A 60,948-nucleotide genomic window follows, 5' to 3' on the forward strand; every position below is an offset into this window, starting at 1 on the left:
ACGTGATCACTAGCTACACAGCTATGTTAGCATAACATACACAGTGAAGCTGGAGGATGAACGCTAACACTTTCCCACTCTATAAAAGTTAACGTGAAGGTTCCTGATGGTTAGAGACAAATGCAATCGCATGGCAGGATGCTGTAAACGGACCAAACTTCAGTCAGGAGAACAACTGAGAAAATCCATCCACAACACGAGGTTAGTCATTAATGTACTGCAACAACATGGGAATAGAGCAGCTGTGATAGAATAATAATAATGGATTGGATTTATATAGCGCTTTTCAAGGAACCCAAAGCGCTTTACAATACCACTATTCATTCACTCTCACATTCATACACTGGTGGAGGCAGCTACAGTTGTAGCCACAGCTGCCCTGGGGCAGACTGACAGAAGCGAGGCTGCCATATCGCGCCATCGGCCCCTCTGGCCAACACCAGTAGGCAAGTAGGGTAAAGTGTCTTGCCCAAGGACACAACGACCAGGACAGAGGGCCCAGGGATCGAACCGGCGACCTTCCGGTTACAGATGCGATTCCCAACCCCCTGAGCCACGGTTGCCCAACAGAATACAGCAAGAATAATGAGTTGAATAAAGTTTGATTTATCTGACTGCTTTGTTTCGCTTAATGTGCCTTATAATCCCGTGCACCTTATGGTACGAAAAATACGTATTTGACTTTTTTATTTGGCACACTGCAGTTTAATGTTGCAAAGCACCTCTTTTTAACTTCAGTGGATATCATACATGGTTATGCTCAGGATATGTCAGCCCATTTCTGCTGGAAATGCCCTTTGGTTAAACTCTCAGCAAGGAATTTGCATTTGCACTGTTATATTTTTATATCTTTAATGCACATAAAAAAACAGCTGCTTGTTTAAGTGAAAATAAATGGATGGGGTTTTTTGCGCTAGTAAAGTTGTGGAGTTGTATTTTGTAATTATATTGTCAGTTATATCGTTATTGCAAATTTTCAAATATATATTGTGATAAATATATTTGGCCATATTGCCCTGCACTAAACGTATCTGTTGTGATATAAATCATAGAGGCTTGTCTGTTTGCTAATCTTAGTGTGTTTGTGCATCTTCCAACTGTGGCAGCTTGTCCAGCACACTAATCTCCCATCAGTCTCTTGTCAAAGACTTTGTGGATAACCTGTGTAAACAATGTGCTTGTGCAAACCAGAAAAAGCTGCTGGGCTCTTAGCTTGATGAGATTAAGTCAATGATAAGTGGGAGTAGATACACCCATGAAACAGACACACACAATTACGGATGGGTATTGATAAGATTTTCACGATTCCGATTCCATTTTCGATTCTGTTTAACGATTCGATTCTCTTATCGATTCTTTTTAAAAAGGGAGAACACTAAGGTCGATTAGCTTAGAACTTTGTTTTATATCTTTTCTTTGAACAAGATAGAAATTTAGGAGTAACATGGCCTTACAAACCCAACAGTGAGATCTTAAGAGATCCACAGCCTACGGCTCTTCAATGGGTGTCACAGGGTCCCCAGGAAAAAAAATTGTAAATGTAAAATAATAAAATAAATATTCTTCTGTAGCAATAACAAAGTATAACATAAATTATTCTGTAGCAATTACACAAGAATATCCAGTAATGTCCCTGCCTACAATTAAACACATTCACTTACTGAAAATCATCTGCTGTGGCAAATGGGTGCAAGCCTTTGACCACAAACTGAGTCACTGCTCGGTGACATTTGTCTATCCTGGCCTGAAAGGAGACGCTACCGGTAGACTGCAGCGAGAACTGCCAGCATCTGAGCCAGACTCTGTCTCTCTCATCATGATCACCTAAATGCACAGTAATGGCAGGTTTGTAATAAGGCAGATCGCGCTAACATAATATGCACTGTTAGTTGATTATTTACCTGCCGCGTTAGGACGTGGACGTGCAAACGTTACCGCAGCTGCTGGGCTGAGATTCACGAGTCCGGAGTGGAATTAAAAACACGACATTCATTTAAGGTCATCGCGTGTTTTGTGAGCAAATGCTTTTGCATATTCGTAGTGTTTCCTCCTGTTAAGGTTCAAAATTGAGGAAGGAGAGTACAAACCACCCATGGTCCAGAAGCTCTTGGTCAAACAATGATTTTAATGACTACACACGTGTGGGAAGAACACTCTGTACGCAGACAGCAAGTGATCTTCAACTTAATCAAAGCATAAACAGATTTTTATAGCATCAGGGTTTGATTTACTGATGCCCCTTCATACTGTCACAGTCTGGCGAGAGCAGACTGTATGTATTGTGAAGAGTGGACCCAAAATGCAGACACCAAGGAACTTGGATCAAAACTTGAGTAACAAAAAGCGAGCCGTTTAATGAGGCTGGCAGAAAAGGTACAAATAACGGGCAAGGCAAACAGAAATAAAACTAACATTAACCTAAACTGGGAGAACTAAACAAACAACATGGAAAAACCTGGACATGAAACCTAGAAACATGGCATGGAGAACATGGCGTGAACAACAGACGACCTGACAATCACACACTGAAAACAGAGGACTTAAATACACAGGAGGTGATTAGGGGAAGTGGAGACACATGAGGAAACAGCTGGCACACATGAACATAATGACGTCACAGTGGGAGAGTAAAACTGAACATGATGAACACAGAACACCAGACCTCTTCACAATAAAACAGGAAACATAATGAGACATAGACATGACAACCCGAACTTGACAACGTAAGACACAGACATGAAACGCATGAAGAGCAGGGGAGATTTAACATGGTTGGAAACACGAGGGGAAAATAATAACTAGAAACACTTAGGCATAATAATACAAACTTGATAACAAATGACACGCAGCATGAAACACGAAGGTTGAGGGGAAACTTAAATACAGGGGAAGAAAACACAAGGAGTCTAATAACCAAATGAACTTAGATAACCTAATGAACAAAATAAACTCAAACTTAAAACGCTGGGTCAAAAGACCCAGGATCATGACACATACGTCACAGACAGGATATATACATACGTCAAATCAACACCACAATGACTTTTAAGACAGAACATCATCTTCTATTTTCATGGCCGGCACTTCCTTTCTACCTTTCAGTTCCTCTTTCTTGCCGAGACGACAAGGACGGTTCCTCTTTTACCGAGACACTTTCGCAGTTCCACCCAGACATGACGAACCTCTTTCCTATAAATAATTCTAACTCATGTGTGTGTGTTGACCTCACTCAGCCTCTATGTCACCTCTTCACCTACTAACTGTCTGTGTCTCGTCCTCAAATGCTCTTTCTCAATTCACCTGTTGCACTTCTGACCTTTCACCAGGACCGAAGCTCACTGAGACTATGTGTATGTCATCTACTAAATAAATGTTCTAATCAAAAACCTCTAATGAAACCTTAATATAAAATAACCTGATATAAGTGTTTTGTAAGCATGTATTGCAATTATCCTTCTATGTTCTAGTTTTCCCTCAACATGGATCATCTGAACAGTCACGTCAGTGAAGCTTTAAACCTTTTAAAGAACCTGAACATCAACTCAAATAAGCACAGATATGCATTGTGTATAAAATAGTTATAACTGCATCTGGAATACAAGGTTAACATCATCATAAACATCTTAAGGCCTTCTTAAAGCTATCTGTTACATTGTTAAAGCAATGATCATACTGCAGATTATATTATTAATGCAATGGTACTGATGATAATTATTTAACAATAGCAGTAAAATAATTTCCCTGCTCCACACTCCCTTAAATGAAATATCTACTTTGCAAGTATTGCAAGTTGCCCTGTTGTCATCCGTTCTCGTAAAGTATGACTACACGTTTGAAGCGTTTGAGCCTAAGCGGCTCAAACGCTTCCTGCCAGGTCATTTACTGGCAGGAAACACGGGTTTCCTGCCAGTAAATGACGCTCTGCAATATGGTGACGTAATTCAGGGCGACTGGAATCGATAAGGGAATCGTTTGCAAAAATGGCAAACAATTCCAAGGATTTGAAACAGTGGGAACCGGTTCTCAACAAGAACCGGGTTTCGATACCCATCCCTACACACAATAGTTTCCAGTGGAATCCAAGGCAAGGGGAGCTTCCAGTGACGGAGGCCAACTGGGCACACAGAATGGGAATAATGTAAAGAATGCCTGCAAGCATGTGAGAGGCTTTATGACTCAACACTTTGCGATGAAAGAAGAGTGACGGCTTTCACTCTGGTGCGTTTTAACTGACGTTTAAATTTTAGATTTTACTGGGCAAGCACTGCTGTCCTTGCTTTCCTGACAGGATGTCACTGCTTTTAGGACATGGAGAGCTGCTGATTCAGAAATATGGAAAAAACAAAGTCTTAACACACAGAAACAAACCTATAATGTAACGTAAGTTACACAGTTGTGAACTTTTTTGCATATTCACATTTTGCTACGCAGCAATATTTGGCAAACACTGAAGCAAGATGTTCATTGCAGGCTATGGTTCATGTCATAACTGGGTTTAAACAGGGGTCAGTGTAAGCTGTGTATAGTACTGCTGTGAAAGGATTATGTGGCCACTGAGGACGGGAACACGAGTATGTCCTTCTTCCCCTCGCCATCAATCAAGACCTAGTGCTGTCAAAGTAACTGAACTTGGAGAAATGATGCAATTCATTTGTGGTCAGTTACTAGTTACTTCTTCAAAAAAGTAACTGAGTTAGTAACTGAGTTACAATATTCTAAAAGTAATTAATTACTAGTGATGCGCAAATCATGAACGAATCGTTCAATACTCGAGAATCACTTTACTGACTCATGAATCATGATTCACAAGCCCAACTGACTCACTGACTCATCCCAGTTGCTGTTAGCAGCAATGTATCTAGCTTATAATTAAAATGGTGGAGAAAAACACAACATCCAGTATCTTAACAAAAACATTTCTGCTCTGAACTGGAAGAAAAAACCCTGAGTAGAAGCTCACATCAAGACAATAGCTCCTCGGTTCACAGTAGCATCGCTCTGCTAACATGCTAACAACACATTTGAGCTACTCACCCCCTCCCTCCTGTGCTGAATCGTAGAGCGAACGAATCACTCACTCACCCCTTCCCTCCTGGCTAGTAATTAGTTAGATTACTCGTTACTGGAAAAAGTAACGCTGTTAGTAACGCCGTTACTTGTAACACCGTTATTCCCATCACTGCCAATGAGTTAGACAAAGAGTTTCCTAACCCAGTAAATGTTAATTTTCAAGCAGTCCACAGATCCTATACCTAAGATTTTGGTAAAATAATCTATGACTAATCTTATGAGAGGCAGAGCGCTACTATGGGCACAGGCCCAGTAACTCAAATGATGCATTGTCATATGTGTCAATAGTTCAAGTGTGTATTTGATGAAGGCACTATCTCTGATGCAGCTGCTGATTCCATGTATGCAGCAGGGAAAGCAGAGCAATGTATTTTAGGACAGTGAAAGGGGGGCTGGGACTTTCCTCCAGGGCCTAAACCACCCAAACAGCTTTGCAAACAGCTTGACATTCTTGTTGGTATTCTTGATATTCTTAGCTTGTTTCTATGTGTATTAGACTCAACAACCACCTCTGAGAACATCGGCACTTCCGAGCCAGTTAAGACCAACAGGCTTTGCCTCGAGCAGTTTTTCCTGGACTCCTGGTTAACACCAGAGGTGTGGAGCAGGAGAATAACAGCTGGTGAGAAACTGGAAATACATACAATATGAAGCGCCTTGAGGCAACTTTTGTTGTGATTTGGCGCTATATAAATAAAATTGAATTGAAATGTTCTTAACACCTGTCAGCGTGGCAGAGCCAATGATTTCTGTTCTGTTCTCATTAGTGGTCCCTGTGTACCAAACAGCCTGGCAACAGAGCATGCTCTTCACTGGGAAGCAGCAGAAGGTCCAGCAGCAAGATCTCCTCCGAGTTATTCCTCCCCGGGACATGTAGGACATGCAGCCGCTGCTGGGCCTTCTTTACCAGAGAAGTGGTGTAGTGAGTCTATTGACCGATTGAAGTTGAAATCTTTGATCCAGGAGCCGGTGGTAGGGAGAGTCCAGTTTGATGGTAGGGATGTCTGGGATAATGGTGTTGAACACTGAGCTCAGGTCCACCAAGAGCATCATACTCTGAGTTTGGCCTCACTGTCCTGATTATTTCTTCATTTTAGAAATTCAATAAGGTTTTCTTTTTTGTTTTGTAGTATTGCAGTTTTGTGTTCTGCATAAATTAGCTCCCAAGTACCCAGGCAATGGTCATCAGGTAGAGATATACATCTCAGGTATTTGACTGGCCCTTAAAAACTCTTTGTTGACTACATGTTGTGATTTCCTGCACACAACTAGAAACAAATCATTACACAGATAGTGAATATGCACTTCTCAGAAGCAACTCGGCTGCAAAAATATCCCACACATTTGGAAAACCATTTGTCTCATCAACTTGATAAAGATTAACAATGAATAGATTTCAATAAAATCAATAAAAGACAGCAAGACAGGAAGGAACTCACCGGAAACGAGTGAGACAGGTCACCCACAGACACGAATCTCACAGAAAAGTGGAATTCAGAACATGGTCTGTCAGTTCAATGCATGTTTTTCTGTGACACACTCACACACCCTTATTAAAATGCCATAGCCAGTCTGTGTAGCAGGAAGGGCAGTCTCAGTGCTTCATCTCTTAATCATGATTGCTGCGAACAGATCTCTATTTCTTGACTGTCAGCGAATCTCCAGATCCTTAGTGCTCAAAAAAATATTTTTTGGCCGCACGATGAGGAGGTGTATTCACTGTGAGAGGAGAACGTAGGACCCAAATCAAAGCTTTCATTTTATTTCTAATAAATACCAGTTAATGTTAGTGTTCTTACAGTTTAATTTCCAGACTTAGGAAAGAAATATTTTTCATGCCAGGCAAATGCTGCCTTACACAAAAAAAGATCGATTCTCAGTCACTCAGAGCAAAGAATACAGTTTATTAATTTTACACAGCAAATACCTAAAGACGAGACACCAGCAATGTATCGGAACTGGGAAGAAACGTGGAATGGTGCATTCCTATCTAGTGCATGAGTGCATGACTGCGTTCAAACACAAAGTGTACAAGAAGAACCTCAAAGATGTGCTCTAGCTGTTAATAGGTGTACATTTAGGAGTTGCCATCTAGCCCCCCTTTGTGGTAAAGGTGGAAGCAATGAATGCATCTTTTTTTCAGCCATTAGGGAGACATTTAGGCCATAGACAGTAAAAAAGATTAATTGGGTCTGAAAAATGAAATGTGATGCCTAAAAACCCAGATGTTGAGATGTTGATCGCTATTGCTGAAAAATAAAAATCTGATTCTACAAAAGTCTACGAGGAAACAGTTTCTGACCTGATATCTCTGAATGCTCTGCTGCTGAGTTCATGGGCTCAGTCATATATAACATCTGCTTTTTCATCCACAGTGATAGCTATCACCTGCTGTCACCTGCTGTCACCTGCTGTCACTGTAAAATGTGGAGCGCTGTCTGGACTACCAGCTTCAAAGGGGGACTGAAGAACATGGACGTCCTGTGACGCTGTAGCCCAGGACTTTTCATGAGGTAATTTTTTTTCCTGACACATTTTCTTGTTATAGAGACAATACTGACATCTATTGTGAAAACAGATACACTTTAAGATGTAAAATAATCATTAGAAATTTTGCCTGAAGTGAGCAGCAACATCTTGACAGTCGGCTAAAATCTTGTACTTGTGTTGTTGTTTTACACTCCTAATGTGTAGTTATCATTTGGAAATGAGCGCCATCAAAGGAATATAATGCTAAAACTGTGTCCTCTCTGAAGAAAAATACCTAAATGATCAAAGTTGCTTTGTTTCAATAAAGACGTATAATTAGATGTTTTATGAACATTAAACATCTGCTGTAGCTCCATGCTGCAGTTGCTGCTGACTTACAGACAATTAAAAGGGTGCTGAATGAATTTCCTTGACCGGAGAAAGACTCACTGTTCAGCATCCTCTATTAATCTAATATCACTTGTCACTGAAACACAAACAATGCATGTATAGAAGCGAACACAGTGATATACAAATATGGTCAAAACAGGTTAACAGGTTTGCTGACTTTACATGAGAATCCTCCTTATAGACTGAAAGCAAGAAGAAAAGTGCTGCAGAGGAATGAAGGAGACTAAGAGCGATCGATACACTAGCAGAAAGAAGTCCATGGCGAGTGGAAAATGCAAACAGAAGGCAAATGAGAATAAATAAAGGACAGACAAAAATAGAGAGGGATGATTGGATCTAAAACATTTAAGTGCCCAGGAGATACGGCGTACACACCGTCCCACACTCCAACAATGGCCAGAGCATCAGCTGGTCTCTGAGAGCGTCTGTCCTCTTGCTGAACTCACAAACACACACACGCATACAAACAAGCACACACACTGGTAACACAGAGTTCAGGACATCCCGTTGGGATGAGCTGTCATCTTCATGGTTACAGTCCAAGTTCAGAGCTAGGACATAGATGGCACACACACACAGCAGTGTCCACCATGTTCGTTGGTCAATGCACACACACTCACACACACACACACACAGCAACAAAATTGTAGTTTTGGATTGCAAACTTCTGTGTATGTGTGTGTCCATAATTCATCCTCTCTCAAAGTCTCCCAGTGCGTCTCCATGCTCTGCTTTTAGTTTGCCCTTCTGAGTTTCTGGTGCCAAAGTGCAGTCGGCAGATTCTGGCAGCCCTGGTACTCTCGCTGCATCTCGCTATCTGTTAGAGGTGGTGTGGCATTGCACGGGGCACCAGCCAAGGTCACGTTTAAAAGGCCCGCCCATGGCTCCAGAAGGCGAAACATCCCAGCATCCTGACACATCATGAGAGGAGATTAGAAAAGTATTCAGAGGAGTAAACACTGAAACAAAGATTCATCTAAAAGGTCACCTTTCCCAGGTGGTCCAGCAAGCAGGTGGCAGGACTGATTAAGGACCAGCTGCTGTCCTCCCAGCCTGGACTCAACTTGTGGTTCAGGTGGGCATAAGTCTGCCTGGCCGGGTTCTGGATTAGAACCACATTGAGGTGTTTCTGAGAGCCTTGCAGCCGCTTGGATAGGACACCGCTGTAGCTCTGATCCACAAACAGCAGGACACGAGTTGCCCTGCAGCCGGCCAGGTCGGCCAACAGCTCATTGACTGAGTAGCGCTCTTTTAGATCTGCCTGGAAAAAGAAAGGGAGGCAGAGAGAATCAGAAATGGAAGTGTGTGAAGGCACACAGGGACAGATGGATTACAAGGAAACAGATGTGAGACAATCAGGAAAGAAAAGCAGTCAAGTGCCAGCAGTAGGAAAGAAGAAAGGACCACATCAGGATCTACTGTTTACCATGTACCATGTTCACTTTTTGGCTGGCCTCTTGCACCATAGGTTTAACTTTCTCCAGTCCATCAATTCAATTCAATTCAATTCAATTTTATTTATATAGCGCCAAATCACAACAAAAGTCACCTCAAGGCGCTTCATAGATACAGAGAAAAACCCAACAATCATATGACCCCCTATGAGCACTTTGGCGACAGTGGGAAGGAAAAACTCCCTTTTAACAGGAAGAAACCTCCGGCAGAACCAGGTTCAGGGAGAGACGGGGCCATCTGCTGTGATTGGTTGGGGTGAGAGAAGGAAGACAGGATAAAGACATGCTGTGGAAGAGAGACAGAGGTTAATAACAGATATGATTCAATGCAGAGAGGCCTGTTAACACATAGTGAGTGAGAAAGGTGACTGGAAAGGGAAAACTCAATGCATCATGGGAATCCCCCGGCAGCCTACGTCTATTGCAGCATCACTAAGGGAGGATTCAGGGTCACCTGGTCCAGCCCTAACTATATGCTTTAGCAAAAAGGAAAGTTTGAAGCCTAATCTTGAAAGTAGAGATAGTGTCTGTCTCCTGAATCCAAACTGGAAGCTGGTTCCACAGAAGAGGGGCCTGAAAACTGAAGGCTCTGCCTCCCATTCTACTTTTAAATACTCTAGGAACAACAAGTAGGCCTGCAGAGCGAGAGCGAAGTGCTCTAATAGGGTGATATGGTACTACAAGGTCATTAAGATAAGATGATGAGATGAGATGAGATAGCGTTTATTTGTCAGTTGCAGGTCTTTTGTCCACAACCGAGATGACAGACCTTGCCGACCGTACATACAATACAAACATCACATTGGGGAGACAGGTCAGGCCAGGTAGCGAGGAAAAAAAAACATTGAAATGTGCAACACAAAAGGATAATACAGGAATGCACAGGTATCAACACACCATAACACAATAAACACAGACAGCAACATGGGAAAGAGTCCCAGTGTGTACATCTGATCTGGGACCGCTGCAATCTTTCGACTGCGCCTCCAGCTGACCCGATGTCCACATCAGAGGGGAGGTAAGCGTTGGAGGAGGCGTTGGATCCGGGGTAGGGAGGGTGATGCGTCAGTGAGTGCTTATCAGTATCAGTATATGTATGTGTGTGCGTGTCCATAGTTCAGCTGAGACAGTGTCCTTCACCCTGCCAGGCTAAGTAAACAGTCTTCCAGCCAACCCAGGTGGCCTTGCAGGGAATGGGAAGGAACAGACTCAACACAGTCGTTATGGGGCCTGATTATTTAAGACCTTGTATGTGAGGAGCAGGATTTTGAATTCTGGATTTAACAGGAAGCCAAAACAGGAGAAATCTGCTCTCTCTTTCTAGTCCCTGTCAGGACTCTTGCTGCAGCATTTTGGATCAGCTGAAGGCTTTTCAGTGAGTTTTTAGGACATCCTGATAATAATGAATTACAGTCGTCCAGCCTGGAAGTAATAAATGCATGAACTAGTTTTTCAGCGTCACTCTGAGACAGGATATTTCTAACTTTAGAGATGTTGCACAAATGGAAGAAAGCAGTCTTACATATTTGTTTAATATGTGCATTGAAGGACATATCCTGGTCAAAAATGACTCCAAGGTTCCTCACAGTGTTACTGGAGGCCAAGGTAATGCCATCCAGAGTAAGAATCTGCTTAGATACCATATTTCTAAGCCTCAGTTTTATCTGAATTAAGAAGCAGAAAGTTAGCGGCCATCCAGGTCTTTATGTCTTTAAGACGTTCCTGCAGTTTAACTCATTGGTGTGTGTTATCTGGCTTCATGGACAGATAGAGCTGGTTGTCATCGGCATAGCAGTGTAAATGTATGCTATGTCTTCTAATGATGCTGCCTAAGGGAAGCATGTATAATGTAAACAGAATTGGTCCTAGCACTGAACCCTGTGGAACTCCATAATTGACCTCAGTGTGTGAAAAGGACCATCCGGTGTAGTTTCTCTGTTGACACTTGAGTTTGGCTCTAAAAGTAAATCGCTACAAACTCCAATGTTGTCCAGCTTTACAGGATAAATAAACAGCGTGCTCGGGGCTTCCCATGATGCACCCAGTGTTCTCTCGTCCCCTTTTACTTTACAATATTAAGCACCTTGAGGTGGCTTGCTGTGCTTTGCTGCTATATAAATTACATTGAATTGATCCCTGGATTGTGCTGGTGCTGTTGTTGCCTTTTAAAACATTTTTAATATAGTCATTAAAATAGAAAATAGGCCAATTTATCCAGATTGTATTTGATGTCAGTGAGTGACACTTTGGTATTAGACAAGTCTTTTATGTAGCACTAATTAGCTGATTTGTGTGTTTGTACATTATACCCTTAAACTTGGATGTAGCGTACTACCCAAGCTAGCAGGTGTTACCTGATAACTGCCACTCTAGTGTGGTCATTGTAGACAGCAAAAGACTTCAAACCTGTGACGTCACAGTGAATTGTTATAATATATAATATAATCTGTGGCCATGCACATTTGTTTTGTTTTTTTCATGTTTGATTGAGTGCCACTACCAAGTTTTACCTTTATGTTTACTTAATTTATTCTAGTGTAGTTTTCTTTGTGTGTGTGTGTGTGTGTGTGTGTGTGCACGCGTGTGCGTGTGTGTGGTGGTGTAGCCTCTTACAATGCCATTAAGGTTGGCATCCCACAGTAGCATGGTGCCATCCTTGCACGTTGGTGAGTTCAGGTACAGAACCAACATGTCGGCACAGTGCTGCTTCCTGCAGACGTACGACACGTGGTTACGGATCACCGATTTCTCTGTTGCAGAGTATGCGCCCTCTACATCCTCTGCAAAGGGAGGAGACCGCAGAGAGGGGTCAGGTACAGACACACATTTTAACAAACAGTCGGTGCGTCAACGTCCTATAATATTCGGCTTTTATCATCAGCCTACGTTGCTGAATTTTAGAAAGATTGTTGTTAACAAAACTCAACAGACATGATGTTGAAAGAACAGAATAAACTACAGTGAAAGTATATATATAACTTTATAAAAATTTAAAGGAGGAAGTGTTTGTAATTAAATAATAAAAATTTGTGTGATTATTCAGAATTTATCAGAGCAACATATCAAAACAGTTCTGCAGCCAGTGAACAAGCACCGATTTTTAATTAGTTTCTATACTTGGCAAATAAAGATATCAAATAAATGTAGTGGACATTTTGAAAGTAAAGAGTAAAAACTCCACCAGTGTTCCTACCAGGAAGCTGTCCACTGCTGCCGAAGAAGGTCTTAATGTGATCCTTATGGAAGCCGTTGTTCTGCAGCATTTTGTAGAACCGCTGAAGATTCTGAACATGATGCTGGAACATTACTAGTTGCTGCCAGCCACCTACACACACACACACACACGTTTCCATCACTGTACTCTGACTTGCATTCAGTTCTTAAAGACTCGAACCGTAGACCAATCATTAATACTAAAACATTATGGGAGCTGCATTTTTGACCAAAAGCTAAATTATTCTCCATCACATAAGGAGGTGTACTAAACAACTATATGGCTATATAGAGCTGACATGTCACCATACTAACTTATTTATTTACTACTAAACTTTACTGACAGCTATGGTTAGCAATAGGGATGGGTACCGGTGTCCGGTGCCGGTTCTAACATAAACGGTAGTAACCAGACCGAAAAGCAGCGCACATTTCGGTGCTTTATTTCGGTGCTTTTTTTCTCTGAGCTATGATACACTTCTAGCCAATCATTTTACGTTTCCGAGGATAGTAGGCGGGCCCAGGTACGTACGTTCTTTTAGAGCAGAGCTACAGATTAAAAATGTCCAAGGCGAAGCGGTCAAAAGTCTGGCTGTACTTCACAGCAAAAGATGCAAACTCAGCAGCAACAAGTGCTTTAAGCTGATACTGTGATACTGTCAAAGGAGGTAACACCTCGAATCTGATGACACACCTGGCGACGCATAGCGTTTTTTTTAAAAGCCGAGAAATGCGCCGTATTTGATAGCTTGCTGCGAGACCTCACACCGAGCGCATCTACTGCGGGTGTGGTGCCTGTTATCGGACCCGGAGTTAGCAACATCCCCAAAAACACGAAGAGGAGAGTCCTGGCCCCTAGCCCTGCCAGTGTAGCAGAAATGATGAGGATGATGATGCAGCAGCAGCCGTTCTTCTCTGCGTGAGTAGCTTCATGTTGTTCTGTGTAATTTACGTTGAGTAGGCTAACCACGTTATTACATTAATGCATGTAAGGTGAACTAGCAAACACCGTCGTAGTTACATGCAGCTGTCTTCTTGTTTGATGGCAGATACTCCCTTCACCCTGGCCAAAAAGGCTAAAATGACCAAAGAAAAAGAGGGAAACGGCTAAACATGAGAGGTTTTTGGATAAAGTTTGTGTTTTTTCCATTGTTTAAGCACTGCTTCCAGCCAAGAGTGATACCATATATGCCCCATAGCTGCAGAAAAGGCTAACATTGCTATCTTTTTACAAAAAACCAGCTGAACTTGCTAAGTGGGAGAAGTGGACATTATATGGCACCAAGGAAAATTAATGAACGAACAAAACATTTAAGGTCTATAAAACTCTGTATATCTATTGATGCATGCCCGTATAAAAGTACGTATATAAGCTGGAGTATGTATGCTGCGGAGTAAAGGCAGGCATGCATACGGTAGTTGATTAGAATTGGCACCCACACCTTTTGTTCACTTTAGTTCTGTTTGTTTTGACTGTGTGCTTGCATGGTTATTTCTCCTGTAATGCAATACATGTCTATGTTTAAACTGTGACAAAACTATCAATAAAAATTACAGTGTCAAAAAAAACACAAAAACAAACAAACAGCTGAACATGAGAGGTTTTTGGACCAATTTTGTGTTCTCCATTCTTTAAGCACTGGTTTGAGCACCGTTTGAGCACCGGCACCATTTCAAAAGTACCGATTTGGCACCGGTATCGGATAAAACCTAAACGATACCCATCCCTAGTTAGCAATAAGGAACAGTTTGCATTTTACTGGAAAGAGTTTCATATTGTGAAGTAAAGAGCCTACAGCATTACAGAGAGAATCCCAGTGATCACAGTGTCATCTACGAACACTTGGCAGCAGTGAGAAGGAAGAACTCACGTTTACCAAGAAGAGACTCCTCCCACTAGGTGGGAATTACACCAGATGGGAGGAACTGAATGGGAATACCAAAGATGAATAACAAACTTATCATCAACTAAAACCAACATGGAACTTCAAGCACACATAAGAAACAGAAGGAAAGTAAAACTACCATCATAAGCAGAAGGAGCTTGAACATTAATCCCATTTCATAACCCAGGATGAACCTACACTCAAAAAAATCTGCTGTTGGATGAACACAATTTAATCTTGGCACCTTTTTCCACGTGATTTAACCAAGTACAATAACTCTTTTTGACCATGTCAAACCAACACATTTGGCATTTGGTGGTTTAATGCAATCAGATTATGTTGGATCAACGTAGTATACTTACATTGACTTGAAGTGAGTTATTGAAGTATGTAAAGTGAAATTTGTTTTAATTCATTCTACACAAGTTAAAAACTTCAGGAAAACACAATGAAATCTTGTTGTTTAAACAACTACTTTGTTAATCAAGGCAATATGGACTGAAAATGTGACATCATTCTGGGGTAAAACCACACAGGATTGTGGGTACGAGTGGCCAGTGGTACTAGTGCACGCAGGCTTTCACATGAAAACAGTCACACAGCGATAAAAAGAAACACAAAGAAAGGCAAGAAGCTGTTGTTGTCATGGTCCGCGGCCCGGCGTCCGAGGTGCTGATGGGATGCCCATGCCCACGGGCGTGGCTGCTAACTCCACACCTGCATCCCATCCCAGGCGATCACCAGGTGGACTATTTAATCCTGCCCAGCCTGCTGCTCCACGCCAGTCCGTAGTCGTCTCTCAGTGGTAACGTACACCTGCGGGAAAGCCCTTATGAAAACTTATTCGTCTGAACTAGCACTAACTCTGCCCTGTGTACTCAGATCACAACTCGGCGTGTTTTGAGCCACCTGCCTGTCCACCTGCCCGTCTGGAATTTGGATCACGATCAGCACTCGCCGCCTCGACTTTTCTGGAGCTCTCCCGCGGACCCTCACCCCTCCCTCCGGCTCCCTCGGCCCCGCTATCATCGTAAGACGCATACTCTACCTCCCCTCACATGCTGCCATTTCCCCGCACTCCAATAATCCTTTTCCTTTTTCTGTTGCAGCCTCCCACAGTCCCGCTCTCGGCGTTCCTGCGCGACTCACCTCCCGGTCCTTCGGTTTCTCTGGTTCCACGCGTTTTCCCCTTCTACCCTCCCGGGACACCTTCAGTTATAATAAAGTTTATTTTTTTTCTCATACGGTGTGTGTGTGCTCTGCTTCTGGGTCCAGCTTGTGCGCGGAACTTCGGTTCATGACAGTACGGACTGGCCAGTATGGACCCAGCAGATTCACTCCGCTCCACCATTAATAAACAGGGCGCTATTCTCGGTCGCCACGATCAGCAGCTCCAATCACTCCAAGACCGTTACCAAGAGCTCAGTGACACTCAGGATCAGCTGCGAACCAAGCCGCCCGACCCCGTGCACCGCAGCGTTTCACCTCCGCCGCTGGAGCCCTTCCACGGGGAGTTAGACCTGTGTGGGGGGTTCCTTTTCCAATGCTCCTTGTTCTTCAGCCGCACGCCGCACGCCTTCCCCACGGATGCTGCTAAGATCTCCTACTTTGTGAGGTTGTTACGGGGATGAGCTTTAGCATGGGCTGAGGCTTATTTAACCTCTCACCCCATTAGTGGTTGCGATTACGATGATTTCCTGGAGGAGTTCCAGGCTACGCTCTCCCCTCCAGTCTCGGAGGATGACGCCGCGCAGAAATTGCTGGGGCTCCGTCAGGGGCAGCGCAGTATTGCGGAGTACCTAGTCGAGTTTCGTACCAGAGCGGTCGCCGTGGGTTGGCCCAATTCGGCCCTCCGTGGGGTCTTTTTACGGTCGCTAACCGACCAGATGAAAGACCAACTAGCGTTTCACGAGGAAACTAAATCCTTCGAAGAATTGGCTTCCCTCGCCCGCAGGATCAATAGACGCCTGCGGGAGAGGGATGCCGAGCGGCGGCTTAAGCCTATGGGCTCTGTATTGCGCCCCGGGATCCGTGTTTCTTCGTCCCCACCCACGGCTGCGTGTACGCGTTCTCCATCGCCTCCTCCGCCCGAACCCATGCAAATCGGACGCTCTTGGCTTTCTCCGGAGGAGAGGGAACGCCGATTCCGGGCTGGGGATTGCCTGTACTGTGGGAGGCCCGGTCACCGCATCGCTGTTTGCCCGGTCCGCCCAAACGACCCGGCCCACCGATAAGTCCGGGAATACGGGTGGGCAGCACTTTAAGCACTACTAGACCCCAATTGTTACTGTCCGTTACCATCGTGACTAATAACCAGACTTTTACATGCCTCGCACTGGTGGACTCCGGGGCGGAACAGAACCTCATGGATGAGAAACTGGCTAAGAGGTTAGCAGTATCTCTTACTCCACTCGAACCGCCCATCCCTGCGTCCACATTGATGAAATCAGGTGTTTGCTTATATCACTCACCAAACCGCGCCAGGACAGTTAGTCGCATCAGGAAACCACCAGGAGCAGCTTTCCTTTTTCACTTTCCCCTCTCCTGACACCCCGCTTATCTTAGGTTACCCCTGGTTACAGAGGCATAATCCTCACATTGATTGGGCCGGAAAGAGAATCGCGAGCTGGAGTTTGTTTTGTCTGGCAAACTGCTTGGGGTCAGCCGTTCCCCCCGCCTCAACGGAACGGAGCCCAGTCCCGCCACCAGCACTAGACCTCTCTTCCGTTCCCCCTGAATATCACGATCTACGGCAGGTGTTCAGTAAAGACGAGGCACTCTCACTACCACCTCACCGACCATATGACTGCGCCATTGATCTACTCCCGGGAGCTTCGCTACCCTCTAGCAGACTGTACAACCTGTCTCGCCCCGAAAGAGAAACTATGGAGAATTACATCCAGGAGTCGCTAACAGCAGGAAGAATCAGGCCGTCATCCTCCCCTGTCGCTGCGGGTTTTTTCTTTGTGGGAAAGAAGGACGGGACGCTCCGACCGTGCATCGATTACCGGGGTCTAAACGACATCACCGTCAAGAATAAATATCCCCTCCTACTAATTAATTCTGTTTTTGACTCACTCCAGGAAGCCACAGTCTTCACCAAGCTGGACCTGCGGAACGCCTATCACCTGGTTCGGATACGTGAGGGTGACGAGTGGAAGACCACCTTCAATACCCCACTAGGGCACTTTGAATATCTGGTGATGCCGTTTGGGTTAACTAACGCCTCGGCAGTTTTTCAGGCCCTAGTCAACAACGTGTTACGGGATTTCCTGAACGTGTTTGTTTTTGTGTACCTGGATGATATTCTGTTTTTTTCCAGAACGCCCGAAGAACATCACATCCATGTGAGGAGTGTGCTACAACGGCTGCTCGAAAACAGGTTGTACGTCAAGGCAGAGAAATGTGAGTTCCACGTTTCATCTATTTCCTTCTTGGGCTACATCCTAGCAGGTGGGCAGGTGAAGACCGACCCGGTGAAGGTGAAGGCAGTGTTGGAATGGCTGGTCCCGGAGTCACAGAAGAAGCTCCAAAGCTTCCTGGGTTTTGCGAACTTTTATCGTCGCTTCATTCGGAACTACAGCCAAGTGGCCGCGCCTCTCACCCAGCTCACCTCATCTAAGGTGCCTTTCACCTGGTCCCCGGAGGCCCACGCAGCCTTCGCCAAGTTGAAGCGATTATTCACGTCCACACCCATTCTAACCCATCCAGACTCTTCTAAGCAGTTTATCGTTGAGGTTGACGCGTCTGATGCGGGAGTTGGAGCGGTTCTCTCCCAGCCGTCCGGGCCTCAAAATAAACTCCGGCCGTGCGCCTTCTTCTCGCGCCGACTCACCCCTGCGGAGAAGAATTACGACATCGGCGACAGGGAACTCCTAGCTGTTAAACTCGCCTTAGAGGAATGGCGCCACTGGCTGGAGGGGGCCGAACAGCCCTTCCTTATATGGACAGACCATAAGAATCTACTGTACCTTAGAACCGCCAAGAGGTTGAATCCACGCCAAGCCCGCTGGTCTCTGTTCTTCGCTCGCTTCAACTTCACTCTCTCCTATCGTCCAGGGTCGCGGAACATTAAGCCCGATGCGCTCTCCCGTCAATATTCCTCCGACAGTGAAACGCCCCCCCCCGCCACCATCCTACCCGCCGCCTGCGTGGTGGGTGCTCTCACCTGGGAAATTGAAGAGACCATTCACTGAGCTCTCCCGGGGGACCCTGATCCAGGGACCGGACAACCCGGACGGCGCTTCGTTCCCGCCGCCGCCCGTGGGGCTGTCATCCACTGGATCCACACTGCACGATTCACGTGCCACCGGGCGTGAGCAGAACGACGCACCTCCTCAGAAGACATTTCTGGTGGAAGTCGCTAATAAGGGACGTGAAGGACTATGTGTCTACCTGTGCCGTCTGCGCCCGTAATAAGTCATCCACCAAGCACCCCGTAGGTCAGCTCCACCCGCTCACTACACCCCACCGGCCGTGGTCTCACATCTCCCTTGACTTTGTTACCGGTCTCCCTACCTCTTCCGGAAAGTGTGTCGTCCTCACTGTTGTAGATAGGTTTTCTAAGGCCGCTCACTTCATCCCGCTAGCCAAGCTGCCTTCGGCCGCTGAGACAGCCCAAACGTTGATCACTAATGTTTTTAGGCTCCACGGAATCCCCCTGGAAATTGTCTCCGATCGAGGTCCCCAGTTCTCCTCACAAGTGTGGAAGACCTTCTGCTCCATTCTCGGCGCCAAGGTCAATCTGAGCTCCGCCTTCCACCCGCAATCCAACGGACAGACTGAACGTCTCAATCAGGAGCTGGAGACTATGCTGAGGTGCGTGGCTAGTCAAAACCCCTCCTCTTGGGTCACCTACCTGCCCTGGGTGGAGTACGCCCACAACACTCTAACCTCGTCCTCCACCGGTCTGTCTCTTTTCGAAGCGTCCCTCGGATATCAGCCTCCACTCTTCCCAGAAGAGGACTTGACTCTCTCCATCCCGTCGGCTCCACATCACCTCCGGCGCTGCCAACGTGTGTGGCGCAGCGTTCGCGCGAAGGAACGGCATGCGCACTACGCCGATCGCCGCCGCGCCCCAGCCCCTGACTACCAACCGGGACAGAAGGTTTGGTTGGCAGCTGGGAATATCCCACTTCGGGGCACGTCTCGCAAACTGGCTCCCCGCTTCATTGGGCCGTACGAGGTGGACCGAGTCATCAACCCGGTGGCAGTCAGGCTCCGGCTTCCGGCTTCCAGCCTCCCGGCGGGTGCACCCCACGTTCCATGTGTCTCAGCTTAAGCCGGTCCGCCTCAGCCCCCTGTGCCCTCCTTCCGAGCCCCCTCCTCCCGCCCGGCTCGTCGGCGGCCATCCGGCCTATGCGGTCCAGCGGATCCTGGATGCGTGCCGGCGCGGGAGCGGTTGGCGGTATCTCGTATGGCCCCTCGAGGGGTATGGCCCCGAGGACCGCCTCTGGGTCCCACGCTCCTTAATTCTGGACCCTCGTCTCATCTCATGCTTTCCATGCTTCTCTCCGCAGGGGGGGGCCCGGCCGGTCGCCTGGGGGCGACCCGTGAGGGGGGGGTACTGTCATGGTCCGCGGCCCGGTGTCCGAGGTGCTGATGGGATGCCCACGCCCACGGGCGTGGCTGCTAACTCCACACCTGCATCCCATCCCAGGCGATCACCAGGTGGACTATTTAATCCTGCCCAGCCTGCTGCTCCACGCCAGTCCGTAGTCGTCTCTCAGCGGTAACGTACACCTGCGGGAAAGCCCTTATGAAAACTAGCACTAACTCTGCCCTGTGTACTCAGATCACAACTCGGCGTGTTTTGAGCCACCTGCCTGTCCACCTACCCGTCTGGAATTTGGATCACGATCAGCACTCGCCGCCTCGACTTTTCTGGAGCTCCCCCGCGGACCCTCACCCCTCCCTCCGGCTCCCTCAGCCCCGCTATCATCGTAAGACGCATACTCTACCTCCCCTCGTATGCTGCCATTTCCCCGCACCCCAATAATCCTTTTCCTTTTTCTGTTGCAGCCTCCCACAGTCCCGCTCTCGGCGTTCCTGCGCGACTCACCTCCCGGTCCTTCGGTTTCTCTGGTTCCACGCGTTTTCCCCTTCTACCCTCCCGGGACACCTTCAGTTATGATAAAGTTTATTTTTTTTCTCATACCCCGGTGTGTGTGTGCTCTGCTTCTGGGTCCAGCTTGTGCGCGGAACTTCGGTTCATGACAGTTGTATTATTAACTGCAATAGCCGGTCGCATGACAGCCACGGGAAGCCGACGGGATTACGTTGTGGAAGAAAAATTGTTCAAGCCATGTTTCCGAATTAACAATGAGGCGACGGATGGCCTGGATTGCAGCCATTCAAAGACCAAATATAACATCCCAGAACACTCCAGGTTAGTCTGCTCCAAGCATTTCCACAAAGGTCAGTCTTCTGTTGTAGTTATTACGTAATTTATCATAACACAATTGTTGATGTAGGTTACAAGTAAGTCTTATATTGATTTGAATTGAATTCGTTGCTATGCTGCTTTGTTCACTGTGGCTTTGCGGGCTAATGTTTGTTGTGTTTTGTAGGAAAACCAGCCTACAAAATGTAGGAATGTGATCCAGACTGGGCCCCTCTATCAGCCTGGGTCACACCGAGTTTAAAGCTGCTACCAGATCTGATCAGTTAAGAGAGAGAGCGAGATCAAAACAGCCACGAAACGTCCGCATATATGTGCCCAAGTGTTGTATTGAAGCAATCAAGTGATGAATAACTGTTTCAGTATGTTGTTTTGCAATGGTTTTTGTTGTTGTTGTTGCATTGTTGATTTGTTTTTCACCGAAGCAGTGAATAAAGCACGATGGATTTTTACAATTTTGCCTCTTTCCTGTAAGATTCTATAATAGAATGAAACAATAATGCCAGTTATAAATAAAGACAATAATTGAATGAATTACGAAACACTCATTTTTTTCTGAGATCTGAAAATGTTGTGTAACACTACAACCTGAAACGACAAATAGATGCGTTGGCCTGTAACAACAGCTGTGAGATGGAATAGTCCAAATCACCAAAGTAAACTGGACCTGGGCTTGTTGCAGGGATCTGAAGTTACTAAACATGTTGTGAGTGTGTGCACTCACACTTAGGACCATATGATAATAAATATGTGCGTGATGAAAGTTGGGCAGCAGGCTGACGTCCTTACTCCACTCTATGCTCGTGTGGGTCTGACCCTTTCACTCCTTGATTTTTTCCTCATACTCTTTTCGTCACGTCTGTCCTCGTACGGAGCTGCCGTGTTCTCCGTCGTTTTGTACATCACTGTCTTTGGGGCAAATAAAATGCAAGTAGGGATTAAAACCGCAGAATTAATGAATGAAACAGCTTTTATTTGTCACTAGCAGGTTGCCCTGCAGCGAGATGGAAATGATTACCGATGCTGGAAATGCTTGATGCAGTGTTTTGATTTTGTTGCCACTTGTACCCACAATGCAATGCGTGAAAGTCAGGTGGTCTGTCGATCTCTATTACTGCTTCTCTTGCTTAATGAACCAATATGGGCGTTGATTATTTCATAGAGACAAGCAACCATTTGCACTTACATTCATGGGTAATTAAGAATCACCAATAACTCTAATTACACACTGCAAACCAGCCAGATTGTGGATTTGAACCCAGGCCCTTCTTGCTGTGAGGCAACAGCACTAACCATCACACCACCAAGCTGTCGCTCCAGGCCTAACAAAACTAGGAAAGCTATGATTACCAGGCTTGCTGCAGAATTTTCTGTACGTTTTTGTCCTTGACAGGTTAAACCACAATAAATAGCGAGAGCACACACGTGGTGTGTGTGTACTTGTCTGCCTCTTAAAACTCCAGTGGTTTTCCTGCAGTTTGACATCTCATGTGATCTTGTGAATTTCGTGAGTCCAGGCAACTAACCACTCTTACTAGACTGTATCACATCATCTCAACAAGAACGAATTACGTTGCCGAATTTCATGCAGATGCTACATGATGTAATTATGTTCACCATAGAAACATGAAATTATTTCGTTCAAGCTACAAGTTTGAATCTTGTACATGTAACAATCACCCAACTTCATTTTTTTGATTATACAGATTTTTGGAACAGGACTACAGAACTAACCACATGAAGTAAGACCAAGAGGAATTTGTATAAGGTAAGGAAATAAACAAGACCGGCAAACACTAAGCGATAACAGAGAGCTCCTCACGATGCTATTGTTGTCTGTAAATGTTAGGTAGAAACAAGTGCTTGTATGAATGTGTGTGAATGGGTGAATGTGACATGCTGTATAGGGCTGTATAACAAGCAGTCCATTTACTAACCATGTGTCCAAGGTCACAGGATAGGGGAAACCTATCCTACCTGTCAAACAGTTACACCCTGGACAGCTGGCCAATAAGCAGGGCTAACACAGAGACATAATTCACACCTGTGGTCAGTTTGGAAATGCCCATGCATGTCTTTGGAGTGTGGGAGGAACCTTAAGTACCCGGAGAGAATATGCAAACTCCTCATAGAAAGGCCATAGACGGGATTTGAACCCGGGACCTTGTCGATGTAATTGGCATGTAACTGTAGCAATATACTAATACTAATTTACTTGCATACTACTAAAATTTGCTGTCAAGGTTTATTTCATGAGACCGTTACATAGACATAAAAACAGCGTACCTGAAATGAGGACAGCATGGTCACAGGTCTGGTAGAGGCGACAGGAGAGGTGAGTGCCCAGAGGCTGCTGATGGCAGCGTCTCGTGTTTTTATTCAGCTCACAGCTTGAGACGGGCAAACTAGGCGAGTTCACGGGCAGCAGCAGAGGACATGCTGCAAAGTCTGTGTGATCTGTCCAGGGAAAAGGAAAGTATCACAGAAAAGACACAGAAAAGGTCCTTGTCCCAGAAGGACGTCGCGTTTTCAGTGGGAGAACCTCACTTGCACTGAAAACACTACGTTCAGGTGAACAGAATAAACCTTCTGGGATTTCCTTACCTGGATGACTGAGCAAGCATCAAACACAGATGTTTGTCTTAAAAGACTACTTTAATGAAAGACTTTGGACTGATATATCGCTAGACATGTCAAATTAGTGTTGGTATCCTTCTACACTCACCAACAATACAAAAATACTTAATTGCACATTTGGCATGTGAATGAAACTTTGCACAAACATCTTCAAAGATACAGTGATTATTAGCATATGTTTTTTTTTTAGATTTACTATAAATCCCAGTTATTTGGATTTTCATATAAACTTAGCACAAAATTGTTAATGATCTGGACAGGGCCCACACGATAGGGCAAATTCAAGCTGGTTTTTTGTAAAACCAAGCTGCACCATTATTTGGCGCGAGTCATAGTACCGTCTCCAAATTGGCCAGTTCTAAGTTAATAATTGGGGATGTCAAAGATGGGCCATGAAGAGGGTGTCCCAAAAAGAATACACCACAACAAGACCATTTCCTCACCCCACTAGCACAAAGGCCATAGGGATCCTTGTACAGATTTGCAGTCCAGGTTTTCAGGATGATATGGCAGACAGCTCTCTGGACCGTAAAGAACTCCACTCTCACAGGGCTGCCATGATTACAGTTTGACATCATGTGCAGTAGAACCAGAACATGTGGAGAAATGTTACGTTCAGCAACGAGTCAAGATTCTGCCGAAGACATCGCAGGGTCAAAGTGTGGAGAAGATGTGGAGAACATAATGCTGTTTGCTGAACTGATAGGGGAACAGTTTTTGGTAGAGCTTGTGTGATGTATTAGTATAAGGCAGCATCTCCCTCCATGGGAAAACAAGGCTTGTCATCACTGGAGGAAAGCTCGATGCTGAGAGACATTGAGATTCTGCAGCCAGTGGCAATCCTGTGTCTCCAGAGTCTGGGACCAAACTCTGCCCTCCAAGATGACAACGCACCCCCTCAGAGCGGGGTTTATCAGGCACTGCCTCCCGAACTTTGGAGAAAAGAGGATGGAATGCCTTAACTGCAGTGCCGACCTAAACCCCACTGAACACTTGTGGGATCAGCTTGGGTGTGGTGTTCGTGCCAGAGTGACCAACACAACCACAATGTCTGGCTTGCAATGTAAATTGTCATGTACAGTGGTGCCTTGGAGTCACACGTGGAACATCTGAATTTGGTCCTGGACCGCTTGCAGCTTGCTGTCCTCACAATCAATCCAGCAAAGTGTGTCCCGGCCAGAGCTAGAGCCGTACCTTCAGAAGAGCACTATGCCACTATCAAGTGTGGCACTAGACTCCTTAAAGTACTACTTGCTGGGGAGGGAGTTCATCTTGCAGACTGACCATAAAGCATTGCAGTGGCTGAACAGGCTGAAGAACTCAAATGGGGAAATTATTCACTGGTTCAAGCCATGCAGCCATTCCAGTTCAAAGATCAGCACATCCCTGGAAAACCCCGGCACAGCTTCCAACTATCTCTCTCGCTATCCTAGCATCCTTGAAGTGTGTGTCGAAGCCGCACCTGCAGCTGCACAACTCTGCAGACTTCCAGTGGAATAGAATGAGTCTACAGGCAAGCAATGCAGCAAATGCTATGGCATTTTCCTGAGATTTGCTAATTTCGTATTGAGGTGGCATAACTCCAAAAATGCCAATGTGGAAATCAAGCACTAAATTTTGCGCACTGATGTGAGATAATACTTTAAATATATTATCCATAATTATCCAGGTTAGGACAAGACCACATCATGTGACCCTCATTTGCTGGATTATGTCCACACCTGGGACAGGCAGGATCGGCTTCTGGGAAAACTTTGAAAGCCTCTCTCTTGTATAATGAAGACGATGAAGAATTTTAAACTGAATTAAACCACGGCGAATGCAAAGGGAGGAGGTATGTATACGATTTAAGCAAGATCTCCACTCATCATCAGATAAATCCACCCCAACGTCTTTTTCCCAATTATTTTTAGTTTTTTCCCAAGTAACAGGCCTTAAGCTCTGTATCAGTTTGTATATGACGGAGATTCACCTTTTGCCAAAAGGATCTATTTCCAAAATAGTATCCACTTGATTTTTAGGAGGTAAGTAGGAGAATGAAGGAAACAATGTTTTTGCAAAATTTCGTATTTGCAGATATCTAAACATATGTGAGGTTGGTATATTGTAATCTCTCATCAGAGCGTCAAAGGTGTTAAAAGTTTCTCCTGAAAATAAATTGTAAAAAAACTTCAAACCATTATTGTGCCAAATTTGGAATGCTTTATCTGAAATGGATGGCAATAAAAAGGTTAAAAGCAACAATGAAAAAATTACTAACCTGTTGCAAACAGAAGCGCCTTCTGAATTGAAGCCATAATCTAATAGATGTTCCTACAACTGGATTTGTTATTTTCTGTTTTTGATTTAGAGCTACGGATGAGGTTAGGAGGGGAAGTGGATTAGACATCAGTTCCATTTTTACCCAAGCCTCACCCTCGCTGTTCTCATAAACATATTTCCAGTGCAATAATTTGGTGATATTAGCCGCCCAGTAGTGGCAACCCTAGCCCACCAGGCTCTTTTGGTACTTCCAAATATGATTTTTCCATTCTGGGATTTGAATTTTTCCAAATAAATGTTGCTATTAATCTGTCTAAATCTTTGAAACTTGATTTGGTTATGAAAACAGGAATCATTTGGAAAACATAGAGACGTTTTGGTAAGACTGCCATTTTAACTAGATTTATTCTGCCTGCTAATGAGATTGGAAATGTTGCCCATTTTTTAAAAATCTTGTGATGTTTGTTCTAACAAAGTGTCAAAATTATGAATCCGCAACTCCATCATTGTGCGGGTTATATTTATTCCCAAATATTTAAACATTTCTTTTTCTAACTTAAAGGGGAAGGCAGAGAAATCTTGCTCTCTGTTATTAATAGGGAACAGTGGGCTGCAGCAAGGCTTCTGACGAAAACATCGAAATACTCACATATAACACCGCTGCTTATACAGTTACACTGGCTCCCTGTCGAATTCAGAGTCCACTTTAAGATTCTGGTTCTCACATTTAAGGCTCTTCAAGAACAAGCACCATCATACATCATTGAACTCTTACAGCCCTATGCCCCTAGTAGGTCTCTGAGGTCTTGTGGTCAGGGCCTACTTGTTATTAAGTATACGAGACTGAAAACTAGGGGTGATCGAGCTTTTGCTACTGTGGCCGCCAGACTGTGGAATTCTCTTCCTCAGAACTTAAGATCTGCTGATTCACTGATTACTTTTAAAAAACAGCTAAAAACACATCTTTTTAAAATTGCATTTTGTTAACTTTTGATTGTACTTCGTCTTTTTAATCTGTGTCTATACCTTGTAAAGCACTTTGTGATCCCTTATCTAGAAATGTGCTATATAAATAAAATTTTACTTACTTTACTTACTTACTTTTCCAATTCAATTTGCATCCAGATATGCGTCTGAAGTGATCTAATACCTTGAGCAGTTTTATATCTAATGCCGTTGGATTAGATATATACAGCGATAAGTCATCTGCACACAATGATACTTTGTGCATTGTCCCGCTCCTAGAGATTCCAGCAACCTGATTGTCCTCCCTAAGAGCGATAGCTAAAGGTTCGATTACTAAGTTGAAAAGATAGGGAGATAAACTACAGCCTTGCCAGCAGCCTCTACTAAGCTGAAAGAAGTCAGAAGTTACATTGTTTGTCCTCACTGCCGCAACCAGAGAGGAATACAGTATTTTAATCCATTTTTGAAACAATGGGCCAAATTCAAATTCATTTAGGACCGCATGTGTCATGATCCTGGGTCCTTTTGACCCAGCGTTTTGTGTTTTCTCTTCGCGATTTTGGTTCTGTTCTCTAATTGGTGTTTACCCTGTTCCCCCTGTGTGTTCCTGTTTTATTGTGAAGGTCTGTGTCTTATGTGAGTGTTTTCAGTTTGCCTCCCTGGTCTCGTCATGTTAATCACTCCCAGCTGTGTCTCCCACCTGTGTGTAATCTCCCTGTGTTCTGAGTGTATTTAAGTTGTATTTTCTGTCTTAGTAATCGCTGGTTCGTCTGTGTTGTTTCCCCTCGGTCTCCCCGTATGTATTTCTCCGGACCTCCCTGCATCCTCATTCTGGTTTGTCTTATTAGTTTACCCAGTTTAGGTTTCCGGTTTCATGTTTTGTCGCCACCGCTGTTTGTACTCACACCCCTGTAAATAAACACTCACCTGCACCAGAGCTGCCGCCTTTTGGGTCCTTACTACAAATCCACACGGCTTGCCCCGCAAACCGTGACAGAACGAACCAGCCACCATGGACCCAGCGGCAGTCAATCCGTCCGAGGAGCTCCAGGATGACATCGGCTACAATGTGGAGATCCTCCTCGGGCTGTGGCTGGAGAATCCTCCGTACGAGCTTCGCCGCGCCGTGGAAGGTCGGCTACAACGTCTCTTTTCCGGCCTGCCATGGCTACTGAATTCACTTCCTCCGACCATACAGGCTTTTCTCCGGCACACACCTCACCTTCTCTCAGCCACTCCTGCCTCGCTGCCCGGCCCGTCGGAGCCGTCTGCGGGGAGGAAACGCAGATCGCGCCGCAAGCGCGCCACCCCACAGCCGGACGTTCGGGCTTCTAAATCGCCGGCTGTGGTGAGTGAGGACTCTTTTTCATTTTCAGACTGCATGACTGTTCATTCAGGGGCTGCGTTTTGTGTGGCGGATGTCAACGCGAGCTGCTTATCGCCTGTGCAGCTACCGGCAGCTCAGTTAGCTCCCCCGCAGCCACTCTCAGCTCGGTTAGCTCCCCCGCAGCCACTCTCAGCTCGGTTAGCTCCCCCGCAGCCATTCTCAGCTCAGTTAGCTCCCCCGCAGCCAGTGCTCCTCTCAGCTCAGTCTCCTGTGCCTCCTTCAGCTCAGTCTCTTGTGCCTCCTTCAGTTCAGTCTCCAGTGTCCCCTTCAGTTCAGTCTCCAGTGTCCCCTTCAGTTCAGTCTCCAGTGTCCCCTTCAGTTCAGTCTCCAGTGTCCCCCTCTGCTCAGTCTCCAGTGTCCCCCTCTGCTCAGTCTCCAGTGTCCCCCTCTGCTCAGTCTCCAGTGCCACCCTCAGTTCAGTCTCCAGTGCCACCCTCAGTTCAGTCTCCAGTGCCGCCTGTAGCGCAGGCCCCAGTAGCTCCAGTGCCGCCTGTAGCGCAGGCCCCAGTAGCTCCAGTGCCCCCGCTACCCGTAGCTCTGGCTCCAGCAGTACCGGTTCCACTCATTCACTCCATGCAGGGAGAAAATTTAAGGTCCAGTCAGGGAGTTTCTCGCGCTTTAGCTGCTTCAGGCACCGTTCTGCACTCCAGGGCTTCCCCAGAGGCTAGGTCTCAGTCCCCAGCTGATTCTGGACCCCTGAAGATTAAGCAGCCCTCAGAGAACAACTCCGTGTCAGTGCTGTCTGAGCAGGGCCAGTGCTCAGCACAGCACCCATTGCCTTCATGTCTGCCAGAGGACTCCATGCCTGCTGGCTTTGCGATGGCTTCTGCTGGAGGGTCCAAGGGGCCCGTCCAGCCTTCGTTTCATGTCTCCGCTGGAGGGTCCGAGGGACCGCTCCGGCCTTCATCCCGTGTCTCTGCTGGAGGGTCCGAGGGACCGCTCCGGTCTTTGTTTCCTGTTTCCGCTGGAGGGTCCGAGGGACCGCTCCGGCCTTTGTTTCCTGTTTCCGCTGGAGGGTCCGAGGGACCGCTCCGGCCGTTGTCTCCAGTCTCCGCTGGGGGGCCCGAGGAGCCCGTTCAGCCACCTGTCTCAGCTGGAGGGCCCGAGGAGCCCGTCCAGCCACCTGCTGCAGTTTCATCATCATCCTCGCCGGCTGCAGCATCATCATCATCCTCGCCGGCTGCAGCATCATCATCATCCTCGCCGGCTGCAGCATCATCATCAGCCTCGTCTGGTCCAGCTTCATCCGAGCCTTCAGCCTCGTCTGGTCCAGCTTCATCCGAGCCTTCAGCCTCGTCTGGTCCAGCTTCATCCGAGCCTTCAGCCTCGTCTGGTCCAGCCTCATCCGAGTCTTCATCCTCGCCTGGTCCAGCCTCTGCAGCCTCGCCTGGTCCGGATCACCATCGCCTGAGTGGCCGCCGTTGCCTTCCGCACGGCCGGCCCCCGGACCGCCATCGCCTGAGTGGCCGCCGTTGCCTTCCGCACGGCCGGCCCCCCGAACTGTGTCCACGTCGCCGCCGTTGCCGTCCGCACGGTCGGCCCCCCGAACTGTGTCCACGTCGCCGCCGTTGCCGTCCGCACGGTCGGCCCCCTGAACTGTTTGGACTCCTGTGCTGTCGGCCCCCTGAACTCTTCTGTTTTGGGCTCTGTTTTTTCCTGTGTTCTGGTGTGCTTCCTTTCTTTTGGTTTTGGGCTCGTTTTTTGTTTTTGTCTTTTGGCCTTCTGGTGCTCCCGTTTTGTTTTGCTTCGAGGCTCACCGGTCTGTAGGAGCTGCATTGTGAGGGATCCTTACCCTTAGGAGTAAACTTAATTTCATATACACAAATATTGTGACACCGTTCTTTTTTCGACACTTTATTTATGTTTATTCGATTTTGTTGAAATAAATGAGTTCTATTTGTAGTGCACACATTTAGTTAGCTTTGATACAATCATCTTTATTAAATTCTTTTTCTCTGTTTTACCGGTGCTGGCAGGGGTTTATGTCGCTGCTCAGGGCTGCTGGCGTCATGAAGGGCAAAAGATATGCTCTGTTGAGCACTGTTATACACAGGAAGTGCTGACTGGGTGATAGTAAGTGTAGTTCTATCATGAGGAAGAACAATTATCTTAAATGTTGCATAATTGCTTTTACTTATAAGTTGCTTATTTGCTGAGTATCATTAATTTGAAGTAAGTATTAAACTAAATGCTGCTTTTGGGGGCTTTTGTTGATGTTAAATTTGTTGGTATTTGTGTTCCCCTTATGCATCAACCTGGTCTGATCAGCCAGTATTTAAGTCCTTTGTGTTTCTTGTGTGTTAGTTCAGTTTTATTTTGTTGAGCAATTAGTCTGGAGTTATGTTGAATTGTTATTTTGTCTTGAGTTTAGTTCTGTTCCTTTGGCCTTGTTTAGTATGTATATTGTTGATTCATTTTGTCTATTTTTCTGGGGTAAGTAAAAACCACCATTTTTTAGAATACCCACTTTGTGCTCCTGCCTAACCACCTCACGAGGTTCAATGACATGGCGAAGGAGAATATGCAGAGCTGGAGGATGCTAAGGATAGGGTGGGATGGAAGCAGATGATCCTCTGTGTGGTAACTCATAAAGAGGACAGCCAGAAGAAGAAGTAGCTGTAGTCACTTAACCATATTTTTTTTCAATGTTTTGTTTAAATGTGGGCGATCGTCTAATCCGGTCGTTAAGTGATGACGTGACGAATCCTACTTCCGGGCCTAAAGTAGTCTGTGTTTAATATGGCTTTTGTGTTGTGAACATGTTTAATGTTTTGTATTTTCTTCTATTTTATCTCAAAAAGCTCCTAAAACAGTCAGTGATCACTGCTGACCTCCCTCGGCTTTTATTACCGCTAATCATTTATTCAAGCTCAGTTTTTAAAACCTTAGGATGTAGCTACAGCCCAGCCCATGCAGCAGTATATGAATGACTAACCTCGTATTGTGGATGGATTATCTCAGTTGTTCTCCTGGCTGAAGTTTGGTCCTTTTACAGCATCCTGCCATGCGATTACATTTGTTCCTGACCACCGAGAACACTCACGTTAACTTTTATCCAGTGGAAAAAAAGTTAGCTTGTTTATATTATGCTAACATAGCTGTGTCGCTAGCGGTCACGTAGCACATCATTATATACCAGCTAGCCCAACTTCAGTAACCCTACAAACGTCACTGCTGTTTAGTTTTCTGTCTTCATTTATGTTGGAAGTGATAACAGAGCTGTACGTTTTAATTTGTTTCCAAAACCCCGCAGTCAGGACATGCTATATTGTATTTAGATAGAAGCTAGCGAGCTAACTCCCTGCTAACTTCTAACTCCGTTAAATGTCATAAATTCCGTTTTCATGGATGCCTGGATGTTAAACTCAATTGTTACACCTGGTAGAGCAGAACGCTGATCATTTTATTAAAGATGAAAGACTTTAGACAGTTTTTCAACTCTCAGTAATGCCACAGTGATCGTTTGATTTATGGACCTGCAGCGGAGTTTAGGCCCAGACACGGCTAGTGACGTCAGACTTAACGACCGGATTGGCTGCAGGAGTGTGCAAAACACAGTAGACTCCCATTTGTGTATTTATGTCAGTTGTTGTGCTTTCTGTGGTTATTATGTATTTCAGTTCAGCACAGAATCATTACATATACTCCGAATACTCCAAATACTCTGAATACAGTGCTGTTAATTAGTTGTCTGTAAAAAAAAAAAGGGAAAAGTATGCCCTCTAAGTGGTTAGTGTAGGCTGGTTGCAAGGACTGAGCTGGGCTTTTTTCAGACCTGCTGTACCTACCAACACATCTGAGTCTTTGTGTTCGGTTACTGTCTCTGACTCCAACGACCAGTGGGAGGAAGTGGACCTCACAGAGCCCTCCAATGGCATGCTCGAGCAGACGGTTACCACCGCTGGTGCTAATGGTGCCAACTGTCATGTGACCATTACCAATCACCCTTTCTGTCCCGGTGTGACGATGCTTCAGCTGGTTCTCACAGCGACCCTTTAAAGCTAGCGTCAAACATTCATCACCTGAAGACACAAAGGCAGACGACAGCAGGAGAAGGTTTAGGGTCAGTTTCCTGTAGTGGGTAGATGAGTGAAAGGGAAATTTGAGCACTGTGAAAGTAAAAATAAATGATAAAGTTTGTTAGCCCGGCCTCCTTTTCTTAGCTTTATAAGTAGAGTAAGGTTCTGCAAATGTTTAATACAGCCCTTAATCTTTAATGCACACCAAACCACTAACTGGGAGAGACATGAATTACCTTGGACCCTATTGGTTTAGAGATCTTTATGGAACCGGTAAAAAAGTGAACTATATATAGCTTTTCTTCCACATCTGTTTCAATTCAATTCAATTCAATTTTATTTATATAGCGCCAAATCACAACAAAAGTCGCCTCAGGGCGCTTCATGTTTATCTTCTCTACTTCCTTTTTTGTCTTCTACTTTTACCATTTTCTTTTCTTTTTGTCATTTCTCTCTTTTCTCCTTTCTGCCCTGATTTGGTTAAATTAGGTCAAAAGAAAGTTTCTCTCTAAAGAAAATGCTCATGTAAATCTACCTATGGGACCCAGCAGGGGGCACAGTGCTGCGTGTGCATGCATGAATAGCTCAGCATTTGGCCTTAACCCCTCTCACAGTGGGAGGTCATAAACCTGCACTTGAACATACTCTGCTTTTATCAGAGATGCAGGAACACATACATCACAGAAAGCTTTTATTTGCCGTCCCTTTGGAGCAGTAGTGCAGCAATAACGCACTTTTAAAAAACTCTCCTACTCTGCCTTTTGACCTGCTGTTCATTAAAGCTGTTGTTGCCACTGAAAGTGGAGCTTTTCAGATGCATGGAAACTAATTCTTAAGTTCGCCTCACATTGGTCTGTCTCCTTGTGAATGATAAGGCCAGGTATTAAACTTACCTGCAACCTGTACCTGCAGAAGAGGCACAAAAAAAAGAATTTTGCACACTTCTCAAGATGAACGGAGAAGTGATGGAGCTATAAGTCAAATGTCATTATGGCAGAAGAATAACACAAATAAGAGGTTTTGGGGAGTTTTTCAATCATTGATTGATTTGTCCTTTTCAGGCCTGTGAAAAACCTGAGGAAAACTGAGGCATGAGGAAACACAGCTGAAACTAATCAAAGCAACAAGACAAGGAAGTAAAACTCAATACAAGATCAAACCACTATCAAATAAAGCAGACCCTGCATTTACTGATTATTGACTTGACATACACTATATTGCTAACAGCATTCACCCACCCATCCAAATCACTAAATTCAGGTGTTTCAATCACTGCCAATGCATTGGTTTGGTGGTTGCCAGAAAACTGTGAGCCCGGTCCTCTTATCCAACATCAGTGTCTCATAAAAACAAAAATACTTCTAAGCCTTATGCAAAGCTTTCCCTGAAGAGTTGAAGGTGTGCTGACAACATATTAATCCTATGGATTAAAAATGTTATCTTACTCATGTACATGTGAACAAGTGAATGCTTTTGGCAATGTAGTGTAGGAGGAGGAACAAGAGCTCATAGAAAACAAACTGGAATCAAGATTCAAAACCGAATGGGAACCAACACCAGACAGTAAAACAATCAACATCTGCAACTAAGAAACCATAGACATAGACTGGTACCAGTACCATACTTACAGAGATGCGTGGTTGGACTTCCATGAGTCAAAACTAAAAAGCTGTGCATGCATACATGCATGTGGCGCAGTAACATAGCAACTGGGACAGCTCGTGGTCCACACATCGTACAGGTCAGTAGCTGCACACAGGTTTCTGGTTTGTGGGGTGGGAGAGTTTTTAATAATGAGGCGCTCCACTGGATAAATCTTTTGCTGTACCTGAGTCCTAATCCTCACAATCCTTTGCACAGTGCACAGCGATTTCTATCAGAAGAGTTTTCCCTTAAATCAAATGCATCTTTGTACATAAATTAAAGCACATTGTTAGTCGATCATCTGACAACTGCAGCATTACAGTAACTCGCCTCACCCAGTGAATCTGTCCCAAACATCTTATTTTGTGATCCAGGGAAACTCCTTTACTCCTCCCTGTTCTGTGACTGCAGCAACATTTCCTACATCCACCACTTCTCCCAGCTGACCTGTACCAAAGTTAAAATTAATCCTAACAAATAAAACTTATAGAATTTGATTTCTTTTTGCATCCAGAGGAGTTACCTCCTGCTGGCAAACAGATCCACGTAATCTTGACTTCCAAGGCTGGGCTATGTTTTCTATAAACTGTGTGATTTATCCACAACACGAGTTTTGTCATCAAATCATCTAGCAGTGACATTTTTTTTAAATTGGCACTCTGTGAGCTCTTAAAGTTCATGGACTGGATAACTGTCGGTGTCTTGAGACTCACCCAGGTAAATGCCATCTAGGTGGGAGCATCTTTTCTTTGTCACATTCACATCCACATAGAAGAGGACCACTGGGTGTCCAAAGTTCTCCCCAGGGCTTGGATCTAGCACTAACACAGCATCGTGGGCCATGGAGCGAGGGAGAGACTGCTGGTGTCTGTGGGGACCCTGCATCCCGTTCAGCACCTGGCTGCCGCTGAAGCGTCTCCGTAGCTTGGAGCTCAACATCCCGACGGAGGAGTCTGGTAGGATGGCCAAAACTTTGTCAGAGTGACCTACCGGGATGCGAAACAGGAAAACGGATTTTACAATGCAGCTATTTCATGCATACTTAATAATATGTAATAGCTTAGTAAGATACCTCTGTAAGCATCTGGTCAAATCTTTGTTAACTTGTGAGTAAAATTAGGTATGTTCTGAAAAATTGTTTGAAAGCACATTCTCCTGATGGTCATGGATGTTTAAAGACATCTTAGGAATAAATATGTGTACATCCACCAGACCTGTGTGCTCAGAGGAAGCACACTGAACACTGTGAATAACAGAATAAGAGAGTACTGCTACCTGCGACACTGTGAGGCTCCGCCACGTACACAGCCACCGAGGACAGCGGCAGGTGGGCGTGCTGCCTGCATTCAGCCTCAGAGAGGGAGGACAGGCGACGGCAGCGCTCCAGCTGGTTCCACTGCAGTGACTGGAGGGCTGAGCGGACCCAGCGCTCCAGCCTGCTCAGGGTTACGCTGGCTGCTGGGACCACAACTGTAGTGTGCAAAATGAGGACGAGGAGGAAAGCTCTGAGAGAAACCATTGTTACACTGCAGTTTTTTCAAGTGTTTACCTTCCTCCTGTTTTTTTGTGTGTAAATCTCTTTTTCTTGGTTTTCCAAACCTGTTAGTCTTTGTTCTCTTCTATCCACATATCTTTCCTCTGACCACTTTATGTTATTGAACTTTTCTGTTCCTCTATGCAAGATCAGAACCTCTGTTTAAAATCTCAGCTACAGGTTTTTTAAACAAACCAAATTCTGTATATCTTCAGTTGTGCCTTTTTCTTCTTACTTTATTTAAACTAAGACACAAATATTACTCTACAGCATCGTATCCATTAACAGGTGGACTGACTTCCTTTCATTCTGCTTTTCTTTGCATCTGAGGGGATAAAGTGGACATCAACATCTTCTGACTGATCTTCCAATCAAACACCTTCTTCACTTTTTTAATCCTATTTTCTTCTTGATATCAGCAGGAAAAAATCCCAAAATATCCAAAAGTCTCCAAAGTCTTGTTCTTTCTTGGGTCTTTTTCTTCTTTATTCATCTCTGGTCCAGATTAGTCTCAGGTTCAGAAATAGTTTAGTAGGTGAGAGATCATCATCAGTTCTTAGTTCTCATTTCTCCTTCCTGTCCCGTCTGCCTGCACATTGTTCACAGAAGCATTCCTGCTGCTGCTAAACTCACTGCTTGGCTTCTCAGCTTCAGTCAGCTTGTGGTCTCCTGCTCCTTTTATCTCTCTCTCTCACACACACTCACACACACACACACTCTCTCTCTCTCTCTCTCTCTCTCTCTCACACACACACACACACACACACGCACACACGCACACACACACGCACACACGCACACACGCGCGCACACACACACACACTCACACACACACACACACTCACACACACACGCACACACGCACGCACACACACGGTCTCCAAGCTGTGACATGCAAGACAAAGGTGAAAGGATCGATGGTGAAACAGGAAAATAAAGGAGGAAAGTGAGAAAACAGAGGAAACAGAAGGGATGGTGAAGGGAGTCTGGGGAGAGGAAGGAAAAGGAAAAGAGGGAGGACGTGAAAAGAACACGGAGAACAAGGAAAGGGACAGTCCAGGGAAAGGAAAAGAATGAATGGAGAATGAAACAGAGAGTGAAAACGTCAAAGAAGTGAAAAAACAAAGGTAAATATGAAAGGTTAAAAAGAATATATAAGGAGAGAAGGAGTAGAGGAAGAAGAGAGAGAGGACAGGAAACAGAGGAAATGAGAGAGAGGAGAGGGAACGTGATGGACAGTCAAGAAGAAGAATACAAGGGACAAGGAGGTAAGGAGAGAGGGAAAAGAAAAGGGACAGAGGAAGGAATAAAGAAGGGAAAAGGAGGAAAAGACTGAGAAGAAGCGAAAGATAATGAAAAAAGCAAAGATTTGTACTTGAGGGAGTTAAAGAAGTGAGAGGAGTAAGAACTGGAAGAGGCAGAATCTACAGGGACTCTAGTCATCCCTCTGCTGGCGAAAGCTATAAAGACCCAAGGCTACATGATGCTTTCTTTCCTTATCTGTTAACTTTTCAACTGGTTTATGGTTAAAAAAAAAGCATTTGATGTAGTTACTTATCTAAGGTGGAAAAGAAAAGTTTTTTTTCTTGTTTGTTTTGTTTTTGCTTTGTTTTATTATTTGCTTCGAGCCCTGTGTACAGGAGCTGCATGCAAAAAGATCTTTTTTAAAAGGGTTGGCGTAATAAGCAAATGCTTCAGCCAATACCTTTTGATTAGCCTTGTCTCGTGCTTTCTTGCTTTGTGGTAGATCTTTGCTCTGTCTTCACTGAGATATTTGAATGCTAATCAATAAAATCAAATCAATGTTGATTATAATTCTGAACTGCAAGCAAGCAAGACGGCACTGTGGCAGTCGCCACCCGGTGGTTCTTGGACAGCACACATCTGCCAAAATAAAGTGTTAACAAATACAGGAACACTTTCTGGGATGTTGATCTGGTCGATGGAGTTGAAGAGGGCATTGTTCAACAACGCAATGAGACAATCCCCATAATAAGAACAGCTTATTATGCTTCTGTTTAGACTACAATTAGTTTTTTTTTAACTAGGAGAAGTCCCAGCCCCTCAGAGTTTAAAGCGCTGGGTCCATTTAAACTCACCATGTGTGGTTAATTCTACAGAAATATTCCAAAAACAAGCATTTTTAGGCAAGTTGGTGAAATTAAATCATGTATGTTGTTCAGTACTTTAAAAAATTCAGCTCAAAGGTGTAGCCAAAATTGGACAAACTGCACATCAGCTCGATATTGATTTATTAAAAGTGCAGTGTTTTTTTTTACTGATTTAGAAGCATCCATCTTTGCACAGGCGATGTTTATTTGCTGATTACTGATTTTCTGGATTAAAATGTGAACCAACGCATATTTTAAAAGGGTTACATGCGAAAATAAATAAATAAATAAATTAGGCGAGGAAAAAATTATTTTATTTTTCCAGCCTCAGTAACTTTAACATCTGCTGCAATATCTACACCTCTGATGAAATCTCACAAGTGTTAGCTTTATTTTGATGCCAAGATTGTTTACACAGAGTTTGTAATCGCAGAGAAATACTTCATTCATTTTGGGCATGTCATTTTAATGCTCAATCATCCAGGTAAGTAAATCTCCAAAAGTTGATTCTGTTCGTCTGGACGTAGCGTTTTGTGGGAGAAACGTTTCGTCATCATCAGGTGACGTCTTCAGTCTCAGCTGACTGCAGGTTTCAATCTTATAAACAGGATGTTTGCATAATGACTGAAACCAGCCCACTGAAGCAACAATGGGCTGGGAGGGCAGTTCCTTAATCTTAATTATGCAAATTCTCATGACCAATGATCAACAACCACTGATCAATGTCCATGAGTCCCATTCACAGAGAGTTGGGGAATGGCTGCAATCACAGCATTGTAAGATGGGGACAGATGTACCCTTAGGCCCCCTCCTTGATTCAGAGATGGTCTTTCCCTTGGTCCACCCAAGGATCGGGTCCCCCGACACAAACAGAGTAACATAGTGTACGCTGTTAAGTGCCAGGAGGATTGGCAGGATTTATACATCGGGGAAACCAAACAACCTCTGACTAAGAGGATGGCACAACACAGAAGAGCCACCTCGTCAGGCCAGGACTCTGCAGTCTATTCACACCTACAGGCCAGTGGACACTCTTTCAAGGATGAGGATGTTCACATCCTGGACAGGGAGGAACGCTGGTTTGAATGCAGCCATTTACGTGAAAAGGGAAAGACCATCTCTGAATCGAGGAGGGGGCCTAAGGGTACATCTGTCACCATCTTACAATGCTGTGATTGCAGACATTCCCCAACTCTCTGTGAATGTCAGGGCTCTGTGTGCGGGCAGGCGGAGAGGAGGATCCAAGCGCAGGACTCGAACACAGAATTATAAATCAGAACCTCAGCTTTTATTGCGGACATGAAAACCAGCCGTGAATACAGAAACCAAAGAAACACACAGGCATAATCTGAGGGTACGATGCGACACCAAGCATTGGAAAACACAGGGCTTAAATACACAGGGTAGTAATGAGGGAATGGGCAACAGAAGGGAGACACAGCTGGGGGAGATCAGGGCTAACGAGACGGGGGAGCTAAGCTGCACACACTAACATAAGACAAAGACTTTCACAATAAGACAGGAAACAAGAATTACTAAACCAGATGCAGACATGAGACTGAGAGACAGACTAGACACTGAACAGAAACTGTAATACACATGAGAACCCAAAACCTAAGAACTGATCCCTCACCAAGAATAACAGAAACAGATCTATAATGATAATAATAAACAAAGCACCAGAACATCAGAAAACAATCCATAATGCAAAAATAAACCAAAACATAATAAACTCAAAATACTGGGTCCAACGGACCCAGAACCGTGACAGTGAATGGGACTCATGGACACTGATCAGTGGGTTTTGATCAGTGATTGCTGATCAATGGTCATGAGAATTTGCATAATTAAGATTAAGGACCTGACCTCCCAGCCCATTGTTCCTCAGTGGGCTGGTTTCAGTCATTGTGCAGATGTCCTGTTTATAAGATTGAAACCTGCAGTCAGCTGAGACTGAAGACGTCACCTGATGATGACGAAACGTTTCTCCCACAAAACGCTACGTCCAGATGAACAGATTCAACTTTTGGAGATGTAATTTTAATGCATACAAATTATTGAGTAGCATTTTGTCTTTGAATTCAGACACCCGAGCCCTAATCAGTGTTGGGATATTATTGTGGTAACGAGCACGGTAACTAGTTATTATGCCAAAATCAGGGACGCGTTACTCGTTACTGGGATTTAGATAGGCTCGTTACTCGTTACTTCGTGTGGTGGCTATCGCGGAGCTTCCACAGATTCAGTAACATTAGCAAGTGGTGGAGGCCAGCAGGTGGATGAGAGAAAGGGGAGGCAGGAGGAGAAACCCGAAGCGGCCGCCCGTCCGAGTGTCAGGTGAACTGAACTTCAGGTAAGAAGTTATGACCTGCAGTCTATCTGGGTCAGATATAAACCAAGTTTAGGTGGAGTTCATTTTCGTTAGGCTGGATTTCATCAGATTCATGTAATCTGTTTGGTGTCGAAGCAAATAAACGTTTCTTTCGTTCCCTGTGCCCACTAAGATCTGAACCAGATTCCCTTGGCAACAGTTACTAGGGACTGTAGCGCGGGATCCGCACTATGAAGTGACGTATCTTTACCAGGTGGTGGCAGTAACGCTCCGCCAAAAACCTCTACGAAGAAGAAGTCCTGCTCTAGGGTTTGTTTGTACGGCCCACACTCAACACCAATTGGTGGCGGTAAGCAAAACATTTCGCTGTTTGCCAACCGCCAATAAATACTGATAAAAAGAAGAAGAAGAAGAAGTCCTGCTCTCTTATTGGTTCAATAGACGATCTTGGGTCACGCTGATGTATCATTTGGATTTTTAAGCTCAGCGGTGCAACATGCATCCTATCGTTCAACTAGGAACACCAGCTTTAGTCATTACATGAGACAAAGTAGGTACGAACATAGAATAACAAGATTCCTATGAGTTCATAAAAGTATTTTATCCTCCGGGCAGTTCTTAGAGCACATGACGACAGTTTAGCAGTTTAATTGAATCGGTCTGGGTTGCTAAGCTAACACGAAGTGAACATTGTAGCGGTAAACTGAAGGTAGGTTAGTTAAACTGGCTTTATGTATGGCTACCCCACAGGGTGGGTGCATTGTTTCGCGTCAGCTAACACCATTTTATCACTTAACGTAATCAAACTAGACTTATAAGTAGGCTAATGTGAAGCTAAACTGAAGCGGCATGTCAGCTCACACGTGAATTCTCCACGCTTTCTCTGACGGTCGTCACTATGACAAAAGTCAGCAGCGACAGCCGTGAATATGGGACGTTATAGTTTACTTCAAGCTAGCCAACTCCCCACGTTCGGTCTTGCTGATCTATAGGACATCGCCACAGTGTTCTATATGCCCTTAATATTACCTGAAGCATGTTAGCCGTAGTACACGTTACGTAAAGGCACCCAAAATTAAAAATGCATACGGAATACAACAATCTGCCCCCATTATGGCTGGGCTATGTGTTCAACGGCCGTCATCTCAAATATAACATATAATTGGAACACAATCTGACAGAAAATATGGGGGAAAACCCAAAACAAAAACAACTGCAATTAAGTGAGTTAACCACCAACACAGATATATTCTTCCAGTCACCCAATGCTATTCTTCAAAGATTAAACCATAAAGATGCAATATTTCTAAGTAGTTTAATCTCAATCTAAAACTTGTTCTGTAATTTAAGCAACCTAAAATGTTCACAACCCAGTTTTTCAGTGATACAAAAATTTGGATTACCTGTGACATTGTATGTGCCTACTGCAGTAAAATGGCTTGAATATGTGCAAATACTAAGTGATGATAATATGAAAGGATTTTCATAATAATTAATAATAACTGACTGTGCTTTTTTCTCTTGTGCTTACAGTATTAGGGCTGAGAGTGGACAGTTTCATTTCCTGTAACGTGACTGAGGATGATATGATGGCTGTGGGGGATCCCATTCTCCTGTCAAGTCCTGATACCTTAGTGTGAATAATCTGGTGCAGCCACATTTCTTCCTGCAGCAGTATATGAGAAAATGACGGAAAAACACCTCCTGATGAACCAGAGACTTAAGATTCATCTTGAATTACGTATACTTCACACCTGAAAACATCTAAACCTGCAGCACAACCACAAGTCAATGTTTTCCTGCTTTCCTCCAGCCCAGATGAGAGGCCCAGACATTTGCCATGGAAGTAGTGGTTACTGTTGGTCTGGCTTTATCAAGAACTGGTTATCTGTTTAGTTGGAGTTGACCTTGAAAATCACCAACTTTGGGTCAGCAAGAGGAGGAGGAGCTTTCAGCCATTCATTTATTAGTTTTCTCAACTGTCAAATTGTTTACTGTGATCACCCAAAACTCTGCCACAAAACCAGCCTTTAGAAATAAGGACGACATCGCTGGTTTTTACCATGCCAACCAACCAGTCCTCCCCCTGGGGTGGAGGGAAGCTTGTGGCTTGTTCTAGTGCAGATCATCCCAACACCACAACCCCTGTAAGTGCACAAGCCAAGACAGTTAGAGTCACAAAAGTGCCTTATAGTTATGTCTCCTTTGAGCTATCCAGGAAGAATGACCAAGCCAAGTCACCGGTGGTTGCTGTTTGTGAAAAAGGCGATGGCACCTTCACCGCTGTGTCAGATGGAATTCTAACCCCAAACAAACTGCTGGTACCAGGGCTGAAGCAGACTGGCTGCAGCCTAACACAGGCCAGTAACAAGATGGAAAACCAGGTTGGCCTTAATGTCCAGCTGCCAGATACCATGCCAAAATCTACATCGTCTGAGAGCTCTCAGTCTGCAAACATTTCAGCAGTGGAGAGTCATCAGGCTGCCACAGGCGATGCACTTATGGGACTGGGGGCAGTGTCTCATCAAGATCTGCTGATTATAGGGAAGCAGGCTTCCCAGCACACCAAGAAGCTGACGGTGAGTGCTTTTCCAGCACTGATCATTTCTAGGAATGTTTTGGGTTGCAACCAATTGCTCAGGCCATTGTTTAAACGACTGTGTAGTCTACAGCTGCCTTTATATTTTAGCATGTCCTCTGACAGAACCTCTGAACAGCTGTATAGCACTGTAAAACATGGATATGGTTATCAGCAGAGTTTCCTGTGCAATGGCTGCATGTTTGTGGGTAAAGCCCATTTGGAACACGCTTTGTCCTGTACATTGTATTCTGTGGAGAGTTGTGTGTTGTACAAGTTGTATGTTGGGTCTTTTAATAATTTTGAAGGTATTTAAATATATTTTGTATACAAAAGTATTTTTGAGTGGGCTGATGGAAAGAACTCATTTTGCAGCTGGAAGTGAAGTTGAGTTATCAGTAGTGAGCAATAACTTGTACACTGTAGATAATAATTAAATGCAGGTGTAATAATAATTACCATGATTTAAAAATCATTTTAGCCACGTCTAAGCTCACTTGACTGGGATTTAATATGTGGCACACTTCAACTAATGTAATTCAAGGAATCAATAATTCCATTATTTGATATGTTCTTGCACTAAAACAAGATTCCTGTTGTGAATAATATGTTCCAGATTTTAGACGTTTAAAGTTGTTATGATGCTTAATGCTCGAACTCACGAAAGCCAACTTTTATTTCTACTTTTCCACACAGTGCTTGTTGTAGGTGCAGCCACAACAACCATCATGGTTTGTTTTTCCATAAATATGTTTGACATGTTCAAGTCTAGTGATTTAAACCAATCATTGTGTAGGGCTGTATTAGGGATCAGTAAAAGCAAATAGTTCATTATAGGCAAAACCGTAATTTAGCCACCTTCAGAAATATACCTATAATTTTAGGTTTATGCAAGTCTGTCTGATATTGTTTTGTTTTCTCCGCAGTGTGAGGCTGCAGACTGTTTCTCTTTGCCACCCGTGCCTGACATGTGCCTTAGTCTTTGTCAACATCAGGGGCCAGCTGTGGAGAAGGATGCTTCCAGCCTCGACAGCACAAACGCTGAGATGAGAAGCACAGGAGGAGAAGCAAAACCTACACAGAGGAGTTATTCAATCCCACCAGCAGCAAAATACGGTCAGACACACAACAGCAGCACAACTTTGTTTGACATTTCTTTTGACTGTCAGCTCCTTGTGAAAGGTGTTCCTCTCACAGTTTTGGGAGCAACTGCAATCACCAAGTCCCAAAAAAGAGCATCACTAGATCTAACCAAGCAGATCCCATGTAGTGTGCTGGGAAGAACCCAGCCCACATGCAAACGTATCAGTTCCTTTCCAAACAGTCCCACGCCACCTTTGAAATGTGCCAGTGACTCAGAAAAGCCACCTCCACCAGACGCTGCTGCAGGTAATCAGAACTTTTTGTTTGCTTGTGCTACACCCATATTAATGGAACCCAGGATGTGGAGATTGTCTGGGTATAGATATGAATATGAGATAACAAACTAATTTAAAGGTACAGTTGTTTTTTGAGTTTTATTAATAGAACAGCAAAGAGTATTGTACTCATAAATGGTAAGATCAACTGCATCTTCCAGCTAATTGACTGATTTTCATAAACTTTAATTAATCCATTGAACACTCATATGAGCAGGCACCGGTTTGTGGGAGATGGAGGATGGTTTGGACCTCAGACTGTGGAGATATGGAGTTGGCATTGGTTGCAAAATCTCTGTGCATTGAGATTTTTCCCCAGTGGTGACAAGCCTTATTTTTTCCAGTGAGGTAGATGTCACTCCACACCGTCACGCTGCTAAGGCTGTTGTTACCCTGTTGATGCAGCAATCAGCTTAGCGTTCTCCACGTCTTCTCTGCACAATGAACTCTATGATCTAACTGCACTAGACCCAATCTGAACATAATGTTTCTCCGTATGTTAGGATTTCAGTGCACATATTGCAGCACAGCAGTGCAGATGGGCCTGGCAGTGAAGTGCAGTTAAATCAGCTAGCTATGGTTGTCGAGAAGCTGATTCTGAAAGTTTCCTTGAAAGGACATTTTTCCATCAAAGGTTGTTGTGAGTTTGTTTGTTAAAATGGTTTTATTCTGGCAGAAAGAGCAAGTAAAATAAACTAAAGGTCTGGAGGCCGGGCAAAAAAGATGGAAGCAGTCTGAGCCGGCCATGCAATAGGCTGTAGGAACATCTTTTCTCCCGTAACGGAAAAGTTAAACTAGCAAACAAAGCTGCGAAACAAAGTGTCTTTGAATGGCAAAGATGCAGAAATGTGTGCGTATAGTACAGAGCCATGGCTCAGTGTCTAAATAAGCATTTATAATTCTAAACTGGTTTGAGTTGCTGCTCAATACAGACAAGCCAAGGAGCTGACCTCCCAGCCCATTGTTCATCAGTGGGCTAGTTTTAGTCATTGTGCAGATGTCCTGTTTATAAGGTTGGAAACCTGCAGTCAGCTGAGACAGTCACCTGGATGATGACAACTCGTTTCTCCCACTGATGCTACGCCCAGATGAACAGAATCAACCTTTGGGAAGCCCAAGCAAAATGTTGGACTTTTAACTCTGTGTCTGGGATCCTTATACAAGTCAACACAGCAGCATAGGTCGTGTTTTACACAGGCTGTCTTTGGTTAATACAAAGGGTTAGGGTTGACACTGCTAGCATAACGGACAGGCTTTTGACGGAGCTCCCACACAAACGCAAAGCAGGAGATGAAGCATCACTGAATATGTTTCCAAACCAACTTCATTTTGAGCCAAACACTAGAAAATATGGTGAGGCAGACCTTCCCTTTGGCTTCACCTGCACAAGTGTGGAGGTAGGTCTCCCTGCAGGATTGGGTTTCCCTGCGTCGGGAGCAGCGCTGGGCTGTTCAAATCACGGGCAAACAGAATCCCACATTCTTGATTTTTAGTTCACAAACACTTCTTATAAAGACTAACTACTCCTGACATGTTGGAGATGTTTGGGGGGGGGGGATTTTTCTTCTAAAACAAAGGGGGGCCTAGCAAAAAAAGTTTGGGAACCACTGGGTTAATATGTTTCCACCCACTGTTCTTTGTTTCAAATGTTGCAAAAAAAAAAAAGTCACAAATTTTTAAAAACACATACTCGGTCAACCGTACCCAGCATTATGAGTCTTTAGATATATTTTCATTCTCAATAATTGAATATCCTTATTGAAACAAAGGAGGCCTTTTTATTTATTTATTCATTTGTTTGTATGTTTTTCTTTTAATTTAAAGATTTTTAATGGGCCCCAGTTTTGTATTTACAGTACTGTGTAGTTATGTAGCACAATCCTGTAGTTCACATGCAGATGTTTCCTCCTGTCCTGCAGGAGCCTTGGTGGGCTCAATGACCAATCAGATTTCAGCCATTCGCCTCACAAGACAGGGACAGCCAGCCTCCACATCAGATTTCTTTCCATCCCTTTCCTCTCCTTCACCGACACAGGAATCCCTGCTTGAAGAGACTCCCCCTCCGCCTGGGTGAGAATCAGCTACATCACATTTCAGGTTTCCCTCCTTCACATCTTTCCTTTAGTGATTACACTTGATTTTGCTCAGCCCAGAGCATGCTGCACAGGCGGATGTAGAAGAAGAGGAGCTGGCTGATGAGCTTGCCTGCAGTGATGACGGTGAGACGTTTAAGTAAACTCTATCATACTTGTGCTGTAGTTAATCAGCTGGTCAGTTTTTTGTTGATGATATTATGACATGTTGTATAATTATGTAATAATATAGTACTGATGAGAACATTGTTATTTGTTGTTGAGTCAGACAGCTCCTCCATCACTGGCACTTCATCCGGAGGGTGCATCACTCTCCCCTCCTGGTAAGACATGCAGTAACCATACACACACCATCACTGGTTTATTTACTGTGACCTTCATAGAACAAAAATTCTTCCAATTCCAAATATGGTTCTTTGTCAATTGAAAGGGAAGTAAAAGTAAAAAAACAACAAAAAACACGCAAACATGCTGCACAGGCACATTTACTTAAGCGATATTTAAAACCTAACATAAACACATTCTTCAGCACATCCTTTTTATCAGTGCGCTCACTTAAAATGTGAACCTGTTGCCACAAGCGTGGCAGCAGCATTGTGGTACAACACTGTAGACGTAGCAGTGGTGTCAGAACGAAGGCTCGTCTCATGTTTGCCAAAGCACATCTTGAGTTTTGGGAAAATATTCTGTGGACTGACAAGTTTGCATTCCTCATTACACCCATCTCATAAGAACACCATCATACCAACAGTCAGATATAGTGGTGGTCATGTGATGGTGTGTTGCTGCTCTGCTGCTTCAGGACCTGGAGGTCTTGCAGTAACTGATGAAACCATGAATTCTGCCCACTTTTGCTAGCCAGCCTTTGTGCTTGATCTCTGCACTTTTTGGTAGCGTGTTTATCAGCATTTATCAGAGTAAACAGGTGTTGTAATCCTCCTTGTGAGCCAGCCGTGACTCTGGCATCCAGTGTAGTTACGTAGGAGGATAAAGATCCAAAACACCAGCTCTCTGAATCACTGAAGAAAATAAATAAATGCATCACAATAATGGTTTTGCAGTCAAAGTGTGTTCTTAAATCCAATTAGCGCTTTTTATTTACTTGGGTTATCTTTGTCTAATATTACAATTTGTTTGATGATCTGAAACATGCAAGTGTGACAAGGATGCAAAAAAATAAAAGGAAAACTGATGACATAAATAAAATGTAAGCACCAAAACAGTCTATGCAAGTTTTTCCTGAGAAACTTTAAGTAATAATTTATTTAATACTAGTTTATCAACAGTAATGATTGCTTTTATCTCATCTGCTGACACAATTTTGTCATTTATAAAATGAAACTGAATTAGAAGAATCCCCGGTAGAAATGATTCCTCTTCTGCTTAAAGCCGTCCTTCACCACCTAGTCTAAAGAAACTGTCCAAACTCCAGCCTCCTCTCCTAACTGGAATACCTGAAGTAGAGGAGACGAGAGCAGATTCCAGACGGGTTGTTGCAGAAATCCTGTTAATTCCGAAGTATTTCAACTTTTTCCTGCAGCTGGCTGTTACTGATTTATTAAGAGTCGCAACATTAGTGGCTGTAGCTCCAGCACCTGCTTCCCATGTTATGCTGCTCCGCCACAGCAGTTATTTGGGACACATATGAGACTGTATACCACCACAATTACAGCAGTTCCAGTACTTCAGTAACCTGTGCTTTTACTCTGACCTTCAGCTAGCTTTTTTACCATTTTCCATACCATACCAGCTTTATTTATAAAGCACTTTACCCACTTTAATTTCCATCAGAAACCTTTAAAGATTTGAACGTTCCTTTCAGGGCCTGGTGCTTTCTGATTGTTCTCCTAAAGTAGTGTCAAATGTCCCTCTGTCCATCAGAGCTTGTGAACTCTTTCAGTTCAAAGGGGCAGACAGCTGGAGAGTGGTGGAAAGGTCTGCAGCATTGTGCATCATATTGTTATCCTCTGTTATGGCGTGAACAGTAGAACTGCCTACCAAAGACTAGGAACTGATTCTCTGTAAAACCACTCTGGATCAGGACTGCTATTGTCACATTTGTTCCTTTTAACCCATCCAGCTGATTGGTTTGTGTTGATCTAAATAGACTGGCACTCTAAATAAAATAACACCCCTCCCTGAAAGCTAAAGCTCCCGTCAAGCTTACCTGTCATCACTGGAAGAAGATCTCTGCTTCCTATGACTGTCATGTGAGTGTTCTGGCATGTTTGTCTGATCAGGTTGACTGTTTATCATTTAACTTGTCATTTTGAACTAGGGCTGTTCGATACAACGACATATATCAGATGACGATATAAAAACATCGTTTCATTTTACGCTATCGTTTGTTTCGTGGTGTCGCAAAATAAACTGTTTACAGCAATGTTTTCATGTTCTGATGTCACTGTAGTTATTATTAATTTCTTAAAGTTCTCTCTTTCTCTTATATTTAATATCACCACACTACGGACAGACAAGCGCATGTTTTTATGCGTTGTCGTTAGCAACAACGACGGTAACACCACGGCGTGTCCGCTTGTTTATTTTTCACATAAACCTTTCACAATAAAGCTCAAGATCCTGTTGAGACTTTTCAAAATAAACTGAATCACGTGAAAGATGCAGATTATTTATGGATGAGAAGCAAAAAAGAGCCGCCAGGTGCTAAAAAATAAACCTTAGACTAAAACGTTAGAACAGGCTTCTCCCCGCAGCACGCCGTGTAAGAAATACTCACAAAGGAAACGGCGCCGTTACAACTTCTGTCTAAAAATGTATCGTTTCATGCATCGGTTAAAACACTCGACTCACCTACACGACGCCCAGCAGGAAACAGTTCACCTGCCCGAGATTCACAGAATTGACAGAAAATGTTACATTTGTGTGATTTATATCGTTATCGGACGATAGATGTCTTATATCGGGATATGAGATTTTGGTCATATCGCACAGCCCTATTTTGAACCGCCTTTGAAATACTGTCCTATGAGATGGTGTATTTGCTTGCTCTCTATGAGCAGAGGAGACTTGACATTACAACTGTGAACCAGATGCCAGCGTCTCGTAGTTAGAAGTTGGCAAACGTAACTCTAACCATGAGATGTGGGCATAGGGATGATGTTCATTACTTTGTCTTTCTGTCAGCATCGAGGAGCCAATGTCGTTGGAACCAGGAGACAGTCAAGAGGAGCAACCAGCACTAGTTCCCAGTCTGTTTCCCCGTATCCCTCCGACCCTCTACTTCAGCACCGCCAATGAGAAAGGTCAGAGTTGTAACTGTAATATAAGAAGTTTACTATCACAGATCATTGATCTTCAGTTATTTATGTGTCTCTGCAACACCCTGTAACTTCTTGATTTATATCTTTACAACACGTCCACATGATCTCATTTATGGCTTTTTTCATTTTGGGGTCACCAAACGTTTGGTTCCACAGCCTCAATCGCTGCCGGGGCTAAAACAGCATGGAAAATAGCTGAATCGTTTAGATATGTTTAAGAAGTATTTTTAGACTCCACTGTTACTGCGTTGCAGATATTTACAATGCTTGTTTGTCTAAAAAATGTTTGCTCTTAGCTGGAAGATTGCACTTCTGGTTAATTTACCACTGAATTTGCACTGAATCGGTCTAATTTGTGACTTGTTAGCTAATCAAAAAGTAGTCGAAAAAGTTTAACCCAGATGAATATTTATTTATTTATTTATTTATATATATATATATATATATATATATATATATATATATATATATATATATATATATATATATATATATATTATTTATTTTTTTATTTTTTTTTTTTAAGACCTATTTGAAGACTGTAATCACATTTTTTTCAATAATCAAATTTGTGGCACTTTATGCTGTGTTTAACATGATATACACACAACATCAGATCAGCCTCTGAAGTCATGTTAGCAGTGAGAGCTTTTCTGTCATGTTAACATCCACACACCTGTACAGAATGCACACCTGACCCCTCAACAGATGCTGACCTTCTGTGTCAGCTGACAAACCGGGAACATCAGTGGTTTGAGCAGCTGTCACCTGTTAGTTATGTTACTAGGTTTGTGTCCATTTGCACAACTATTTTCCAGCACAGAGTGAGGGACACCTACGCAGTCGTACTTGCATGCAGTTCTCATAAAAACCAGCAGCACATAGCTTTGGATGGCACTGTGCATAGGTCAGATGCTGATGGGTGAATTCAGGCCTGGAACAGAAAAGGAGCTTAGAAAACAGGATGAGAAGGAAAGAGTGGCTGCACTGTTCAGCGCTTTGTTTGTCATAACACGTGTCTGAAGTCCCAACATCAGCACGAGCAGGAGAAGCCCACAGACATGTTGTTAGTGACTCTGTCCCCTGGTGACCGTAAACTGCTACAACACGTGAAGATCGGTCTGCAAAGCTGGCTGTGTGCTGGAGGACCAACCATGCTCCAGCCTTTACAGTCCATCAAGCTTTTTTACAACTTCAGTAAGAGGGACACAGACAAGCCACCCAAATCCACACACCACCTGAACTATGCTGTCTGTCATTCATACCTACAGCCATGCAACACCACCAGAAACCAACCAGTATTGCCAAGAAAGAAACTTTGAAAGATCTGCATTAGTTTCTCCATACTTGTAGGTTGCTGGTTAGTGTGACCGATACCACAAGTCTTTATGGTGTGGTTGTAACAGAGCACTCCAGACAAGTGCATAATACCAGCAGTCTCCAAAGTAGGGCTGCCACAAACGATTATTTTGATAGTCGACTAATCAGATCATCATCCATTGGACGTAAAACGTACAGCTGCTTGCACCAGCAGCATCTGCTCTTATATAACGATCATTAGCTTACAGCTCGATGTGTTTAAGGTCTGTGCTAACTAACAATAAAGACAAGATGATAGTTTGCAGATTTGCAGATTGTCTCGGTGGAGTTTAATAAACTCGGCCGTCTGCTCCTTCATATGTAAAATATAACAGGACACTGGAGTAAACTCCCAACCATCTCACACTTCTGATGATCAGCTGTCTGCTTGACGTTTATTCAGCTGTGTAAAAACTAGAACTTTAATCTCAGCCAAACAGATTTACTCAGGAACAAATAAAACACTGGAAAAAGCCAAACAATCAAATGTTTAAGTTATCTGAGTGACTTATGTATCATGTTTAACCTGAGTAGCCAAAGACCACAGGGGTTTGAAAATGATGTTCCAGGAGTTCGCTGCTCTCGCCGGCTCTAGTGACCCTTGACCTCCCTGTCTGCTATCGAGCTGGTGGGTAACGGATGTCTCTGAAAACGTTGGAGCACTTTTGGAAAAATGTGATTACTTGATGAACCGAGCAGATATTTGAAGTTTACACAGCTACAGTCTCACCTGAAAATATCTTAAACGTTTATTTTGTGACCCAGAAAGATTAATAAGAGTGATATTAAAACTAAGCAGCTGCTGCCATTGTTGGAAACTGGAATTGGCAGGGCCGCGCTATGAATTCTGGGATATGGTGGGTCACGAAGGATACACCCGACCCATCCTCCAGATCTGGGGAAAAGGAGGACGCATTTGACAGCCGAATTTGGACAGGCTTCGTCGCGTCACTGTAATCGGCCTTCAAATGCGGCCTCAGGACGATGCGGCCCCTGAATTTGGACAGAAGGCGTTTAACGGCAGCTGGCATCCTTCGTAGATGCAGTGCTGCCACCTTCTGTTTCAGTCCCTTATTACACTCTTAAATCCTACTGCAGGATCTTACAAAGCTTCAAACGACGCGTCGACTGTTAAAATAGTCGTGGCTACTTCAGAGCCTACATTAATGCTGCTGGGTAAGATAAAACCCATGACAGAGGTTTACTCATCAATCAAACGTGGTGCATTGTTACAAGAGTAATATTCAGTGATCTGTAGATTTCTGGTCTATCACAGTATGTAGACCATTGTATGTGCCCAGAAAACTCCAGCATACATCTGTAGAGCCCACCCTCAGATAATGAGGATAACCCAGGCAGAGAACAATCCTCTGGGGGGTGCTCTCACTTAGTTTGAGCTCTCTCTGCAGTAGAGTAGCACTTCCTGTTCCTCTCAGAACAAACAGAGCACACTCTCCTGCCTCTGTACCCTCTTAACAGAGAAAACTATTTCCTGTCTGATCATTTCCTGATAACATTTACAATAATTGATTACACAGCAGTGGAGAGTAGACTTTATCACAGTAGATGTCTTTCTGAAAGCGCTGTAACTAAGTTTAAGAATATAATCCACCCACTGTTATTATCTTCAATGCCCTGTACCAACACAGAGCAGAGCAGCTGCCTGAACGTGTTGATTATTATGTTAATATTTTCACTTCTTCACTGTATACACCTCTGGATACTGTATTTTACAGCATGTGTTACCTGTTAAAAGAATGAATCGGTGTTCTTTGCAGTGGAACTGCTTCCTGCAGAGCAAAGGCGACTGTTAAAATGGAAGATGAGCACCGTAACTCCTAATATTGTCAAGCAAACCATCGGCAGATCACACTTCAGAGTCACAAAGAGTAAGTTGTTACATGTCGCTACATGTCACACACAGATATTGCTGAAACTGGTTCTTTGAAAGTCTCTGGGATTAGCTGTGACAAGATTGCTTTTTTCTAAAACGATTTGTGTACAGTTAAAAAGCAGTTTTTCCTTCCCACTGTCGCTGAGTGCTTGCTCATAGGGGTCATATGATTGTTGAGGTTAGTGTATATCTATGGGGGCAACAAAAACATTAGATGGTGAAGAATTTCAGTCTAATATTTAAAGGCTAAGATAAAAAGGTAACTCCTGACCCTGGCTGATAAACACGTGTTGTCACATAGAAAGCCATGACTGGCTGGGCTGCTGGGGACACCACATGAAGTCACCTGGCTTCAAAGCTCTTGGAGAACACCAGAAGGTCAGCACCTGCACATGGACTACTCTTGATAGTACGCTGAGAAAGTCCAGATTTTGACTGTACTTTTGTGTATTTGTGTGTCCCAGCTGAACCATTTTCCAGGAACATTTCAGATTGGGAGAAAGGACCGGCTGTGGAGGAACCTATCCAAGATGCAAGTCCGTTTCGGCAAACAAGAGTTCAGTTTTTTCCCCCAGACCTTTGTTCTTCCTCAAGACATCAAGCTGCTCCGCAAAGCCTGGGAGGAAGGGGGCGCCAAACAAAAATGGATCATCAAACCTGTACGTTCAGGTCATAGAGTGTAACTTTATCAGAGGTGGAAAGAGTACTAAAATATTTTACTCAAGTAAAAGTACTATTACTTTGCTGAAATTTTACTCAAGTACAAGTAAAATTACCTGTCTAAAAATGTACTCAAGTAAAAGTAAAAAGTAGCTCATTTAAAATTTACTCAGAGTAAAAGTTACATAGTTACTTTTTTGTGAGCAGGAGGACAGCCTCTTCTGAGTAGTGCGAAACAGACAATGGGATAAATCTCAAAGTAGTTGTTTTTTAATTAAAAGAAAAACTTTACAAATTAAAGCGCAGTGGCAGTTAAACTGCAAGTCTACACATCAAAATGGATAATGGTCACCAAACCAACCAATTCTTTTACATGAGAATGTGTTCTAATGTCAAATAAGAGAACAAGTACTGAATTGAGCCGTACGGCAGCTGCTATAAAAATGTATTTTCATTTTTTATACTTGGCCCTGCTCTGTTAATTTTGAGGAGCAATTCAATTCAATAAAACTTTATTGATCCTGAAGGTTGACCCCGAAGGAAATTGGGTTAAGGATGCCGACCTTTGCCAGCGCCGACTTACCCTCCGACCATACATACATTACACAAACATCACATGGGGAAGACGGGTCAGAGAGGTATAACAATGGAAAATGCACCACACGAGGAAAGATAAGGAGAAAAAAATAACTCCCCCCAGACTGAGCTCCAACAGGGAGATCAGTTTGAGAACAAAAAAATCACCTCTGCACATGTGTGAACAAATGTGGGTTAAGTAAGAAAGTAGCCGCTTCTGTCTAATTTAACTATTTTTTTTTAAAAAGAAATTATTATTATTAACAAACAGGAAAAATGTAAGTAAACTTACCTCTACATGCTTGCGCAGGTTTGATGTGAAATTTTTAAAAGCTGCTAAGTCGGTCTCTCTGGGCAAACACAGCTTGCACTGCATAATAAAGCTGCTGCCTTTCTTGCACTTGAAGCCAAAATGGTCCCTTAAATACGGCCAGGGGTTCACATCCGTTTCTTCGAGTTCAGGGTCAGCAGAATTCGACGGGGTTTCTTTTTTCGCTGGATCCGTACTGCCGATGTCAGACTCCATCTTTATCCTGACCCAACGCTAATTTGTTCTACTACCCATCATTCCCTGCAGTATTTCCGAAGCGCAATGTTGTTGTTTTTTTTGTTTGTTCTTTTAATTTACTCAGTAACGGGTGTGATTGAAAATGTAGCGAAGTACAATACTTTTTAAAAAATATACTTAAGTAAAAGTAAAATTACCGACTTGAAAAATGACTTTAAAAAGTACAAATACACAAAAAAACTACTCAATTACAGTAACGCAAGTAAATGTAATTCTTTACTTTCCACCTTTGAATTGTATGTACTGAAAATCTGCAGGCACGTCTGTGATTGTAATAGACAGCACGCTATCTGCCAGATTTACTTAGCAGGGATAGTAGCATAAAAAACATACACAGCACACATTCATGCAGGAGCTTCCAGTTCATTTCATCGACTAAAGGAAACTAGCTGCTCAGATGGAGCGAGTAATCTAATAACAGAAATTTCACTGTCTTTGTGGAAACAACAGTTCAGATGAACTTCCCATTACAGCTGAGATGGTTTGTTGTTGTGGAGGTGGAAGCAGCTGGTTTATTAAAGTCACAAACACCTACGGGGCAACAAACATGTGCAACAATACAACTGTCTGACGCACATTAGCTTTATTTCCTTAAGATAATTAAATATGTTATGTTATAGATTAGAAACTAGAGACAGGTTGAACTATGGAAAAAAACAAAGTGTCATTGTACAGCTCTGTGTGTTGGCACTGTTAACACACAGAGGCTTCCTGTAGTCTGAGTAAAACCACTGTGTGGATCCACCTGCACATATTACACATGATTTGTATATGAATCGAGTAAAATGTGTTTTATTTATGTTTTAGTTTATTGTTATTACTTGTTTCCTCTCTTTTTTTTCTTCCATAGCCCGCATCAGCCAGAGGAATAGGCATTCAGGTTATTCACAAGTGGAGTCAGATGCCTCGTAAAAGACCTCTACTTGTTCAGAAGTGAGTAATCCTTTAATAGTTTAGAGCTCAGCAGCCTAAGTAACTCAGTGTTGCTGCATTAACATGCTCTAACTGGATGTTTGCAGGTATCTAGATAAGCCCTACCTCATCAGTGGGAACAAGTTTGACTTGCGGCTCTACGTCTATGTGACATCTTACAACCCACTCAGAGTCTACATGTTCTCAGACGGACTGGTTCGATTTGCTAGCTGCAAGTGAGTTTTCCACCACGTTGATCGTGCCACTTAATTTCACATGGGATGCATATGAATGAGATTCAGTTATCACCCCTCCATGCCTCTAGGTATTCGTCTTCCATGAAGACTCTGAGTAATAAGTTCATGCACCTGACCAACTACAGTGTCAACAAGAAGAACTCTGAGTACCAGACCAACAGTGATTACAAGGCCTGCCAGGGGCACAAATGGTAACACAGAGAATCGAGCTGAAGTGTGAATTGTAGAGAATGTGACCTTTTGACCTTTGGACACAGATGTAGGCGGCTTTTCAATGCTGTGCCAGGCTTTTTTGTCTGAGCCCTCCTCGCTGCACAGCATACGCCGTGTTGTTAAGCTTTTTTGAATGAGCCCGTTTCTACTCCTCGTCCGTTCTCTGGCTGTAGCGTTTTGGACCAGTGGACAGCTTATCAAGGGGCTTTTAGTATAACCTGATAAGGAAATGCAACAGTGTAGTGTAGAATGTCTTTGCTGTTTCTGTATGTATGACTTGGGAGGATATTACTTTGTGTTTTCAGGGCTCTGAAGGCCTTGTGGCAGTACCTCGGGTCAAAGGGAGTCAATACCACCCTGATATGGGAGAAGATTAAAGACATCGTGATCAAAACTATCATAGCGTAAGTTTGCCTGCTCAGTGACTGGCTGCAGAGATCAGTTTGTTTGTATTATATCTTTTAGCTAAAACCATCTGCATCCGTAAACTACTCGTGCAACAGACAGACTCGCAGACAGATTCCCACCCATTGTTTAACTGTTCGAGCTCAAAGGTTCTTTTCCCAGTTTTGATTGCTTCACAGCTGAGTCCCTATCTAGAGTAAATATTGGTATTTGATTTGAATCTTTGTTTTTATTTTTATAGCCTGTGATATTTCTTTAGATGTGTATTTCAATGCAGAAATTGTGATATCTTTCCACTGAGGAACATGTCCTTAAAAATGCTCTAAAAGGTGCTAACCTCACAAACATGCTGCACCTTTAAAGCTAAAAAGGTTGTTAAAAGAAAAGACCCCTGTATGTATTTCTGAAGATTAAACTGTGCATTAGGACAAGGATTAAGATGCTGAAATCAGCTTCCTCCCTCCCGTGTCGTGGCCAGGTCAGAGCCGTATGTTAACAGCCTGATGAAGCTGCACGTTCGGACACCTTACAGCTGCCACGAGCTGTTTGGCTTCGACATCCTGCTGGACGAGAATCTCAAACCCTGGATTCTAGAAGTGAACATATCGCCTAGGTAACAAATGCCCACATTAAAATAACACATTTCTTTAAAAAAAAAAAAGTTACCTTTAACTACATCTGTAACTCTGATCCAGCCTTCACTCCAACACGGGGCTCGATGTTTCCATAAAGGGTCAGATGATCAAAGATCTCCTGAACTTGGCTGGCTTTCGTATTCCTTCAAGAGAAGATGTGGTTACCCCCTGCAGCAGTGCATCCAGCTCCACCAGCAGGTAACAATAAGACACTACCCCTCTGGGTTTTTAGCTGCAGCCTCAGAAATGACCTCGTCATGAACATGTGTGCACTTGTTTGTTTGTAGTTTGTGCGCAGGGAATGGAGAGAGGCCCAAAGTGGATCTGTCTGCTGATGAGAAGGTCAAAAGAGCCTTTTATCTGAAACAGGGTGAAGCTAACCGGGTACACACACACACACACACACACGCACACACACACACACACACAGGTTTACACAGTGACTTTAATAGTTTAACAGGAAGCGTAAGTGCATACAGCTACAGGTTTTTTGGTTATTATTATTTATTAATTGGTTGCTTGTGGTGGAAACAAGCACTGGTTTCATTGTTAGCAATAACACAAAGAAGCAGTTATGACCTTGTGCCCTTCATTTTCTCTCTCAGGACTTGATGCACACGGTGTTGGATGTTTTGACTCCAGAGGAAATCCGGGTTCTGGCAGAGAGTGAAGATGAGCTGAACCGTCGAGGAGAGTTCGAGCGCGTTTTCCCATCACCATCATCATCTCGCTACCTTCGCTTCTTTGAGTGTCCAAGATACCTCAACATCTTACTGGATGAGTGGGAGCAGAAGTACTGGAACAACAGGGCGAAATGTATGTGCACTGCTGCTTTGAAATAAGATAACGGTCACCTGACTGATGTTAACTTTTCTTTTAGGTTTTGCAGTTCTTGATAACTGTAACTTTATCAAAACACTGTCAGATTCTGTAGTTTTCTCTGATCTCTTTCCCCATTTGGAACAGGATTGATATGTTTAGCTGTCTGTCTGAGTGATGTCCAAAAATGAAGCAGGCAGTATAGATATTTGGGAGAAAACGCCCACCCCCTTAGAGCCTGCGTCTGCTTCCAGACCACCGAAGAAACAACCATAAATCAGTAACTATTTCAGCATCTTCCACATCTGCACCAAAGAGTAAATCAGTGAAATGTGGATTGTTAAACATCAGGTCATGAGCTAATAATTGATGAACCTCACAGAAACCTGGTGATAGCAGGATGATTATGTCGGATTACATGAATCTATATCCCACAGTATTTGTCTTTCTAAAGTGCTGTAACTAAGTTTAAGGATATAATTCACCCACTGTTATCCTCTTCAATGCGCTGTACCATCACAGCACAGAAACAGCTTTAGTGAAGGTTACAGATGATCTTCTTATGGCCTCTGACAGTGGACTCACCTCTGTGCTTGTCCTGCTGGACCTAAACACGCAAATCAGTCCGTGCATGATTGCATTGCTCCGCCCATCAAATGGTCTGTGCATATATCGCCTATCGTCGGTTATTGGACTGATGAATTTTTACATATCACCCATCCCTCGTGTGTATGGTGGTAAAAACCATTCTGGCAAAATGAACTAATAATAACATCAAACAAACATAGAAAAAGTATTGCAGCTCATGCGACTCATGATTGTTATCTGTTATTTCTGATTTATTTATTTTAAGCTGTCGGTACTCCAGTGGGCTGGGGGGCACTAACCTTGTAGTATGGTTTGTTCATCTCCTGCTGGTCCATGTGCAACTTCACTGTTATGTATTCAGCTGGACTGCTGTGACTTTGGCGTGTAGCCACAGAGGGAAGGGAAAACAGTGAAACTGCAGCTCAGGTTTGCTTTGTCTTACGTGCAGGTATCAGCCTACTGAGACCTCTCTGCCAGCAAGGAGTCCATCTGGGAACCAGTGACCCTGCTCACATGGTGAGAAACTGCAGAACAATGAAAGGAAAACATAAAACTAGAAGAGAAAGTGGCTCCTTTAAAATGCTGAAATCAGTCTGTCTTTGTAGTGGTGTAAGTACAGCTACAGCTCCAGGTTTGAACACAACAGACAGGACGTGGTTAGCCCTTCCAGAGCCAGGTACAGGGTTTATTCCAGTAATACACCTATCATATGGAAGTTAGAGTAATAACGGATGTGGGTTTATTGCACACCGGTCTCTAAGTGAACTCTGCTGCCCTCTCCTGTGTTGTCCTTCAGGGTGGTGGTCAGCCATCAGCTCTGGTCTCAACGCAACAGCAGTATTGACGAGGATCACCAGCAGTGCCTGGATCACCAGCAGTGCCTCGGCCCGGCCTCACCCACAGCCTGCTGTCCCAGCAGTCGGCCTAACTCTGATGATCTGATTTCCTAACCCAGAATACACTGAAAGCTCAGGGTCTGTTTCTTCCCATCCTCTAACCAGTGCTGTCATTTAGCCCTCACCAATCACCAGAAACAGCAAACAAACTGTTGGAGGGAGGGAGTGGATTTTTAGGGTTTAACCCCCTATTTTGTCTCGTTTTAAACTAAAGATTAATAATATATCATTTGTTAAGCATCTCGAAGGTGAGGTGATGAGTAATGGCACAGCACTGTAATTCTTGTGTCTTTAAAAATGACTGTTGGTTTTTAAAAAGAGTCACAAACATCTGTGTGGGACTGGGAGCTGTTTGTGTGTCACTGCTAACTTTGGGGGTTTCTCTGGGTGAAGGTGTTACTGGGTGTTTGACAGAATCTTGTTCTGATGATAGTGACTTACAGGGTGCTTGATGATCAAATATTTACTAAATGGCCTATGATGTGCAAATTGATGGTATTAAAATTTGAGCAGTTTGACTTGAACTTGCAAAACGGACTGTCCTTTACACACAGTGTTTCATGGAGGCTGCCAAGTGCAAGTAAAGCACCAGAATCTAGGTAACAGGTAGAGATGGGTATTGTTTAGGTTTTATCCGATACCGGTGCCAAATCGGTACTTTTGAAATGGTGCCGGTGCTTAAACGGTGCTCGAACCGGTGCTTAAACAATGGAGAACACAAACTTTGTCTAAAAACCTCTCATGTTTTCATTTTTAGCAGTCTCTTTTTTTCTGCAAAATGATAAGGACCGTCCAGCCCCACACACGGGGCGATCCGCGCTAACTCACTAATGGAGATTTACCACCCCCGCAGTAGATGTGCTCGGTGTGAGGTCTCGCAGCAAGCTATCAAATACGGTGCATTTCTCGGCTTTTAACAAAACGCTATGCGTCACCAGGTGTTTCATCGGATTCGAGGTGTTACCTCCTTTGCACAGTATCACAGTATCAGCTTAAAGCACTTGTTGCTGCTGAGTTTGCATCTTTTGCTGTGAAGTACAGCCAGACTTTGACCGCTTCGCTTTGGGCATTTTTACTCTGTAGCTCTGCTCTAAAACAACGTACGTACCTGGGCCCGCCTACTATCCTCGGAAAGGTAAAATGATTGGCTGGAATCCAAAGTGTGTGACATCTCAGGGAAAAAAAGCACCGAAATGTGCGCTGCTTTTCGGTCTGGTTACTACCGTTTATGTCAGAACCACCGGTACCCATCCGTAGTAATAGGTAACCATAGCTTCTTTGAACACAGTGCATCTCCCAATACTTTGTGTTTCTATGAGTTACACTTGCATTGCTCTCTGTTAGATTCAAAGACTGTTTGTTTCCCCAAACACGGCGAGTGCAGTGTTAGACTGAGCCAAAGAGCCACAGTAAACATGAATGGGGTAAACTGGACAGAGCTGAGTTGTTGTTGGTAGGGAGTTCCTCATTTTCAGGAGAAAAAAAAGCTGCTGATGTTCTTTTAAGGTGATTTTGATTCAAGAATAAACTGATAAAAATGTTTTGGTACATCTTCTGTTAAAACTGAAAAATATCACAAGCAACGCTATTGCAACAGTGTTGTAGCTGCCAGATGTTTGTCACTACTGCATAATTATTTTCAGTTCTCTTCGTCATAGCAGGAACTTTAAAGGAGACGTGTTTGATTCTTGAACTGTACTTGGGAGACATCCTCTGCTGGGTGGCAGATGAACAAATTGATGTTGGCAGGAGAGAGAAGACGAATATGCCCAAAGTGCATTTTCTTACATTTAAGAAGCAGTTGAAGGTTCAAGTCCAAAAACGGCTGCCGTGTCTCTTTGCTGCCTCGGGAGATCCAAACGAACAAAAGCCCCACAGCCAGACGGTTCATGTTTTTTATTATGTGTGATAAACCTTCTCCACGGTACAGTGTGGGCAGTAAAAGACAAAACACAAATATGTGATGCTAATTATGACAAATCCGTCTTACAGGTAACAATG

The 60,948-nt window shown here is 43.9% G+C and overlaps 2 protein-coding genes across 7 annotated transcripts; one reads left to right on the forward strand and one right to left on the reverse strand.

Moving 5' to 3' along the window:
* Positions 1 to 6,954: 6,954 nt before the first annotated feature.
* LOC113008395 (uncharacterized) lies at positions 6,955 to 36,508 on the reverse strand. Its single transcript, XM_026145769.2, has 8 exons — positions 35,094 to 36,508; positions 34,532 to 34,804; positions 31,944 to 32,177; positions 23,190 to 23,360; positions 12,598 to 12,729; positions 12,018 to 12,184; positions 8,939 to 9,211; positions 6,955 to 8,861 (listed from the first exon to the last, which is right to left on the reverse strand). The coding sequence occupies exons 1-8, from the start codon at positions 35,335 to 35,337 to the stop codon at positions 8,685 to 8,687; spliced, it is 1,671 nt and encodes a 556-aa protein (XP_026001554.1). The 5' UTR covers positions 35,338 to 36,508; the 3' UTR covers positions 6,955 to 8,684.
* Positions 36,509 to 40,208: 3,700 nt separating this feature from the next.
* On the forward strand, positions 40,209 to 60,488 carry ttll4 (tubulin tyrosine ligase-like family, member 4). 6 transcript variants are annotated; one of them, XM_026144692.2, is made up of 22 exons: positions 40,255 to 40,504; positions 41,329 to 42,374; positions 43,300 to 43,489; positions 43,571 to 43,762; positions 45,711 to 45,861; positions 45,940 to 46,010; positions 46,153 to 46,207; positions 49,029 to 49,147; positions 52,303 to 52,413; positions 52,720 to 52,796; positions 52,883 to 53,077; positions 55,073 to 55,155; positions 55,242 to 55,370; positions 55,460 to 55,582; positions 55,910 to 56,008; positions 56,488 to 56,622; positions 56,705 to 56,842; positions 56,932 to 57,028; positions 57,250 to 57,460; positions 58,500 to 58,567; positions 58,657 to 58,727; positions 58,848 to 60,488. In XM_026144692.2, exons 2-22 carry the CDS (start codon positions 41,859 to 41,861, stop codon positions 58,999 to 59,001), a joined length of 2,985 nt encoding a protein of 994 aa, XP_026000477.2. In that variant the 5' UTR covers positions 40,255 to 40,504; positions 41,329 to 41,858; the 3' UTR covers positions 59,002 to 60,488. The 6 variants fall into 6 exon arrangements, with proteins under 6 accessions (XP_026000473.2, XP_026000474.2, XP_026000477.2 ...); XM_026144688.2 differs by having other exon boundaries at positions 40,209 to 40,345; positions 43,300 to 43,762; XM_026144689.2 differs by having other exon boundaries at positions 40,217 to 40,349; positions 43,300 to 43,762.
* Positions 60,489 to 60,948: the final 460 nt, after the last annotated feature.

This window comes from Astatotilapia calliptera, chromosome 16, assembly GCF_964374335.1.
Source record: "Astatotilapia calliptera chromosome 16, fAstCal68.1, whole genome shotgun sequence".
In the NCBI taxonomy this organism is placed as follows: Eukaryota; Metazoa; Chordata; class Actinopteri; order Cichliformes; family Cichlidae; genus Astatotilapia; species Astatotilapia calliptera.

Excerpts from the sequence above, each read along its gene's own strand:
- ttll4 (XM_026144688.2), top strand. The coding sequence starts at position 41,859 with ATGCCAACCAACCAGTCCTCCCCCTGGGGTGGAGGGAAGCTTGTGGCT. Across the intron at positions 53,078-55,072 it reads AAAAATGGATCATCAAACCT|CCCGCATCAGCCAGAGGAAT; the intron begins GTACGTTCAGGT and ends TTTCTTCCATAG. Across the intron at positions 57,461-58,499 it reads CTGGAACAACAGGGCGAAAT|GTATCAGCCTACTGAGACCT; the intron begins GTATGTGCACTG and ends TCTTACGTGCAG.
- LOC113008395 (XM_026145769.2), bottom strand. The coding sequence starts at position 35,337 with ATGGTTTCTCTCAGAGCTTTCCTCCTCGTCCTCATTTTGCACACTACA. Across the intron at positions 32,178-34,531 it reads CCTAGATGGCATTTACCTGG|GTGATGAATGTTTGACGCTA; the intron begins GTGAGTCTCAAG and ends TTGTGTCTTCAG. Across the intron at positions 8,862-8,938 it reads TGCTGGACCACCTGGGAAAG|GATGCTGGGATGTTTCGCCT; the intron begins GTGACCTTTTAG and ends ATGATGTGTCAG.